Source organism: Uloborus diversus, unplaced genomic scaffold (assembly GCF_026930045.1).
Source record: "Uloborus diversus isolate 005 unplaced genomic scaffold, Udiv.v.3.1 scaffold_14, whole genome shotgun sequence".
NCBI lineage: Eukaryota > Metazoa > Arthropoda > Arachnida > Araneae > Uloboridae > Uloborus > Uloborus diversus.
Window position 1 is genome coordinate 6,751,011 of NW_026558098.1, and position 72,089 is coordinate 6,823,099.

Genomic DNA, 72,089 nt, shown 5'->3' on the forward strand with positions numbered 1-72,089 from the left:
GATCCAACTGTGACCACCCTGGTTGAAGGCGCCTCAACTAGATGGATATCTGTTTCGGAATGCTGGTCGTTCTCTCTCATATCTCCCAAATCACTCCTTGGCTCACAGCATTCAGGTGCCTGACTGATGACAACTTATGCGTATCCTTTTAATGCATGTATGTGACAGACATAGTTACTTATTTGTATATTTGTTATAATTATTTACTCCATCTCTTTAATGTATGGTGACATATTTGGTTGTTATCACCTGATTATAACTTTGTATCCAAATGTGGTTCACGATGATTATGCCTATTGTTATCCTCTGTCTGTTACATACAATAATGCGCCGACCTGGTTTGTTTCTTTTTTAGATGCTATGTAAAATTAATATCTCCTGTATTCAAGCTACTATGAACTTTTCATCCAACCGCTATCATGGCAATGATGCCTCTGTACCTCTTCCTTGCTGCAATGTTAATGTTCTGCATGAGTCAATTTTGTTTTTCTTTTGCATATTTGGTCTTTCCTTTACAATTGTCCTTGTGGCAGTTATCCCGGATCAATTTTTGATGTGTAACATATTAAGCGTGACATGCACATACACCTTCATACTTGAAATCTTGTATGTGAACAAAAAAAAAAAGAGGGAATGGTTTGGAAACATATCCCAGTATTGGCTGGTACTTGATAGGTGCACATATCAAGCACTTAAGCCGTTTTATTCCCTTTGAGTGTGGATCCTCAACTCTAGGGAAAACTACCTGATTAGACATTCAAACTTGACATTTACACATAACCGGTTACATTTGTCATAAGATATTACCTTTTATCTCTGATTAGATTTGTTGTTGTTGAAATAATGATCTGTCATTTGTAACATACTGCATGTTGTGATTGGATTTTAATTGGAATTTAAAATTTTTCTTCATAACAAGGGTACAGTAAGATTGGTATGTAACAGGAGACGGATCTGATACATAAATGTCACTTTATCTTGTCATATGGTCTTGTATGTGACAGATTTATGCCGGTTTTTTTATGAAATATACGTATAGTGAATGAATTTAAATAATTTGAGAAATACTTGCTATAAAAAGAAATTGGTTGTGAAATTAAATTTAACATGTTGATTGAAAATATTAATTTGACTTAAGCTTGGATCAATTAACTGATTGTATTAAATCTGTTCTGGCGATTTGAATGATTCGATTTGCCCAATTGATAGTCAATGAAAGACAATTGAATTGTAATTATCAATGTTAATTTTTGGTAATGTGAATATAAATAAGAAATGATAGTGCATGTACGAGCTCATGTAAATAGAAATATAATATCGTTGTATTTGATAGGTTGTCAAAAAAAAAAAAAAAAAAAACAAAGAGCTGTGATAAAGCACGTAATCTTATGGCACTTTATGTATGAAAATCTAAATGCGTGACTTAATGATAATTTCATGTCACTACAATGAAGTACAAGTGATCGAATGAATTTTCAACCTCGGAATGTTGTTTTGATATGTGCAAATAGTGAGAATTTTTTTTATGGTTGATTGGTTATGTTATAAATTTGATAAAATATCATTAATGTGGGTTTGTGTGAAAATGAAGATAATGTTCACAATGCTTGGTTTCATTTTATTAGTTATATTCATTATGTTATTCAAGAAAATGAATGGGTTAAATTTGATAATCTTATATGTGTGTATTATTCGGTGCTGTTGCAATTACTTGGATTGTGCAATTGGACTATTTCTGTTATATGTCTGTATTCATGTTGGTGTTTGTTTCCCATTTACACTTATTTACCATTTTACAATTTTGTAGTGTAACCAGATTTTTACATGTCTTCATAATTCATTATGAGTGTACACTGCACTGGGCGGTTTGGTCAAAGGCAACTTGTTGATTCTGGTCTCAGGTATTTGTTTTCCTACTATTTTGCAGCACATGTGTGATCATACTATTGTCATACTCTGTGGATTAGGTTGTTTTGCCGTCAAAAAAAAAAAAAAAAAGGCATTCTTATCGTGACCTGCATACCACTCTCATAGGTTTTCATAATTACTTGTCATTTGACATTTGTTTTGTGCATTCCAAAATTTTGTCGATTCTCTACAAAATTTTGCCCGGCTGTGGGGGAGAATGTTGTGCCGCTGCACAACGCTTGACGTTCTCCTTTTACAGTCTTCTGGTGTTTGCCGATTCGCACGCCAGGGCACTCTTCTGTCGCAACACATGGCGCGCAACTCCACGTTTGTTACTTCTCCTTGCCTCATATTTCAAAAGTTTCCACTCCAGCGTTTATGTTTGGCAACACGTCACTCCTGTGGCGTTTGCTTATGTTTGATCTTCGCTTGGAATTTTAATGGGTTTGTCTGTATTTTATTGATTTATTAGTGATGTTTTCGTAAACAGCACATTGTATTCTATATTTTGATACCCTATTTGCGCTTTTCACCGTCCGGGAACTTAGTTTTTGCCCTTGTTTAACTGTTGTGTCCGTGTAACGGAATGCTTTGAATTTGTGTTCTTATGTTATTTTTTTCTACTAAAATTGCATACAAGTGTATAATTATGATTGTGGAATGTTAACAATGTATCTGTGCATGTTTTAGTTTATGTTTTATGTATGTAATTATGTGCAATATTTGTTAATCTAGATTTTTATGTATGGACCACGTGTTTTCGAATATCCGTAATATTTTACATTTTAGTTATGTTCCCATCCCGGCACGTTGTTCTATTTTGGGCCTGAGGTCTATTTTATCGTTCCCGTTCGATGGGCTGTTATTCTGTTTTTCCCGGCGGTGTTTTAATTATGTTTATCTTTGTTTTCATCATACGTTTCCGTTAAATTTTCATGCTCTTGGCGCCGTTTTCCTTGGCGAGCTTTTGGCAGGTTTATCGAATGGGGAAGAAGTTCTGCTCATTGCGACTCTGGACCTGTTCCGTTTCATTGTGGAGGTTGCGCTAGGTTGCCATGTGGTGTATTTAAAGACTGTTTTCGTCGCCTAATTGGCATATTTCTTGCAGTCGCAGTTGTATGCGGATCTCGGATCTTGCGTTGTCAATGATGATTGTTTAAATATGGACCCGGGACGAGTCCGTTCGTCAATGTGAAGAATTCTGAAATGCCCCGCTGAGAATTGGGTGTCAGGCGTTGCGTTCGAGTGTCCATGGATCATGGTGAGTTGTTGATTTTAAACGGGTGCTCCATCATTCATCCGATCGCCTAGGTTATGCCACGACCTCTAATCATACCGCTATTATTCACGAGCCAGTATAACCAAACATGCCGTTGAGCATACATATGAATGTTATTCTATAGTATAAGATTTTTGATACATAAGTGGAATAAAAAAAATGATGCGTATATTTTGACACTATGTTATTATTTGAACACACGCAACACTATATATATATATATATATATATATATATATATATATATATATATATATATATATATATATATATATATATATATATATATATATATATATATATTCATATAGTGGAAACTTCGCGGCACACCTCGCTTCTTCCTACGGCACCTCAGGGTGCCGCGGCACCTAGTTTGAGATCTCGTGCCTTAGAATCAGGGTTGCCAGAATTAAGAACAGTAAATACGGGGCAGGCTTCTAGGAGTAAAAAAATGGTGTTGGGGATATTTTTGAGACGTCTATTTATGATAAATCTGAAAAATTCAATCGCAACGAAGCATTAAACCTATCAAAGTATCAAAACTATTTTCAGTGCTATTGACGACGCATGCACAGAGATATATTTCCAACATGAGTCAATGAGCTAAAAGCAACCATTCGGTTCCTCATGGTCTGCCACTAAAACAAAAACATACCAACCAAATCAAAAGGAGAATAATTTTTGCGTTTGCTGACACATGATTTTCTTATTGCTTTTTATTTCACTTTTCTTTTTTACTTAATTTTTTTCTCATAAAATAATGTCTTGTTCGGTAAAATATTGTTATCAGCCAGAATACGGGACTTTAGCCGTCCCGTATGGAAGTTACCCGGGACGGGGGACAATTTTTCAAAATCCGGGACGTCTGGCAACCCTGCTTAGAACATACAGTTGAACTCGGTTAGTACGAAATGTCAAAAATCCACAAACGTGTTCATATTAGCCGTTTATCGTAATAACCGTGAATGAGTGATTCTGTGAAAAACCAAGAAATGTTTACCGATATTTAAAAAAAAAAAAAAACATTACTACTCATACACTCATAGTAATCTAATTCTTGTATTAGTATATTTAGAAAAAAAATCACTTCATGTAATTCAATGTTTTTGCAAAGTATTGAAAAATTAAAATGATAATCGAAAATCGCGAAATATGTTGTAATTCACAATGGAAGAATAACTCTCCGAGTAAATTGAAATGCCCACAGGTAAACAAATGAACGGGCTTTATTTTCTATGGAAAATATTTAATATTTTTTTTTCGCATTGGAACTTTTACTACATAACACAAAAGATAAATAATTCCAAAAAAAAAAAAAAAAATTACAGTATTCAACCACGAACCTTTTAAGTAAAGAGATCAGAAATTTTTGTCCGTCTTAGCAGAGAACTTCTATTTACTGTACGCATTCTATGTGAAAATTTTAATGTAATTAGATAGTAAATCAAACTTAATGAACAAAATGTTCGTTTTAGCCGTGATTTCGTTTTAAATGTGATCATATAAAGACAGTTCACCTGTACTTCACGGGAAAATGGGTTCTCGTCTGCAACGTGTGCTTTTAAGTTGAATGAGCCACGAAGTGCTTTTAAGCCGGAAGAGCCACAAAATGTTTTAAAGCAATATTCACAAGAAAGCCACATAATTAAGTCTCCCTAAATCATAAGCGAACACTTTTGAACAGTAGGGTAGAGTGCTGTAATTTGGGACACTTTTCATATTTTAATTTTAACGTTAATTATTCAAATCATATTTAAAATCTAAAATTCACTTTAAGATACCCCAACATATTTCTCTGCAATCTATTTTTTTTTTGACAGTTAGAAAATAAAATACTGCTAGCCATTTAAAATAACAGTTCTAAACTGTCCCAAGGTACGACTCTCCCCTACAGCTCGGTTATCACATCCAGACAGGGCCTGTTTACCCAAATGGTTCAGGAAGCATGAGCTTGCCCTCAAAATTAACAGGGGGCCCAAAAATCACTTAAAAATTTCTGTTTCTGCTTTTAAATGTATTTTTAAAAGCATTCAAATATCAAATAAAAGTTTTGGAAGAATTTTAAAAAGTGAAGACACAGTTCATAAAATGTGATAGCAAGCTATTTTCGTCTGTGGAACTTGCCCCAAAGTGCTACAATATACTTTTATCACACTTGATGAATTTTATTAAGAGATGAATCTGAAACAACTAACCTCCCTTATCTGCTGCGAATGGGAGTAGAAAATGTGTAACGTACAAAAGTTCAATATGTCTAGGGGGCATAAACTTTAATTGTAAGTCAGCTTTGTCGTTTTTGGAAATCTTCTTTATCTTTATCTTTACTAATAATAAAGCTGAAAGTCTCTCTGTCTGGATGTCTGGATGTCTGTGACGCGCATAGCGCCTAGACCGTTCGGCCGATTTTCATGAAATTTGGCACAAAGTTAGTTTGTAGCATGGGGGTGTGCACCTCGAAGCGATTTTTCGAAAATTCGATGTGGTTCTTTTTTCATTCCAATTTTAAGAAAAAAACTATCATAAATTACGAAATTATCATAACGTGGAACCGTAACATGGGCACGAGCCAATTAGCGAGATACGAAATTATCATAACGTGGAACTGTAACGTCGGTACAAGCCAATTGGCGAGAAAATTCACCATACATTATTTGTAAATATACAGGCAAACCAAAAGACCTTTAATTTTTCTATTACGGGCGAAGCCGTGCGGGTGCCACTAGTAATACATATAGCATTAGTGAGTTTTCAATACGCGTAGATTTTTTAGAAAATATATACTCAAAGGAAAAGGTGGAGAAGGGGGCTCCTGAAATGGGATTTAGCTTCCCCTAACTTCAGAGGTTAATCGGGTCCTGCATCCGGGCACTCCAGAAAGCAGTCTATGGGAATGGTAGTCGGGCTGTCTGGTGTATTGCATGAAGTTCTGCCCTACCCCTGGTTTAGGGGCGGTAACTTACTGCCAAATGCCCAAGCCTTGCCTCAATCTACGAGACGAACCGCCCCATGCTGCGGACACTCGGCTTGCGTTCGACGAACCGGTGAGTAACCGGTTGCTAACCTCAGCGTTCCTGAGAGCTACCGGTTAACTGGTTGCTTCCGATGTCGTTTTATGAGCCTCACGAGGGGCCTTACAATGATTGTCTCTAGAACGGAGTCGTTAACGAGAAATCGGTCAGAAAACCAGTTTTTCGCCGTGCGTGACGTCACTTTCCGTGACGCACCATTTCTCTCTACCATGAAGCTATCCTAAACGTCTTGCTGCCGACTTTAGCTGCCGAGAAGGACCATTCTCGTTTTCACCCGGATGGCAGGTGGTGAGATGGCTTTCTCGGGAGGTGAGAAGTGCTTCCTAGTCAAGATGGCGGTGGCCAGAGAAGCGGTGGCTGTTTGCACTTACGTAGTGATGGAAATTTTGCAATTGTGAGATTTCTAATGCTTGTAATCTTGCAAGAAGAGGAGTCTAGGAAATAATGCAGTCAAGTTACTTTTAATAATAGTAATCTTATTATAGGAAAATGGTTTTCATTAAACACTGAAGCATTGTTTAAATCGGTTAGTAATTTAACACACATTAGATACACTTTTTAACAATTTCGATCGCGAGAAATGAATCGTTTCTTGGTTTACATATTGGTGTTTCTGCCTTAAAATTACATGTTCTGATAGTTTTCACATGCATGTTGCTGGATTCAATTTTGCGACGTTAAGCAATGTTGCGCTACAGATAGACGTACAAAATCAACGCGAAACACTCTTTCCATGTAATTAATTAAAAGAAATAAAGTTTAAAACCCACAGCACTTTTCATGTTAAGTTATAACTTATACACTATTCTAGAAAAATTGATTTGCTGGACCACTGTTTTTTCATTAGAAGTAATGAGAAAGGGCATTGTAGTCAATAGAAAACGATCGTTTTCGAATTCCCCAGCTTTATTATTTATCCATTATTCTTCAAATTTGCATTAAATAAAAAAAAAGTTTTTTATTTTTTTATTTAATGTATTTTACTCTGTCTATTTGAAAATCCCTGATTGAGTAGATGGGAGTAAAGGCTATAACAGTAGCCTGAATAGCTCCCACCGCTCAGAAAAGAACTTATTTTAGAGCCACTTTATAACATAAGATAGAATTAAAAGAAAATAAATGCATAATCATACAAAGAACACATAAACACAAGCAATGCAATAAAGTACGTCTAATTTTATAACGGAACTCAGGTATACTATTACAAATATGCTACTTTATCCTAAATTGACTGTAGTAGAATTGAGTGTAAAATTTTTTAGCCTTTTCTTAAACAAATTTCGATTATTAATGGTTTTTAAAAAAATGAGTAAGGTGCCCACAATCTTGGTCCGTAAAAGTTAATGCCATTGAACAATAGATTTGTTTTTGTGTTAATAGGTATAATATTTTCACGGTTTCTAGTGGGGTAATTATGAACCAAAAAATTCTGTCAAATGGTTCTTAAAAGCCCTTTGTTTTGCTTTACAAAGAGAATCAAGAGCGAGTCCATTGTTTATTTTTTCAAAAATTTAACAATTGCTTAGGTTTTTTTTTTTTTTTAATTATTAAACAGATTTCACATAAACATGTGACGCATGAAAGTTCATGTCAAAAGAGAATTCTTTGGTGTAAACGAAGATTAACAGTCACTAATTTCAAACTAAAGCAACCGTGCTTCGCAAATCTGCATTTCTAATTTTACGAAACATAACAAAAAGGCACTTTGCATTTTAAAGTATTCTTTCGAAAGAATATTTTTAAAAGAAAAAAATAAGCCAAAAATAAAATTAATAAAATGCGTAAACACAAAAGAAAAAAAAAGTTGGTTGTGACATATTCAAGAAATGTATCTGCCAATTTGTTTGGCCATGAGATAACTCCTCGGATCCCGAAACGCCGTGGAATTAGAAGTTGCGGATCCCCGTTGCAGTGGACGAAAAAACTCAATAAGTACGGGAAACCGCAAATGCCGTGGGAAACGGAGTTCCAAGCCTCTTTTGCCGTAGGAAAAAAGAACTCCAGTCCGACTGAAGAGATGCCTTTCCCGCGTCACGAGTAGTTCTCGGAACGCTGGAAAAAGGGACAAAATACTCACTCGATACAATGGTGGTAAGAGCAAATGGGAGGAAACGACTATTTTCTCGGTTGTTCTCGCTTTTCGTGAGGGAGAAAACGTCGTCACCAGAATGGAACGTTACTTACGTTGTAGGGCCCCAGTTGATCTACCGGTCAACCGCAACTTAAGCTGGTTGATTGGTTGAGGGAACCACGTGTGATATTTTTGACCAATTATGAGTATTTTTCACCAGCGTGTTACGTCTGCGCAAGTAACCGGTGATCAACCGAAAGCGTTCGATGAAGCATTGGTTCGTGAACAACCGGTTAGTAACCACTGACGTCATTGCTGTCACGCGATTAACCAACCGGTCGTGCTCGTCGAACGTAAGCTCGCTGGTGTGATAAGAGATTACATAAAACATGGCTGCTAAAAATAGATTCTTAGACATTAGCAGTATCCTACGGTACAATACTCTCCCCTACTTAAAACACCAGACACAAGTGAGTTTTAAAGGAATTTAGGAATGCTTAAGCGTTTCTCTTAAGAGTTCACGAATAAAACGTGACATGTTTTCATCAGAATAGTCTCACAACAGAGCATTCTCTCACAATTTAAAAGTTTTTCATCAGATCAGACTTTCAAGAGAACTTGTGAATTTGCGAGTTGAGAAAATTTCTTAACACACAGGAATACGCTTTGGAGCAAAAATGGATTCTCCAGTGCCGATTCAAGAACTCTAGATAGCAAAAAAAAAAAAAAACGTTAGCTCAAAGTTCACGGCAATATGCATTTCCAGTAGAATGCAGCTTCTTCAAGTGTCTTTTCACAATTCTTGCTTGAAAAACTGTAAGCAGCAAACTTCGCTCAAAAATGTTTTTTCGTCAGAATGGACTGTCAAGAGACTTTTGAAGTCTCCTTGTAGGGAAAGTTTCCTCGGACCATAGCCCCACTAAATTTCGCTCACGCTCACAGGCCGTGACAATCGTTGAAACACACGCCAACAAAGAGGGCGCTACAGGTAACCCGTTTCCATTATGTTGCCATTGATCGGTGGATGCAGGGGTTCCGTTTAGCGCCTCTTGCGGTCAAAATGGGCGAAGACCAATAAAAAATAAACAAACTTAGAAACGTTGACATTGATTGGTGGATGCATGAGCGGACCGTAATTGCATCGGTTTAACACAGAAAAGTCATAAATTGTCAAGGCCTGTTAAGCGTCAGCGCCATCTAGTGGGGCCATACTCACACACACTTTACAGGAAAATTCGCAACTCCAATAAACTATAGGGGGCACTGCAGCCATTGTCTAATGGCGGATGAAAAAGGTAAAACAAACACATGCCGTAACTTATAACTTGCTTTGACGCTTAGTGAATGACAGTAATTTTTCATCGTATTTGTGGGAAGCTTACTTTTCTATTCTTTTGAAATTACACTACACCACAAACTGTCTGAAGCTTGTAATTTACCCCAAAGAAAACACGTGGAATGGAATGTCTTACCTTTTTCTTTCATATTATTAATTACAGCAAGGTAGCGTATTTGAGTTCTGGAGTTGCGAATGGTCTTTTGCCTGAATGAACTGTCAAGTGTCTTTCAAATGTTCCACTTGGGTTAACTCTTCGGAGTTAACTTTACAGGATGGCTTGTTGCCAGAATGGGATTTCAAGTGTCTTTTCATTGTTGCTAAATAGGAAAATTTCTTCGGACACACTTCGCAACAAAACGGCTTTTCGTGAATGTGGCTTCTGAAATGCAATTTCAGGTTAAGAGCACGAGAAAATTCTCTAGAACATACTTCGCAGGAGAACGGCTTTTCACCGGTATGGGTTCTTAGGTGTACCTTCATGTTAGCTAGTACAGCAAATTTCTTCGGACATACTTCGCACGAATATGGCTTTTCTTCAGTATGGGTTCTTAAATGTATTTTCAGGCTGTGGCCATAGGAAAATTCTTTAGAACATACTTTACAGGAGAACGGCTTTTCACCGGTATGGGTTCTCAGGTGTTGTTTCACTGCTCTTGATTGAGAAAATTTCTTCGAACATATTTCACAGGAGAACCGTTTTTCGCCGGTATGGGAACTCAAGTGTTCTTTCAGGCGAGAAATACAAGACATTTTTTTAGAACACACTTCACAGGAAAGTGGTTTTTCGACAGTATGGGTTCTCAGATGTTGTTTCATTCTTTTGGGATGAGCAAATTCCTTAGAGCACACGTCACAGGAAAACTGCTTTTCGACAGAATGGGTACTCAAGTGTAATTTCATAGCCGATAAATGAGAAAATTTCTTCGAACACACCTCACAGGAAAATGGCTTTTCTCCAGTATGGGTCCTTGTGTGTTCTTTTAGCTGCGCAATTTGAGAAAATTGCTTAGAACACACTTCGCAACAGAATGGCTTTTCCCCAGTATGCGTTCTTAAGTGTTCTTTTAGGTGCGACATTTGAGAAAATGCTCTAGTACAAACTCCACAGGAATACGGCTTTTCGCCGGTATGTGTTCTCAGATGTGTCTTTAACTGCGAAGCGGACGCAAAACCTTTTGAACAATAATCACACAAGTTTTTAGATCCATGTTTCATCTCGGACAGAAATGCCATAGCGGAGCAGTATGAAAATGATTCTTCACAAAATTCAAGGTAATGGGCTTACACACAGACGAATTCTCAAAAGTACTCTCAGTCAGCAAGGGGTGAAAAAGAAATGTAGGTTGAAAAAAAGATCACAAGAGGGTTTTTAATATAAACACTCATATATTATTGTCACAGTAAAGCGTAAAACAGGCTTTGAAGAATATAAAACAGAAGAAACCCTAGCACTTATTCTTAGACATTATCACAAAAGCTCAGTTTTTTTTTTTTCAAGTTTGAAATATTATTATTTCAATTTACCTAAGAACCGTTTACTTTCACAGTCTGCGTTGAAGATTTCGTCTTAATTTGATACAAATTAAATTTCCTAAAAACGATATTTCATAAGTTTATGGACATTATTGGACCTATATAACATCTGCGGCATAGCAAAAATCTCAATACTTAACTGTTGTCTTAGATTTGAAGCAAAAGATAATATTTTTGAATTAACAGATATATCAAACTTACTCACTCTGGACGTCATTATTCATCTTTCGCCGGTTTTAACTACGGAAATATGTCAGAGGAGAAGTTAAAAGAAAGTGTATGGATTATCTTTTCTTTGACATTCGATAGAAAGACACAAAAGCTTTGCACAAGCTTGGCAATAATGTTCCAGCTCACGGTCGTGCCAAGTACTGTGTTTAGTGTTTCTGTCTAGATAGTCCCAAGTTTTGTCTCCGTTATTCAACACAAAAAGTTCTTACATCAAAATGATAAAAATAGTTTCTTACAGAAATCATCAGAACAAGAGACTTTACCGTGTATTATATGCTGTGATTAGCAGATAAACGATTTCACCAAAATTCAATACATGAGTCTTCTATTACAAAAGATGAGATTTTCTGCTGCAGTACAAGACACTTATTTCAGGCTAATTAATGAATTTCTGGTCAGAGAAATTGAGCAAATTTTTTTGAGAAATATAAGGCAGAGCACTTCCCTTCGTATCACTCATTTACGGGAAAAACATCTCGGACTGATTTCTGAACTCGTTGCGCTCTGATCCTCCAGCACACACAAAGTTCTTATATCAAAATGATAAAAATAGTTTCTTACAGAAATCATCAGAACAAGAGACTTCACCGCGATAAATAATAAATAATAATATAAATAATAATATGCTGTGATTAGCAGATAAACGCTTTCGCCGAAATTCAATACATGAGTCTTCTATTACAAAAGAGGCGATTTTCTGCTGTAGTACAAGACACTTATTTCAGGCAAGTTAATGAATTTCTGGTCAGAGAAATTGAGTAAATCTTTGCGAAATATAAGGCAGAGCACTTCCCTTCGTATCACTCATTTACGGGAAAAACATCTCGGGCTGATTTCCGAGCTCGTCGCGCTCTGATCCTCCAGTGCGATCTCATTTCCTTCAGGATCAACCAATGAGTTGATATCAGTTCATCGGTGAAATTTGAGCTGAAATTCCCTTAAATTGTTTCTTAAATATCTTTCTTTGGCGATTGTTTGTTCGCCCGAGTTCACAGCCTGAAATTAAATAAAATAAAAATGTTATGAGCAACCAAAAAGAATAAAACGTAACGAATAAGATTCAAGAGCAATTTTTGGCAATTTACATGTGCATGGTAAATCAAACAAGAAAAAATAATAATTTATTTCGGAAAATCAGTGAGACTATTCTCGTTCTTGGGCGTTTACTTCCATCTATCCGGAAAGTGTTCCACTCTCGGAATTGAAGCTGTCACGTGACGCATTAAGTCAACTTTCCGAAGTTAGTTACTTTGATGTGTGCGGAATATTTCAACTTCGGTAGTTCGCTTCAGAAAAGGGTTAAAAATTACCGTCAGCAAAATACGTCTCTGTATTTCAGTTCCGATGCCGGATAGATTAGTTTTACACGTCTGCTATTGCGACGAGAGCCATTTTTGGTTTAAATATATTATAAATTGTTCGGTAATTTATTTCTGCAACTTTTTGCATAAATTTTATTATGATTGTACATTTGGAGGGTTGATACTTCAAAGTTGATCAGATAATAAATTTAGAAATTCTTGAAAAATTTCCAACCGAAAAACGTTTTGTGAAAAAAGTTTCTGAGTGCATGTTAAGAGACTCATCTCCACGATAATTCAGATCACATACCAATTTTTGCAATCACCAGGACTTATGCAAAAAATGTACTTTAATTGATTAAGAATATGTTTGACGTATTTATAAGCACTAGTGTTCGCCCAGTGGTCGAAATTCGACCATATTCATAAATGAATATTTGAGAAACCTTGTTTGAAATTTAACTATTCCCAACATTTTCATTTGTACTTTTACTCTTGTTTACTGCATATCTGGAAACATACAATTTTTAAACGTACACACAATAACAAAAGGTAATAATTTATTCCAATTTTTCTTTTTATCTGTTACTCTCAAAATATATGGATGAAAAGGGATATTTCGGTAATGGGGTCGTTTCCGAAATTTTTAAAGGGTTTTTTCCGAAAGAGCAAGCTTAGAAACATGGGTTTTAACCATTTTTTAAATAATTTATTAAAAATATAATATTTTTTAACAATTATTTTAATCGGTGCGCAGATTGAAACTCAGTTTTTACGCTTCTGCACATGGCATCAAAAGCGATGAAATGCCATTTGCGCACAGCACAAATTATCATAGCGTGGAAAGGCGGTTGACAGCAAAGCGTAAACATTTAGCACGACAATGGAGTAGCGCGCCAAAGTACATCACTTGTAACGTCATAAAGATCACGCTTTAATTCCAAAATCGAAAGTTTGAAATATTAACAAAAAATAACTGTCGAGGGAAAAAAAAGTGTTTTCTGGCTCCACGTTATTTCTTTTGCTTATTCTATCGATTTCAGTGACTAAAAGTAGAACTTTTGACTGAAAAAAACAGCCCCATTGAGAAATTGGTGTGGTCGTCAAATTCTTGGCTTGATTAATTTTATTTTGGATACCATGTTGCTTTGTGCTAACCCTATGCAAATAGGCTTCCTTACTCTTTGTTTACGTATGCAAAGGAAAAACATTTTTTGCGCTTGCATTAGAAACAAAAAAATTGACGTCAATGGATAAAAATCGTCAATAATACAATTTTCGAAATATTACCGGATGAAATGAAGCATCAAAACTCAGTTTATACGAAAAACTTCTGGGTGAACAATATTACTTATAAAACGTCTACTCTTATTGAGTAAGTAGCTTTTTTGTCATCTTTATATATAAAAATGGATGTTTGTCTGTATGTCATCCATGAACTCAAAAACTACCCGGCAGATTTGGCTGAAACTTTCACCGTTTGTTATTTTTGGTACTGGGAATGTTTATAGAGCAGTTCGAAAAAAACCCGATCGATAGTTCCTTTTTTATTCCAATTTAAGTCACAATCCATTGGATAAATACGAATAAAATTATCGGCTGCAGAAATTAATTTGCGTGAATGATCTCATTGAAAAGAAGTTAGCTGTTGCCATTTTTCTTGAGTTCGAACAAATAAATTCTTTCTTTATTGTTTTATGGCTTTTCATGCAACGGGGGGGGGGGATTTAAAACTTTTTCTATTTGATATTTTTAGCGATTGATTGATCTTGCAAACTTCGTGAGTACAAAATTTGAGTATAGTCACGGCTTCACTTGATACCTGGACCGATTATTATGAAAATTGCTATATATATGTATTTTTCCACGGAGAAGGTGCATAATACGCTCATTGAAGCCACTCGACACCAGATGGCACTGCAGAGTAGCAACTTCTGCCCTGTTCAACCGATTGTCATGAAAATCAGTATAATGATGCATTTTTTTGCTGGCGTAGCAATGCGCGTCGGGTACAGCTAGTTAGAAATATAAATTTATGAGTATCAAATGAACGAACTCTACTCGTGGCAACATATAACTGTCCATTCGAAAACACTGGACGTCGCAATAATAGTACAATTTTAAAAAAAGGTCATCTTTGAGATTTGTTTATGGTTGAGGGTGGTGCATAACCGATGCCACATTTTTCAACTTTTTCGACCCTCTCCCCTCTTTGTCAAAGTTTCACAGTTCACCATACCCCTCTTCCTTTTGTCACATGTCACGCTGTTTTTCATAAACGTTCCTATTAAAAAAAAGGCTTGTTGTCACATTCTCCTCATTGTATGTCCCTCTCGTCATTTCTTTCCTCTCCCCTAGTCAAACTTTTACTGTTTCGTGAACCCCACCTTAAAGCGGGGTTTCATTCGTGGACAGCCCCTGTTTTGTGGTAACCGTATGGAAATATATATTTCCCTACTCTTTGTTTACGTATGCAAAGAAAAAAAATTTCTCGCGCTGCAGTTGGTGCCAAAAATTTGACGCCAATAAATGATGCTGCAAAACTCAGATGATACGTAAAACTTCTTCATGAACAATATTTCTTCTAAAAAGTTTAATATTATTGAGTAAGTTGCCTTGACCTCTTCCATTAGAAATATAAAATTTTAAACAGACAAATGAACGAATGGTACTTGCTACATTAAAAATTGTCCATTCAAAAACACTGGACATCGTAATAATAGTGCAATTTTATTTTTAAAAAAAATCGTTTTTGTCATAAGTTTACGGTTTAGGAAATAACTGACTAATGCTCTTTACAAAATTTTTGACTCCTCTCCCCTTTCTCACAAAGTTTCACACTTCACCATGCTCCCTGTTCCCTTTGCCACATGTCATACTGTTTTCAATAAACCTTCTTAACAAAAAAAAAGGCTTGATGTCACATTTTCTTCATTATGTCCCTCTTATCATTTATTTCCTCCCCCTTGTCACGAACGGTTAATTTAATGAACCCCACCTTAAAGAGGGATTTTATTCGTAGTCAGCTCCTTGCAAATAGACAATGGAAAAGAGATAAAATTAAAATTTTTGAGTTTCGCGAACTAAAAAACGCTTATAACTTTTTTTCTAGTGGATTTAGGTTATTGGACCTTGGGCGCCCTGACAATTTTTTCGTTAGGAGTATTTTTTAAAGATCTTTCCAACCATATCAAATTCGAAACAATTGGACCATCCGTGCGCGTAGAAAGAGCCATTTAGGACGAAAATGCGTTTTTTTATTAATATCTCCGTTAATTAGAGTTCGATTTAAAAAATTCTTATTGATGACACTAAAACTCGGCAATAGCTACTAAACAAAAAAAGAATGAAGGAAATCGGATCACAAACAGAGGAGGAATCGGTACCGAAAGAAAACAGCTTGCCTATTAATATATAAACATGAAGGAAATCGGATCACAAACAGAGGAGGAATCGGTACCGAAAGAAAACAGCTTGCCTATTAATATATAAAGATTTCTGAGCATTTCAACTTCACAACAATGCACTGCAAAATTACTTGGTATTTCCCGTTTCAATAACGGAGAAGAAGAAAAAATTACTCAGACAGGTTTTGTCCTAAAAGCAATGATATTCATTTTTAAGCACTTTTATTATACTTGGCCTGATTGTCACAGAGAAATCTGAGGCCTGGTTTTGCTTATGTCTTAGCAACTAAACCATTTAGAGACTTCGGGATTCAACTAAATGATTTGCTTTATCAAAAGGTACTGTTATGTTTTCTTATAATATCACAAGGAAAATGTAAAGTAATAACATTTCAAATATTAATTTTATTCAAACTGAATTCAATATTGGCATCCATATTAACAACTAAAATACAACTGAATAAGCATTCTTTGTTCTTAAGATTTGACAAAAACTCCAACTGTTGCCATTCATAACTTCAATAATATGTTACACCTTTCTTTTCAGATCAGACATAGTCCCTCAAGTAGGAAGGTCGCCTAACTACGCTCTCACTAAGAGTAACATAGTTCGTATTGTTAATTGGTCCTTGAGCAACATTTTGTTTATTAACTGTAATTTACCCCAAAGAAAACAAGTGGAATGGAATGTTTTACCTTTTTCTTTCATATTATTAATCACCGCAAGGTAGCGTATTTGAGTTCTGGAGTTGCGAATGGCCTTTTGCCTGAATGAACTGTCAAGTGTCTTTCAAATGTTCCACTTGGGTTAACTCTTCGGAGTTAACTTTACAGGATGGCTTGTTGCCAGAATGGGCTTTCAAGTGCCTTTTCATTGTTGCTAAATAGGAAAATTTCTTCGGACATACTTCGCAACAAAACGGCTTTTCGTGAATGTGGCTTCTCAAATGCAATTTCAGGTTAAGAGCACGAGAAAATTCCCTAGAACATACTTCGCAGGAGAACGGCTTTTCACCGGTATGGGTTCTTAGGTGTACTTTCATGTTAGCTAGTACAGCAAATTTCTTCGGACATACTTCGCAGGAATATGGCTTTTCTTCAGTATGGGTTCTTAAATGTATTTTCAGGCTGTGGCCGTAGGAAAATTCCCTAGAACATACTTTACAGGAGAACGGCTTTTCACCGGTATGGGTTCTCAGGTGTTGTTTCACTGCTCTTGATTGAGAAAATTTCTTCGAACATATTTCACAGGAGAACCGTTTTTCGCCGGTATGGGATCTCAAGTGTTCTTTCAGGCGAGAAACACAAGACATTTTTTTAGAACACACTTCACAGGAAAGTGGTTTTTCGACAGTATGGGTTCTCAGATGTTGTTTCATTCTTTTGGGGTGAGCAAATTCCTTAGAGCACACGTCACAGGAAAACTGCTTTTCGTCAGAATGGGTACTCAAGTGTAATTTCATAGCCGATAAATGAGAAAATTTCTTCGAACACACCTCACAGGAAAATGGCTTTTCTCCAGTATGGGTTCTTGTGTAATCTTTTAGCTGTGCAATTTGAGAAAATTGCTTAGAACACACTTCGCAACAGAATGGCTTTTCCCCAGTATGCGTTCTTAAGTGTTCTTTTAGGTGCGACATTTGAGAAAATGCTCTAGTACAAACTCCACAGGAATACGGCTTTTCGCCGGTATGTGTTCTCAGATGTGTCTTTAACTGCGAAGCGGACGCAAAACCTTTTGAACAATAATCACACAAGTTTTTAGATCCATGTTTCATCTCGGACAGAAATGCCATAGCGGAGCAGTATGAAAATGATTCTTCACAAAATTCAAGGTAATGGGCTTACACACAGACGAATTCTCAAAAGTACTCTCAGTCAGCAAGGGGTGAAAAAGAAATGTAGTTTGAAAAAAAGATCACAAGAGGGTTTTTAATATAAACACTCATATATTATTGTCACAGTAAAGCGTAAAACAGGCTTTGAAGAATATAAAACAGAAGAAACCCTAGCACTTATTCTTAGACATTATCACAAAAGCTCAGTTTTTTTTTTTCAAGTTTGAAATATTATTATTTCAATTTACCTAAGAACCGTTTACTTTCACAGTCTGCGTTGAAGATTTCGTCTTAATTTGATACAAATTAAATTTCCTAAAAACGATATTTCATAAGTTTATGGACATTATTGGACCTATATAACATCTGCGGCATAGCAAAAATCTCAATACTTAACTGTTGTCTTAGATTTGAAGCAAAAGATAATATTTTTGAATTAACAGATATATCAAACTTACTCACTCTGGACGTCATTATTCATCTTTCGCCGGTTTTAACTACGGAAATATGTCAGAGGAGAAGTTAAAAGAAAGTGTATGGATTATCTTTTCTTTGACATTCGATAGAAAGACACAAAAGCTTTGCACAAGCTTGGCAATAATGTTCCAGCTCACGGTCGTGCCAAGTACTGTGTTTAGTGTTTCTGTCTAGATAGTCCCAAGTTTTGTCTCCGTTATTCAACACAAAAAGTTCTTACATCAAAATGATAAAAATAGTTTCTTACAGAAATCATCAGAACAAGAGACTTTACCGTGTATTATATGCTGTGATTAGCAGATAAACGATTTCACCAAAATTCAATACATGAGTCTTCTATTACAAAAGATGAGATTTTCTGCTGCAGTACAAGACACTTATTTCAGGCTAATTAATGAATTTCTGGTCAGAGAAATTGAGCAAATTTTTTTGAGAAATATAAGGCAGAGCACTTCCCTTCGTATCACTCATTTACGGGAAAAACATCTCGGACTGATTTCTGAACTCGTTGCGCTCTGATCCTCCAGCACACACAAAGTTCTTATATCAAAATGATAAAAATAGTTTCTTACAGAAATCATCAGAACAAGAGACTTCACCGCGATAAATAATAAATAATAATATAAATAATAATATGCTGTGATTAGCAGATAAACGCTTTCGCCGAAATTCAATACATGAGTCTTCTATTACAAAAGAGGCGATTTTCTGCTGTAGTACAAGACACTTATTTCAGGCAAGTTAATGAATTTCTGGTCAGAGAAATTGAGTAAATCTTTGCGAAATATAAGGCAGAGCACTTCCCTTCGTATCACTCATTTACGGGAAAAACATCTCGGGCTGATTTCCGAGCTCGTCGCGCTCTGATCCTCCAGTGCGATCTCATTTCCTTCAGGATCAACCAATGAGTTGATATCAGTTCATCGGTGAAATTTGAGCTGAAATTCCCTTAAATTGTTTCTTAAATATCTTTCTTTGGCGATTGTTTGTTCGCCCGAGTTCACAGCCTGAAATTAAATAAAATAAAAATGTTATGAGCAACCAAAAAGAATAAAACGTAACGAATAAGATTCAAGAGCAATTTTTGGCAATTTACATGTGCATGGTAAATCAAACAAGAAAAAATAATAATTTATTTCCGAAAATCAGAGAGACTATTCTCGTCTTGGACGTTTACTTCCATCTATCTGGAAAGTGTTCCGCTCTCGGAATTGAAGCTGTCACATGACGCATTACGTCATCTTTCCGAAGTTTGTTACTTTGATGTGTCCGGAATATTTCAACTTCGGTAGTTCGCTTCGGAAAAGGGTTAAAAATTACCGACAGCAAAATACGTCTCTGTATTTCAGTTCCGATGCCGGATAGATTAGTTTTAAACGTCTGCTATTGCGACCAGAGCCATTTTTGGTTTAAATATATTATAAATTGTTCGGTAATTTATTTCTGCAACTTTTTGCATAAATTTTATTATGATTGTACATTTGGAGGGTTATACTTCAAAGTTGATCAGATAATAAATTTAGAAATTCTTGAAAAGTTTCCAACCGAAAAACTTTTTGTGAAAAAAGTTTCTGAGTGCATGTTAAGAGACTCATCTCCACGATAATTCAGATCACATACCAATTTTTGCAAAGACCAGGACTTATGCAAAAAATGTACTTTAATTGATTAAGAATATGTTTGACGTATTTATAAGCACTAGTGTTCGCCCAATGGTCGAAATTCGACCATATTCATAAATGAATATTTGAGAGACCTTGTTTGAAATTTAACTATTCCCAACATTTTCATTTGTACTTTTACTCTTGTTTACTGCATATCTGGAAACATACAATTTTTATACGTACACACAATAACAAAAGGTAATAATTTATTCCAATTTTTCTTTTTATCTGTTACTCTCAAAATATATGGATGAAAAGGGATATTTCGGTAATGGGGTCGTTTCCGAAATTTTTAAAGGGTTTTTTCCGAAAGAGCAAGTTTAGAAACATGGGGTTTAACCATTTTTTAAATAATTTATTAAAAATTTAATATTTTTTAACAATTATTTTAATCGGTGCGCAGATTGAAACTCAGTTTTTACGCTTCTGCACATGGCATCAAAAGCGATGAAATGCCATTCACTGATGCCATTTGCGCACAGCACAAATTATCATAGCGTGGAAAGGCGGTTGACAGCAAAGCGTAAACATTTAGCACGACAATGGAGTAGCGCGCCAAAGTACATCACTTGTAACGTCATAAAGATCACGCTTTAATTCCAAAATCGAAAGTTTGAAATATTAACAAAAAATAACTATCGAGGAAAAAAAGTGTTTTCTGGCTCCACGTTATTTCTTTTGCTTATTCTATCAATTTCAGTGAATAAAAGTAGTACTTTTGACTGAAAAAAACAGCCCCATTGAGAAATTGGTGTGGTCGTCAAATTCTTGGCTTGATTAATTTTATTTTGGATAGCATGTTGCTTTGTGCTAACCCTATGCAAATAGGCTTCCTTACTCTTTGTTTACGTATGCAAAGGAAAAACATTTTTTGCGCTTGCATTGGAAACAAAAAAATTGACGCCAATGGATAAAAATCGTCAATAATACAATTTTCGAAATATTCCCGTATGAAATGAAGCATCAAAACTCAGTTTATACGAAAAACTTCTGGGTGAACATTACTTATAAAACATCTACTATTACTGAGTAAGTAGCTTCTTCGTCATTAGAAATATAAATTTCTAAGTATCAAATGAACGAACTCTACTCGTGGCAACATATAACTGTCCATTCGAAAACACTGGATGTCGCAATAATAGTACAATTTTAAAAAAAGGTCATCTTTGAGATTTGTTTATGGTTGAGGGCGGTGCATAACTGATGTCACACTTTAACATTTTCGACCCTCTCCCCTCTTTGTCAAAGTTTCGCAGTCCACCATACCCCTCTTCCTTTTGCCACATGTCATGCTGTTTTTCATAAGCGTTCCTATTAAAAAAAGGCTTGTTGTCACATTCTCCTCATTGTATGTCCCTCTCGTCATTTCTTTCCTCTCCCCTAGTGACAAACTTTTACTATTTCGTGAACCCCACCTTAACACTAGAAAGACGGCGTTTTGCGTATACCTAGAAAGACGAGCAGCGGCCACTTTGACCGCCATACTTAAAAGATTGGAAATTTCCTCCTTTCGGGATTTTTAACCATACAAAAGATTTGTTTCACAATATCAGAGTTTAATTTAACAATTTAATCGTAATATAGTCTGCAAATAATTCTCAGATAGCTTTTTTTTATTTTATGTTCGATCAAGTGAAATACACATGCTTTACACAATTGGCATTAAGAAAGAGCAAATTTGTACAAAAAAGAGGAAATTTTTTTAGCATGTAATAGCTAACAAGTACTATAATCAACCATGCATGTGTTTGGTTTAAAAAATATCTTAATATCGCAAGATACCGTACATTACCATCTTTTACAGTATTTCGAAATACATATGTTATCGCATCACCTGTATGTTAGCCATTAACAGTTTTTCTGTTTGTTTTTTTTTTTTTTTTTTTTTTTTTTTTTGCAATTAGAACAAATGCTCGTAGTTTTATTTCCGCATAATTTAATTTCACACTATTTTAATCTTTTTCCTGTGGTAGATACTTATTTATATGTAGCAAAATTGATCAGTGGAGGTGACTTGGAGGAAATTGGAGAAATAGGAGTTCTGTTTTTGAAATTGTCCCCTTTTTTTCGGCGTCGGTCCCTTTTCCCTTTTTCTTTCACTACTTTTTATATTTTGAGAATCAGTTTTTATTAGCGAGGTTTTTTCTGATTCTAACTCAGAAGAACAATCCTTTTCTGCAAATCTTGGCTCCGCAAAATATTTGTAATAATCTCATGAAAGCAAACTATTCTCATCGCTAGGAATATATTTCTCTTCAGATAAGTCAGACAGTTCATACGAACCATAATCTGTTTTAGAACTGCAATAGTTTCAGGAGTTAATGTTCCTATAATTTTTGCTTGTCGTCAACGGTTCTTCTCGATATCATGAAGATAATTATGTGACTGAGCACTTCATTATCACCGAAGAAAATAAACATCAATGCTTCAAACAAAACACATGTTTTGTGCACAAAAGAATTCCAGCAAACATTTTTGGAATTTACCTCTGTTTATATTTACTTCTTTTTAGACCCAAAGTAATTTCACGTGTCCAGTCACATGCTTTTCAAATTTACCTTTCTCAACTTTGCCCCCTGTGCAGATAGCAGAAAACTGAAACTATGCAACCAGCAGGTGTTTCGCATTTTCCTAACAGTTCAAAGAATTAAACCTCACCAGCAGATACTACTCAAGCTCAAAAGAACATTACTCACCCTGACAACTAACAATAGTCCATAGTACACACAACTGATAAGAGAAAAAAGAAGAAAACGGATGCATAAAGAAAGGTTCCCTTAGCGGTCAAAATGACCGTAGTCAGTCTTTCTAGGTATAAACTTTTATAGCGACTATAATAATCCTAAAGGGAAAAAATTACTGTTGTAAGATCTTAATAAATAGTTAGAAAAAGTCAATGAAGGAAAAAGAATTTGAAAATTAATCGCAGCAAATATGAGCATTTGAAAATCGTTTGCGGTCAAAATGACCGCTTCCATCTTTCTAGTGTTAAAGCGGGACTTCATTCGTGGACAGCCCCTGTTTTGTGGCAACCGTATGGAAATACATATTTCCCTACTCTTTGTTTACGTATGCAAAGAAAAATATTTCTCGCACTGCAATTGGTGTCAAAAATTTGATATGAAGAGCCCTCTCCCTTGTCACAAACTTACTATTTCGTGAATCCCACCTTAAAGCAGGACTTCATTCGTGGACAGCCCGTTTTGTAGTAACCGTATGAAAATATATATTTCCCTACTGCAAAACTCAGATTATACGTAAAACTTCTTCATGAACAATATTTCTTCTAAAAAGTTTAATATTATTGAGTAAGTTGCCTTGACCTCTTCCATTAGAAATATAAAATTTCAAACAGACAAATGAATGAATGGTATTTGCTAAATTAAAAATTGTCCATTCAAAAACACCTGGACATTGTAATAATAGTGCAATTTTATGAAAAAAAATCGTTTTGTGAAATGTTTACGGTTTAGGAAATAACTGACTAATGCACTTTTCAAAATTTTTGATGCCTCTCCCCTTTGTCACAAAGTTTCACACTTCACCATGCTCCCTTTGCCACATGTCATACTGTTTTTAATAAACTTTCTTAACAAAAAAAAAAGGCTTGATGTCACATTTTCTCCATTGTATGTCCCTCATGTCATTTACTTCCTCCCCCTTGTTACGAACGGTTAATTTAATGAACCCCACCTTAAAGAAGGACTTTATTCGTAGTCAGCTCCTTGCAAATAGACATTTCTCTACTCTTTTTTACGAATGAAAAAGAAAAATATTTCTCGCACTGGCATTTTGGAGCCAAAAACTTTACACCAATGGATCAAGTTCGCCAATTTCACAATTATAGGAGTCTTCTTGAATGAAATGATACCGTAAAACTGCTTTAATACGTAAAACTTCTGTATAAACAATATTCTTTGTAAAAGTAGGAATGACCATTGCCGTTAGAAATATAAAATTTTCAAAAGTCAAATGAACGAATTCTATTCGCGGCAACATAATTGTGCATGCGAAAGCACTGGACGTCGTAATAATACGCCAATTTTATCAAAAGTTTCACCTTGAGATTTGCTTCTGGCGAAAGCAAATGCAGTTATTATTGTGAGAAGAAGGTAATTGTATCGAAAATGAAAGTCCTCCCTCTCTCACTCCGTAAAAAAAGTTTATTTAAATATTAAAATCGCGAAAACATAATCAAAATGAAAATATTTTTAACGCCCCATAGTTACCCAAAAAGCCTTAATAATAATAAAAAAATGCAAGTATTTCATTTCTTAATGCCCAAGCGAGGAATGGCAACACCCCAATATTATCCAGCAATTTCTTCATGCTGACTATGTCACGTGAAAAAGCAAATTAAAATGAATTTTCACTAACTTTTAATTGCTTCTAGTTCATTTTCTAGACATCTTAGCGGGTTTTCGTTTTTTTGCCGTAAACGAGGGGGGGGGGGTAAACGTCTTTAGAAGTTGTTTTCACCAGCTTTCCAACCATACCAAGCTCAAAGCACTAAAATGCATTTTTCGTGTAGAAAAAGTGGTTTAAAAAATGAATTAAAATTTAATGTTTCACGCTTCCAACAATGAATTTCAACAATGGAAAAGAGATAAAATTTTTGAGTTTCGCTAACTAAAAAGCGCTTATAACTTCTTTTCTAGTGGATTTAGGTTATTGGACCTTGGGCGCCCTGACAATTTTTTCGTTAGGAGTATTTTTTAAAGATCTTTCCAACCATATCAAATTCGAAACAATTGGACCATCCGTTCGCGTAGAAAGAGCCATTTCGGACGAAAATGCGTTTTTTATTAATATCTCCGTTAATTAGAGTTCGATTTCAAAAATTCTTTTTGATGACACTAAAACTCGCCAATAGCTACTGAACAAAAAAAGAATGAAAGAAATCGGATCACAAACAGAGGAGGAATCGGTACCGAAAGAAAACAGCTTGCCTATTAATATATAAAGATTTTTGAGCATTTCAACTTCACAACAATGCACTGCAAAATTACTTGATATTTCCAGTTTCAATAACGGAGAAGAAGAAAAAATTACACAGACAGGTTGTGTCCTAAAAGCAATGATATTCATTTTTAAGCACTTTTATTATACTTGGCCTGATTGTCACAGCGAAATCTGAGGCCTGGTTTTGCTTATATCTTAGCAACTAAACCATTTAGAGACTTCGGGATTCCACTAAATGATTTGCTTTATCAAAAGGTACTGTTATGTTTTCTTATAATATCACAAGGAAAATGTAAAGTAATAACATTTCAAACATTAATTTTATTCAAACTGAATCCAATATCGCCATCCATATTAACAACTAAAATACAACTGAATAAGCATTCTTTGTTCTTAAGATTTGACAAAAACTCCAACTGTTGCCATTCATAACTTCAATAATATGTTACACCTTTCTTTTCAGATTAGACATAGTATTGTTAATTGGTCCTTGAGCAACATTTTGTTTATTTTGATTTACTATTGTATTTGAAGGACTTAAGTCAGATTGAATACTAATACTGTCAGAGTTGGGCTCATAAGTAGTTTGCATTGAATTTTTACATTTTCTTAAATGATAAGAATTCCTTCTGAGTATTCTACCATTTTCTGTCTTAACTAAATATGACCTAGGTGAACAATGTTTTTTTACAATCTGTGCCTTCTCCCAGTGACTACCCTCTCTTATAAGAAAATTTTCTCCTTCAGCAAAGTCTAGGCGGTCATTCCAAGCTCGTTAGCTTGCAAAATCCTCGCTCAAGTGATTGGTTGTGATGTATAAATGTCGCAAAGTAGTATTCTAATCTACTCGAACCTAGACGCAAGCTAAGTTCGAGTAGATTAGAATACTACTTTGCGACATTTCTACGTCACAACCAATCACGTGAGCGAGAATCTTGATCTCGCAAGCTGACGAGCTTGGAATGACCTCCCTGATCCGTGCTTAGCATTCATATTGTAATAGTACTGCGTTTTCTTTCTTATAACTTCAAATTTCTCTTTGCAACTTGTTGCTATTTTCGGCTTCAAGAGGGAGAGTTTTGTTGGCAATTTAGTACGAAGACAGCGACTCATTAATAGTTGAGCGGGTGATGCGTTTGTACCAGTGATTGGAGTATTTCTGTGCTCTAACAGAGCTTTTTGAATGTTATCTGCTCCAGATTTACAAATAATATTTTCAGCTATTCCTACCGACTGTGACATGTTATGTTTTCCTATAATATCATAAGGAAAATGTTAAGTAATAACATTTCAAATATTAATTTTATTCAATCTGAATCCAATATCGGCATCCATATTAACAACTAAAATACAACTGAATAATCATCACGAGCACTTTGTTCTTAAAATTTGACAACTCCGAATGTTGCCATCCATAACTTCAATAATATGTTACACCTCCCTTTTCAGATCAGACAAAGTCCCTCAAGTAGGAAGGTCGCCTACCTATCCTCCCACTACGAGTAACATAGTTCTTATTTTTAATTGGTCATTGAGCTACAGTTTGTCTATTTTAATTTACTATTGTGTTTGGAGGATTTAAGTCAGACTGAATACTAATACTGTCAGAGTTGGGGATTTAAGTAGTTTGCATTGAATTTTTACATTTTCTTAAATGATAAGAACTCCTGATATTCTACCATTTTCTGTCTTAACTAAAGTTATGAAGTTTTATGAAGGAAAATAAATTCTTCACTAAGGATATTGGTTTCATTTTTATTTTCTGCAAAAAGTATTAAATGTTTTTTGATCTATATGCAAATTATATTATCATACAACAACTTGCATTATCAAAGTTAGACAGTATTTTAACATACAATGGGGGGAGAGAGTTACATCAGAATTTAAGTGTGAGTAATTTCTAAACACTTTTTGCTGAAAATTTCAATTACAACTTTCTGAAAAGTTGAAAAAAATCATTTTTAAATTTCTCCGGAGTGGAAATAAGCCCCTTCGGAAAAAAAAGGTTTTTTCCCCCGAAATTTTCCGGTTTTCCCCCGACCGTTTTAATCTCTAATTATTATCTTTGTGCTTTAAAGGTTAAAAAAGAACTGACACTAATTGCATAAAATTGTAGATGGCAGCAACACGAGTTTCGCGGTTACAAGGAGTCTCTTTTTCAATGCGAAAAAAAGTGAACTTATGGATGAAATGACACTTGGCTTTTATCAGATGTTTTTTTCATCCATAAGTTCACTTATTTTGCATTGAACCCTTGTAACCTTGAAACACATGTATGAAGTAATCTGGGATTTTGTGCAATTAGTGCTGTTCTTTCTTTGTCAGTTTTTTTACACAACAGCGAGTCATTTTTTTTTTCATCTTATTGTCCATGCTACAGCACTGTTCATTTATTTTACAGATTCCTTCGAATTACCTTTTTATTTATTCACTATCGTGTACATTGGAAAAATTACAAAAATTGCATACAATATTCCTTAATAACAAATTGTGTATATCAGTTTTTTACCATGAATTAAACCATTTTTTATTTTACCATAAATTTTTAATGTACTAAACAGGAAAAGAGTTATTGAAGACACGAATTATATAACCAAAATACACTGCCTTTTAATTGCGGCAACAATTTTCTCCTTTTGCGAAATGGCAGATTAATCATAAACTCCCCACAAGTTCCGTGCTTTGTAAGACCATTCCGTGGATCTGCCACAACTGGTTGTTTCCAGAATATGATTTCAGCCACAAACTCATATTCACTGAATTCATGATTTTCAAAATATGAATTCGATCGTTGCGACTTGTGAGGATATCCTTCAAGAATACTGTTTTCCCCAAATTGGTCCTCAATGTGTGACTGGAATTTAACAACAGAAAACAGTTGTATCAACAAATTTAAATCCAAAACAACTTTTGCAACAAATGGCTTTGAACAATAGTCACGCGAATTGTAAATTTTGCCACTATGGACTTTCAAATCCTCTTTGAGCCTTTAGAAAATGCTTTTGGACACCATTCAAACGAATATCGCTTATTGCCAGCACTGATTATTATATGTATTATTAAGTTCGTTGATAAAGCGAATGTCTTAGAAAAATAGTCACGCAATTAGAGCTTTTTTTCCAGTATGAACTCTCAAATGTCTCTTTAAGCTTGGAGCATCTAAAAATGCTTTCGCACAATAGTCACAGGAATAGGGTTTTTCTCCAGCATGTACTCTCAAATGTTCCTTGAAGCTTGAAGCGTTTGAATATGCCTTCGAACAATAGTCACAGGAATACGGTTTTTCTCCAGTATGGATTCTCAAATGTATTACTAAGGTTGAAGCATTCAAAAACGCCTACAAACAATAGTCAAAGGAATAAGGTTTTTCTCCAGTATGGGCCATCAAATGTCCTTTTAAGCTTGAAGCACTCAAAAATGATTTCGCACAATAGTCACGGGAATAGGGTTTTTCTCCAGCATGACTTCTCAAATGTTCCTTGAAGCTTGAAGCGTTTGAATATGCTTTCGCACAATAGTCACAGGAGTAGGGTTTTGCTCCAGTATGAACTCTCATATGTATTATTAAGGTTGAAGCATTCAAAAACGCCTACGAACAATAGTCAAAGGAATAAGGTTTTTCTCCAGTATGGGACATCAAATGTCCTTTTAAGCTTGAAGCACTCAAAAACGCCTTTGAACAATAGTCACAGGAATAAGGTTTTTCTCCAGTGTGGACTCTCAGATATCTCTTAAAATCTGAACCTTTAGAAAATGCTTTTGAACAGCATTCACAAATGTGGTTTTTTGCCAGCACCAACTCTAATATGTATTATTAAGTTTGATGCTAAAGCGAATGTCTTAGAAAAATAGTCACGCAATTAGAGCTTTTTTTCCAGTATGAACTCTCGAATGTCTCTTTAAGCCTGAAGCATCTAAAAATGCTTTAGCACAATAGTCACAGGAATAGGGTTTTTCTCCAGTATGGATTCTCAAATGTCTCCTTAAGCCTGAAACACTTAAAAATGCTTTTGCACAATAGTCACAGGAAAAGGGTTTTTCTCCAGCATGAACTCTCAAATGTTCCTTGAAGCTTGAAGCATGTAAATATGCCTTCGAGCAATAGTCACAGGAATAAGGTTTTTCTCCAGTATGGGCCATCAAATGTCTCTTTAAGCTACAAGCACTCAAAAACGTCTTGGAACAATAGTCACAGGAATAGGGCTTTTCTCCAGTGTGGACCCTCCGATGCCTATTTAAATCGGAGCTTTTAGAAAATGATTTTAAACAGCATTCACAGAAATATGGCTTTTCGCCAGTATGAACTCTCATGTGCGCTATTAAATTAAAAGAAAGAGTGAATGCCTTAGAGCAATGTGCGCACGAGTATGGCTTTTCGTCCGTATGGACTTTCTTATGTCTGGTTAAGTCACAATTTCGTAAAAATGACTTTGCGCAATATTCACACAAATGCTTTTTCTCACCATCACCGGCTTTTAAATGATTCGCCATTAGTGAATAGAGTGCAAGTGAGTTTGCACAGAACTCACAAGACTGTACCCTGCAAGGATGGAATTTTGAATTTTCTATCAGTGATCGAGCATTTGAATTGCCTTCAATAAGAAAACAAAAGAGTTTATAGTTTTTCAAGCAGAACTTCTTACATTTGTTGGCGCATAAAGTTTCACTCAAATATTTTGCCAAGCAAAGGTTTTTGGAGATTTATCATTTGCCAGTTATTAAACTTTGAAATCGGTTTCTAGAAGAATATAAAAAAGATCAAATTATTTGCACTGGTGCTCATTTTTTAGATAGTTTCTTCAAGCAAGGGTTTTTTAAATTAAAAAAAACGAATGTTTCAAGAATCCTAATTATATTCACATCTTGGCCACTGTAAAATGATATTCAATCCGGATACACAGGGGCTTCGACAGCTTTCTTACCGTTCACTTGATTTTCAAAGATTTTCTCGGCATTTGTGTAAAATGAAGTAGACTTAGAGTTTCTAGCGGTTCTTTGTAGTCAAAGAGAGTGATAAGAACATAATTCTTAACATAATTGAACGCCTTTTTTAAATTTCTTGAAACGTACTTTATCCAGTGTAACTAAAAATAGGGTAATGTCTTTTTACATAAATAATGCCACGATCACTTTAACAACGTCGAAAAAAATAAAGACGAGTTCAAACTTAGATTATGAATGATAACGTTACACTTGGCTCAATATTTTATAGAGAAGAGATCAACTTGGAAGTGGAGAGTTGGACAGTATCTTGATCTCCTTTAAATTAGTGGCAGAAAGTCTAGAAATACATGTAGCTCTGGCAATTAACAGCACTTCTGAATATTCCATTTAGCTAGCAGGAACCACAAGAATGCGGTATAATAACCAAAATTGCGCTTTAAAGATTGTTATTTCCTTTGACCCATAGTTCAACAACAAGGAACAAGTTTTGGAAAACATGAGGCCGCTACAAAAATTTTTTTGTAAAAAGAGTAACTTATAGCTAGTTTTGTTGTATCATCTCATATATGAACAACAGCAAAAGCTTTTCTAAATATATTTAAAGAATATGTCTAAACGAAAATTGGCGATCTTAACGATAAACACTCAACCCTTTGTGCAGGTTACACTTCTGCATATCTGCTGGGATACTCTGCTTGGTTTGCGTGGTTTAGCTCAGGAAAGACAGTTCCCCATCTTGTCCTAAAATTCAGGAAAATCGTACTAGAAATGTCCTACTGGAAACTTTCATTTCGACACTCTTCTTTAGACGTATGTGCAAAGGAAAGTTTCCACTGTTAAAGTTGAAAGTTGATGCCATACAGGTCTGGATCATGCAGTCCACGTTACTGCTGAAAATAATGAAAAGATTTACTTTCATTGAAAAAAAAAACGGCTTTTACTACAATGAAAGATTAAATTCGGCACAGAAATAAAATACATTGATGGCAAATAAATGCTATCATAAAAAAGTAGAAAAAACAATTTAGTTTAACAGCGACACGAAAAGAGAGTCCCCGTTTAGGCTGTAAAACTTCTATAAGTAAAGATGCATACTTCCATGTGCAAAAAGTCTCAAAACAGATGCAGAGTTAATATATAAAAAGTTGAAAGCGGAAAAAAAATAAAGTTTAAAAAATACGAGATTTAACTTTTCATATTGTCCTTAATTTCCCTGAATTGCATTTAGGGAAGTAATCTCCATTGAAAAATAATTAACACAAAATAATTGAAGCGTTTGCAAACTGAATTGCCCATTCAGATGAATGGCATGTTGTTGCAAAATTTTCTGTTTTGGGTATTATTATCCTTACTAATATTATAAATGGAAAAGGGACTTTGATTGATTGTTACCTTTACACACTTTAACTACCCAACCGATCACCCTGAAATTTTTTATAAACGTTGTCAGAAGTGGCGGGGTGAACATAGGGCACCTTTCGTTCAGAAAAAACGTGTTCCATAATTTTAATTCATATTTTAAAGAAAATTGTAAAATTGCAAATATCTCATCGAGAAAAAGTCATATTTGTTCGACTTTTGCAGCATGTTAAAGCCATTAGAAAGCTGCACAAGAGCAACTTTAGCGGAAGTTCGAGGGAGGATTGGAACATACCCCAATTCGTCATTTTAAGTTGATTTCATTATCTGAAACAAGGCTTACCTTGATTTTTAGACATATTGCAAAGCGTGTTAGACGAGAAAGGAAGCTGTATTTTTATTTTACAAGTATAAAACGAAGCTTACTTTGAGCCTAGACAAGTAGTCATTTTATCCCCAAAAAAATATACACTTTTTGCTGGAAACAAATGCATGAATAATATTTTTTTCGAATCAAAGCCATGGCTCTGGTATAAATTGTTTTGCTTAGTTTTTTAGGCTTCATTCATAATTCATTTCTCTACGTATTTGAAATTTAATCGCAACCATTTTAGAAACTATAAATCTCTGAAACAAAACAAAAAAATAAATAAATAAGTAAATAAAAAATGAAATAAAAAAGGATTTATCTACCACTGAATAGATAATTGCTGATTAGAACTTATTTAACAGAGCAGACCCGGGCCAATTGTTTTAACGTCTTAAACAAGGGAATGTACTCTGTTGATATTAAACTGTTAACAAATTATAAACACATACATATAAACACCTTTTACTTCTTGGCCCTTACATATCAATCAGTTAACCCTGAACTTCGCCAAGCTTGCGGGAAGATTTCGATTACTAAGATAATTGGCCATTTTTCCAACTATTGCTAAGTTTTTGACACCTAAGACTATGTGCTAAATGATACGGCTTTGATGATGTAATCAAAATAATTGTCTGAAATTTTTAGACTGTGACAGACTCAACATTTCCAAACTTGCACACGATGGAAAACTTTTAGATAAGACCCACCCCCCTTTTTTTAACGATTCCGTAAGTCGCAACAGAACAAGCTTAAAACATTTAATAACATGTAAAATCATCTGGTAACTAAATAACAAGACCAAAACTTCCCTTACTAAGTGTTTTGGCACGATTTCAAAAACGATCAAATTTTCGCTACTTATGTTGGAATTTCTTCAAGTCTAAGTTTCTATGGTCATGTAAAATATTTCGGCATTTGGCGAATTTTTTTCTTGGGAAAAATTATTAACGGGATAATATGTAAGTACCTATTCTTCAAGTTCGAGAGCGAAGAGCTTTCTCAAAATTTTCCTAAAACGATTTATGCAAATTTGGCAAAGCTTTAAACCAAGCCCAAAACCCTCAATTATTGTTGAAGTTCCCAAAAATAACTGACGCAAAAGAGCAGTATTATGTGCGACTAATTGTTTTCACACTGATAGAGGTTTAATTGCTAGATAGGGAAGGTTGAATGTTATGCTCAAATAATAAATGTCTCTTCAAAACACAAATGAGCATCAATGAGTTCGTTTCCGAAATTTTAAAAGTAATTTTCTCTGAAAGAGCATGCTTAAGAACATAGGATTTGACCTTTTAAATAATTTAATACTTTTTAACACTTTTTAAAATCATTGCACAGATTGAAATTCATACTTTACTCGTCAATACATGACATCACAAGTGATGAAATGCCATTCACTGATGCCATAAGCGCACAGATAGTTTTCATTTATTCTTCTTCATTCAGCTATAGCCGCTATATAGATACAGTTGGCTCTCTGTTTAACGACGCTCTATTTAACGACAGCTCCTCACGGTCCCAGATGGTCCACTATAGTGTTAAAAGCATTCTATTTAAGGACTATTTCTATTTAAGGACGATTTTTTGCGATCCCATGAAAGTCGTTAAACAGAGAGCCAACTGTATATAGGGGCCTTACATTCAGCTGTTTTACAACATTTGATGTATGAAACAAATGCATTTGTTGCAAACACTAGTTCATCTTTTTTCGTCAATGCTTTGTAGACCAAATCAACTACTGTGGTCACTTTTGCCGGCTGTTCATTTTCTTACTGTGCTCTCTTTTATTTTCTACTAGTGGTACCCACACGACTTTGCCCGTAATAGGAAAATTAAAAGGCCTTTTGGTTCGCCTGTATATTTTAAAAAATGTATGGGGAATTCTCTGGCCAATTGGCTTGTACTCATGCTACGGTTTTACATTATGATAATTTCGTATCTCGCCAATTGGCTTGTGCCCATGTCACGATTCCACGTTATGATAATTTTGTAATTTACTCGTCCATCTTATGATAGTTTTGTTCTTAAAACTGGAATAGAAAAAGAACCACATCGAATTTTCGAAAAATCGCTTCGAGGTGCACACCCCCATGCTACTAACTTTGTGCCAAATTTCATGAAAATCGGCCGAATGGTCTAGGCGCTATGCGTCTCACAGAGATCCAGACATCCTCTGGACATCCAGACTGAGAGACTTTCAGCTTTATTATTAGTAAAGATAAAGCTATTCTTTTTCTGTAGCTATCTCTTTTTGTGTGTGTGTGTGTGTGTGTGCCTATATTGATGACTGAATCAGCGTTGTCTAAATTCTGGAAAATAAGTGAAGCATTTAGTATTTTTGAATCTTATTTTAGGCAATTTTCAATCCAAATAGTCCAGTTAAGACGAAATAGAGATACTTGTATAAGCTGATGTAACCGAAGTCTATTGTCTACTGTCTGGGTGTAACAATAGATATACATAAAATGAAAATGATTTTTAGAATATTATTAAAGTTGATACCACCCAAAATCTAACAATCACTCCATGAAGAAAAAAAAACGTAAAACTATGCAAGTCCATATTGATATGTTTTCGAGAACTGTGCAGATTATGTACAACAACTAGAAATAATATTTAAGGCTGCTGCAATTCTTGAAAGCTAAGAAAAATTTATATTTTGTACCACTTTATCTTCCACTAATTCACAAATATTACAAAGTTTGTAAAATAAATGCTAGTGCAGATTACAAAAACACTTCTTTTCAATGCAAAAGAAGTGAGCTTATAAGTGAAAACCTCCGACAAAAGCCGAACGCTTTTTATAACTATTAACTTCAATCAAATATCAAACAGCTCATTTAAGGTATCCAGGTGCTGTAGTGAACAGTTTCACTCTTAATAGAGAACATTAGTTTGAAATAGCTATAACTAAGCGTGAGGTTTTAGATCTCTAATTAAATGTAAGAGTAACTTAAGACTAATAGCTAAATTTAGTTTAGCTGACAAGCGTGGGTCAGAAGACTTAGTACGGCTTTCCTCGTTGAAGTTTTGAGTTGAATAAAATTTAGCTACCAGTACGAAGTTAATCTCAACTTTAATAAGAGATCAACAGCCTTCAGTTCAGTTATAGCTATTACAGACTGATAATTGCAAATATGCGTAAAACTGGATGGAGATAGCAAGCTGTTAGTGCTGTCAAGCAAGCTTATTAGAATATCAGCTAACAGAATATCCTGCGTATTGTAATACATTTTCAATGTACCAAAAAGTTGATATCTATTATTTTAAACCCATTTAATAGAATATTCCGCTTATTATAACAAATTTTTGTGGGAAATTGGCTAGTGAATTAAGTGAGCTCGACTGTATTTGTTTTCAGTCCCGCTTTAACCCCCAGATTCGGGTACTTCCTAATCTTCCCCAGAACTTCTCATTATGGAATTACCGATTTTGCACTCAACAAAATGATTCCCTGTACCCCAAAAAACATTTTTACAATCAATTTTAAAATATGTTCTGTAACATCCACGGTTTATGATTTCACACAAAATATTTCATCGAATCAACCTAGAATACTGAAGAAAAACATTTTAATTTAAAAAAGATATCTTTCGTTAAACAAAAACAAGAGTCGCTTGAGTAAAAAGCCATGAATTCTTTTTAGCGGGAACAACTGTCGTTAAATTACTACCAATTACCAATTGTTGTTATACATATCCCAAAATATACCTGTCAATTCAAAGCAAACAAAGACAATTTGAACAAATTTTAAACAAGTCATTGTGTTAAAATTACACTATTAAATACAGTAAAAATGTTATTACCTGACATGACGAACGTTGCATGTCACCATTTTCGTTTCATTGCTTCAATGCTTTTTCGTAGCTTTTAAATTTGACAGTATTTTCAGTATAATATGCACGTTTATAATATCACAAACTTCGTTTTCCTGTTATAAATGAAATTCAAAGGTATTCCTTGTCTGTGGACCAAGCAGTAGCTGTTTTACTGTACTCTGGTTCACCATCTTGAGCCGCCAAGTTTTCTGCCAAGCAGAAGGGCTGAGAGAAAGATCTGACATCACTGACTTCATGTGACTCTGGAGAATTCTCATTGGATTAAAGCTGCAACTTGGTGCAATTATTGCATGCAACTGATGGTGACACCGAGCAATTTTTCCCAGTAGAAATACAGAGTTGAAGGAAAAGTTGCAGATGGTTGAAACCGTGGAATAGATCAGTAATATAAATCACAGAATATTGCATTTCATATCTCAGTGAATATTGATCGTACTGTTAAAATTTTTATGATTGTCTTTTCATGCTTGTAATTTCTCTAACGGCAATATAGGGGACTTGGAACCATATAAAAAGTTAGCCTTCATATTTTTCCACTAATTCCTTTTTCTTCTTTGCTTCAAATTTTTATATCTTAACACTGCACCTTATTTTGAGCATTTTAGCAATTGGAAGTAGGCATCGGGGACTAACGGTTGCTAACATAAAGGTCTTGCGGTTGAAACAGGGACACGTTATTTGTGGCCTTAACCAATCACATACTAATTTTTGCAAAGACCTGGACTTATGCAAAAAATGTACTTAAATTGATTAAGAATATGTTTGACGTATTTACAAGCATTTTTGAGCATTTCAACTTCACAACAATGCACTGCAAAATTACTTGGTATTCCCCGTTTCTATAACCGAGAAGAAAAAAAAATTACACAAACAGGTTCTGTCCTAAAAGCAATGATATTCATTTTTTTAATTATACTTGGCCTGATTGTCACGGGGAAATCTGAGGCCTGGTTTTGCTGATATCTCAGCAACTAGACCATTTAGAGACTTCGGGATTTCACTAAATGATTTGCTTTATCTAAAGGTACTGTTATGTTTTCTTATAATATCATGAAGAAAACGTAAAGTAATAACATTTCAAACATTAATTTTATTCAAACTGAATCCAATATCGGCATCTATATTAACAACTAAAATACAACTGAATAATAATCATGAGCATCTTTGTTCTTAAGATTTGACAACTCCAACTGTTGCCGTTCATAACTTCAAAATTGTGTGACATGTACAACTTAGCTCTGAAAAATTAAACCTCTAAAATGAAATTATTTCAGTTAAGATGGAAAACAGCAAATTTCATGTAATTTCCCCACTAAATATTTAAATATAAAACCCATTGTTAGAAATTTTGTTGCCTTGCAACAGTAATGCTAATAGTAATCATAATGAAAAGTTTGAATCAAGGATTCTCTGAAGCAAGCATGAAATGTATTGAATGAAATTGTTCCCGTAGGATTTGTATTCGCACCTACGCCAATGATCGATAATGGGGCTAAGTAGAGAGACATATTAGGATCTTTATCTCAAGTAACTTGTATGTTGTGAACCATAAATTAGTTTGAGAAACCTTTAATATTTAAATGGACCACAACTCAGCACAAATGTCGCCTGGAAAAAATAAAAAATAACAGAGTTTCTTAAAAAATACTAAGCACTTTTCATAACGAACTCAAAAGAACAAAATAACTTTTCTGAGTCAGAAACGACATTTTAAGTATTCGTGTAGTTTTCAATTATTCCAAGAAATTGACCCCGCAAACGAAGAAAAGTGCGGCTCAAGTCGTGTAGAGAATTTCTTATCATTACCCAGCTTCTAATCCTTAATTTGAGTGTTGAAACATGCATATTTTTCTGGGAAAGTTTGGTTTGAAATGACTTGGCCGCACTTTTCTTAGTTTGCGGGGTCATTTTCTTGGAATAATTGAAAACTATAGGAAAATTTAAAATGTCCTTTCCAACTCAGAAAAGTATTTTTTTTCTTTTGAGTTCGTTATGAAAAGTGCTTAGTATTTTTTTTAAAGAAATTCTGTTATTTAATGGTATGGCTGTATGATGGAGAATTCTATCCTCTGGAATAAGTGGTGGTGTTAAAAGTTGAAAACCACGCGGTGAAGCGCTGGTTAGTTCGCAAGCTTCTGCTTCGTCTCTTGTACAAATCAGTATGGAAACTCTGATTGGAACAAGCGCCCCGTCCGAATTTGACATACCAAAGCTGCTCTAGTCACTACACAGTTCTGATTCGTTTCCTCCTGTTTTTTCGTTCGAAATCCATAATATGCAGAAGAGCTGATGGGGTGCAGTGAGTGAAATGGCTTTAAACCCACTTCCTGAACAATTCTTTCACGAATTCTTGCTGCCGAAGATGTATGGATACAAGAGGATATATTTTTTCAATGCAAGAATCATTCTTACTATTACGTGGGAAAATAGATTTTTATATTTAAAACTTGATGACTTTAATTTTTTGGACAAATTTTGTTCGCACCGAGATATGCAAATAACTGCTATCACTTCAAAAAAGAAATAAATAAATAAATATACACTTTATTTTCCCTAGACCATTCAGTGACCCATTGATCAGTAGCACGATGTGGATTTTTACAGCGATAGAACATATAAATGAAAGACAAACAAAGTGTTTTCATATTCAACCCCCAAAATTGAAATTTTCAAGCTCAAGAGTTGGTACGAAAATCAGTTTCATGTAAAGCAGATCGAACACAACCCGGTTTAGTTTTATTGGAACGTTTATTTTTCAAGGCAGGTATTAGATAGGTGATTAAAAATTTTAAAATATTGTGAACAGCTTCGATATAATCCCCGGGTTGACACAATTTCCCCTAAGCGACATTTCGTGTAGAAAACTAATTTAAATTTTCCGGCAACCCTGACTTGTGTCCTCTTGCAGGCTATATCGAAGCTGTTCCAATTTATAATTCAACAGTTGTTTGGAAGATTCAAAACAAAAGAAGGAGGGGAGAGGGATGTTAAGTAACTTAATGCTAATTTGTTTTGGGTTAATTCAAATCCTTTTTCGTAATAAAGATTGAAATAGAAACATTTTAAACATTTCTATGACCTAGCTGTATCTGCATGGCGATGCCCATGCTAAGCATTTAAAAGAAGTCCCTTGAATATCCCCCCCCCCGACGTGATATAATCCATTTTTATTATACTAAAATGCGTGCACACTTTAAAAAAATATATATATATAAAAGTTTCTTTGCAATTTAAAATAATTCACCAAAACATTAAATTCCATTAACAGTTTCTTTGAAACTTAAAATAATTCAACAACCCTATTGTTTATCACCAAGCTCGCAAAGCAACTTTGCTACTGTAATCCAGCCGATAAGCAATTTAAACAAAAATCCCGCTGTCTCCTTTCCTCCAGCAGCAAAATGATGTAATTAAAAACACAGCTACTTCTAGAACAAAAGGGAATTCCCACTCTCCCGTCTCCGTATGAAAAAGAATTTAACTATTGAAAAGTAATCGTTTGATAGAAGGAAAATGAAAAAATAGACCTTTCAATACACGGAATGAAATCGCCTCCCCCTCTGATGTAAAATAATCATTTTTTTTACCCATTAGCACCCTTTAAAAAAACCTAAAAATTCTTTGTACTTTAAAATATTTCGCCAAATAAACAAAAAATACAATAAATTACATTGACAGTAGCTTTCAAATATAAAATAATCCTGCAACTCCATTGTCGTTTGCCAAGCGACCATGCTATCCTAACCCAGCCGATTAAGTGACCAACACCAACTCCGACTGATTAGCGATCCTGTTGGCAAAAGCCATTATTTTGGTTCTTGGAGAGATTCATAAAAAGCTTGAATGTGTTTTAAATTGTTTAAAACTAACTTGTGAATTCAAACTATCCGAGAGAAATAAATTCCCGGTTTTAAAAGACGTAAATATTCGGCGAGCGTGCTGAAATCCCCAGTGACTAAACACCCAAACAGTCAATCACGTATTTCGCCCATCGGCGGACGTGAAGTCAGGCCTCAAGAGTTGAGAATCTTTCTGCTGATAGCAGTGCAGAAGATAATTTAAAATAGCAACAGTTAAAAGATTAACTGAGTTGAGTTGCTATGAGATGCAACATATGAAAATTTTGACGACGTCACGTCATTGCTTAGGGGGAATAGCAGGTCTATCAATCAATCGATCTCTTATGATTTGCTTCCGTTCTGCAGACGGTTTGTTTTGATGTGAGCATGAGAGCTCTGGTTGATTTGTCCACGCAGGGGACGTGGAAGTTTATTAAAGAAATGTAAAATTAAATTCGTTTTGCCTGCGAGAAGTGCAGGATGAGTTCTAAAACAGTACCCTATGTTTGGAAGGCGGTTTTGTTACAATAAATTTAGAAATAAAGAGTTGAAGTATTGAGAATTAGGCTTAACAGGACCGGAGGATCCGAAGCTGCTCATCCTATGTTCCGAGCTGGTCTGTACGGGTTTCAGTTTGGGGTGAGGCATCTCTCAGACTGAGTGTCCCCTATTAGGGTGAGGTGACCTCTAATAGACTGTGTGTCCTCTACTACTGAATGTTCTCCTGTTTTGCATGGAAACCAGGTAAATAATTTCCTGTGCTGCATATGGTGAGGAGTCCTCTACTGTGGCGTGGGTGTGCCTGGAATGCAGTGACCATTGACAGAGGATGGTCTGTCGTCTACGAGTGGACGTGTTTTTTTTTTTTCAACTCAACAGTACATCCCATTGGTGGATGTGGCCTTCATGCTTTTGTGTGCCAAGTGCTGTGTGTGGACTCCCAGGGGTATTAACTTTTTTCCATTACTTTTTCCTGGACAGTACCTACAATGTGGCATTTTGTTTAGGGTTGTTTTATTAAGGACGTTTTAGAACTGAAATTTAGAGAAAACGAATATGTGATAATTCTTGTTGATGTATGTTGGGGGGGAATGTTTAATTTGTTTATGAGGAATTGATTTTTAAAATGTTGAATGTTTGTTTTTCCTATTTACACTCATACATTTGTTTTGAATAAAATGTTATTTAAATTGAAATTCAGTTTCCATTGCTCATTTCTCCCGAACCGACCATTACAAGGGTACAATACGTACGGGGTAATACATTCAAGGGTTTTACGAATCTCTCCAAGAATCAAAATAATGGCTTTTGCCAACAAATTCCCCCCTCTTGGAGACGATTCGTAAAAGCACACTATTTACAGGATTCAAACCATTTGTATGAACACATTTGAAAATTTTACATGAAAACATTGAACGAATTTCTACATTTTAAAATACTTGTTTTCACACATGGGGTTAACAGAACACACATTTCTAAATTTTAATTTTATATTTTTACAAACAGAGGCCGGTTAAAATTCCAATCCGGTTACCCTCTCATTTTATATTTGTATTCCCCCATCTAATATTTTAGTGAAAACCTAACAACATTTTTATTTTTAGAAACCCTTTCTAGTTTCAAACATTTTTGTTCATGTTTTCCAGAAACACTTTTAATTTCAACCTTTAAATTTTTCAAAAAACTCTTTTAGCTTTACATTTTTCGAACTTTAATTTTTAGAAACACATTTTAGTTTCACAATTTTACAAACATAAATTTTTAGAAATACAGTTTCAGATTTGAACCATTCAGAAACAAATTTAGTTTCCAACCTTTTTATTAATTTAAATTTCAAGAAACAATTTTTAGTTCCCAACCTTTTACTTAATTTTGGTTTCAGTTTCAAATAGAAACAAACCCTACATTCAAACCTACATCTTACATTCAAATTTTCAAAGTACAATTAATTTCATTTTTATTCAGAAACAAATTTAGTTTCCAAACTTTTCCTTAATTTTTGGTTTCATAAACACTTAGTTTCAAACCCCCTGAAACATACAGTTTCAAACTTTTCATACTTTGAAATATCTTCATAATTTTTTATTTATTTATTTTATTTTTTTTTTTTTTTTTTTGGAACTAATCTTAATTTCAATTTTCTATCATTCAGGGTTCCAAAACAATTCCAGTTTCACACAGAAACAAATCCAGATCCATACCCTTAAAAACACACTGTTTCAAATCAAAGTTTCCCTAACTTATACTTTAGGAAACACTTAAATTTTTTAATTCCTAATTTTTATCACAGAAACAAATTTTTAGTTTCAATTCATTAATTAGATTTTTATTTTCAGAAACAACTTTTAGCATCTAATTTGGAAGACCTCAATTGCAAGACAGCCAAACTCTTTTATGCATTTAAAACAGGCTTCATGCCAACATTCTATTTATATCTATGTCTTCCACCTGTCTACAAAACATTTCTCCAATGGGAGCATTTCATGTTTTGAGACACATTTTTCCGAAAAATAGCCCAATAATATGCTATTAAAAATCACTCGGCCAAAATCTAATTAATTAAAATTCTAAATTTCTAAAAGACATTTTCATGCAATTATTTAAAATTCCCATTAATCCGGCAACGAATCAATTCATATTCAAGAAAACACATGATTTTTACTTAAATGCAGCTACCTTGGTCAAAAACATTTGGGGGATCAATTTGTTTTTAAATTTACTCCAAGTTTCATATTAGGAGTCGCAACTTTAATGGTAACAATTTAAAACTTCCATTAAAAGCAATTAAATTTCAATTGACAAAGCAGCAATTTTCTTATTCTTAAAATTTTACACTTTCATTTTCAAAACTTCATCAATTCTCTCAAACAGATCAAACCACGCTCTGCTACCACTTGTTGGCCTTTCAGGTAGACCAACGGATGTGGAATGGTAAGTTCGGGAGAAATGAAGCAATGGAAACTGAATTTCAATTTAAATAACATTTTATTCAAAACATGTGTAAAATGTAAAGAGGCAAAAACAATCAAACATTTATAAAAAAGCACATCCTCTATTGACAATTCAAATATAATAATATAATAATACCCCCCCCCCCCCCCAACAAACAAATATCACAGAGAAATATCACAAGATTCAGTTACTAAAAAAACCATCAACAGTTCTAAAACGTTCCTAATATTTTTAAAAAATTTACCCTACGCCATGCCACTACGATGGTAGCTGTCCAGAAAACTATTTAAATAATCATACCACTGGAAGTCCATATTTTAAACTTGGCACACATAACAACGAAGGCAACATCCATCTGTCGGATGTTCAGACGAGTTGAAAACGTCCACTCGTGGACGGCAGACCAAAATCCATGGTCAATCAATCCCAGGCACACCCATGCCACAGAAGAGGCAGCACACGAAATTATTTGCCCAGTTTCAAGCAAAACAGGAACCTTCCACTAGCAGACTCATCATATAGTGGATTCAATCCAGTCCGACCGGCTCCGTAATCGAGTATATGCCAGACGAACCTTCCGGCCCTGTTAGGCCTAATACTTAAAAAGTATCATACTAGGAGCCACTACTTAAACCCATATTGGACAGAATTAATTTTTTATCAAAAGTTAAAACTTTTAATGGATTTATTTTATGGATTAGGATCAAAGATTCATGATTGTTCAGAATTTTTTTAAAAAAATTGTATATAAGAAACTAGAGCCAAATTTGTTGTGTGACATATTTGTCACGCTAGGTTAATGTGCGTACAAAATCTTCGAAATTTTTAGTACATATCAAATATTTACAATTTACGGGTTTCAAAGGATAACTTTGAACTAAAACAATAAAAAAATACATTATTTAAAACTTATCTAGAACTTTAAAATTCAGTTATACAAAAATCTTGTTTATTTGAGAGCAAAAAACTAGAGAGAACTTACCTTTCGGTTTCTAATATTCTGCAAGAACAAAAAATGTATATCTTTCTTGACATGAAGCAACACGTAAACAAATTTACAGCAAAAAAAATATACAAATAATAACAATTAATACACAAAAAACATGTAAAAAATATTTATTACTGGTGTTGAATACGTTTTTTTATTGTTTCAAATGGAAAGGTTGAAAGCAATCAACACAAAGCCCTACTTGGCACTTTGAACAAATCGTTTCAACAGCTCGAGAGCATAAAGCACCAGCACATCTACGTCTCTTATTGTTGAGAGTATTTACAACAAAATGATCAGTTCTGTTGAGAGGTACCGAGTCTAGGACTTGGCCGCAAGCAGATTGATCCTTCGAAGAACATGGCCTTCCAGCACCCTGAGAAGGTGTTTTATTTTGCAGCAATAAACTCTTTACAATTTCTCTTCTAAAGTTTAGTTGAGGAGTATTTTTGCCAGTCATTTTGTGCAAAGACCATGCATTTGTGAGTGTTGCATCAACAAGCCAGCTAAAAATTGCCCAATACTACTTTTCTCCCGTATACCAATTCTATATCTGTTCATATTTTCATTCATTAGATCAGTTCCCCCCATAAATTTATTATATTCCCCAATCAAGCATGGCCTGTTGATATTTACATGTTTATTTAGTTGCAACACTTACAACTGCATTGTCATACCATCTCGCAACTAGAATTTCATCATCTGATTTTGAATACACAAAAGCACCCCTCGGCTTTGTTTGCAACACTTTTTTTGAAGCAAGTTTGCAATCTTTCGGAATTCTATTTTGACGTAGGGTACCAGTCTCTTCATATCAATTTGTTTTCAGAAACTTTAACAGGTTTACACCTGTGAACAAGCTGTCAAAATAAAAATGAAAATTCAAATTTTTCACGTCAGGATGAAAGTTGTTGATCATACTCAGCAACGGTGCAGCAGATTTCCCAACATTTTTTTCATATTCGGTGTTATGGCATGTATTTTTGCCTTGATAAACTTCAAAATTTACCAGATAGCCCTTCGAGGTGTTGAGGCACCACATTTTATAACCAAAACGAATGGGCTTTGTTCGAATGAACTGCTTGCATCCATGACGCCTGAAGTAAGCAATCATGGATTCATCATAAAAAAAGCTCTCGACAGGGAACAAAATGCTTTAAAAAATTTGCTTTCTGTAACGACATCAATGGTCGCAGTTTCCACATTTTATCTGAGGAAACCGGCTTTGAGCTGTCGGCAAAATGTAGAAATCGCATTATTACACAAAAGCAATCTCTACGCATGCAATCTGAAACCATATAATTTTTCATGTCGTCACTGGAACCCCAGTAGTTTTCTCTACTAGGTAGGTTTTTGTACCCTGACAAAATCAAAATGCCTATGAAGCATTTCAGCTCGGCAATTGTTACAGAAGGATCAGGACAATTTATATACACCGAATACAAAAATGTTTGTTCCAAAATCAAATTGTACACTGTATCGTCAAAACTATCAGTTCTCCTGTGCTCAAGGAATTCAACAAGTAGCGGTGTCAACAAGGAAATTCAGCATATGAGGCAGTGAGAAGCTAAGGGATGTAAATGGCAAAATTAAAAATTTAGAGATAACCAGTACACATGGTGGGTGAACCTCTCCTCTGCTTGGGACAAGAGATGGTACTAGTAGCCCTGGTAGGTGCTGCTATACAGCATGATTTAGGAAAAAAAATTCAATGAAAGCGTGCCTAGGATGTTATCTTTAAACGTGTTTTACTCAAAACTTGAAAATGTCCACTTACATCCCTTTTCTTCTCACTGCCTCATATGCTGAATTTCCTTGTTGACACCTCTACTTGTTGAATTCCTTGAGCACCAGGAGAACCATTAACTCTGATGTGTATACTGTGAGATACTCCAAAGCTTGTGCAGGTTCATGAAGAACAAAGACCAGAGATGCTCACGAGGGGTGGTTCTGTTCCCTGATAACTCGCGCTCACACGTCTCCAGGGTCACCCAGGCGGCACAAACCAAAATCAAGTGGGAGCAGCTTAACCATCCGCCCTACACTCCAGACCTTAGATCATTGACACATAAGCCGCGTTCACAACTTACTTTTTGACCCGGTAAATCCAGCAACATTAAAAGTAATCAAAATGTAAATTTTTAATCAAGGCCTCTCTATAACAAACATGATGTTTATTAAGATAAAAAAATACCTTTGTGCTGAATAGTAAAGTCAGAACAAACAACGTAAGTAGAAGCACAAATTTGTAAATTACCGCAGACACGTGTTTCGGCGTTACAGGGAACGCCTTTTTCAATGCAAAAAATAATGAGCTTATGGATGAAAAGACATCCGACAAAAGCCAAGAGCAGATAAGCATGCAGCTTAAAAGATAAAAACAGCGGATTAGCCAAACACCAATGACAAAGTTATAAACCGAAAAGGAACCAATAGGAATGCAAGCAAAGGCCAGGAGCTTTCCCTTAGGTACGAACCCAGAAAGAAAGAATTCAATTGGACAAGGATTAAGCCGAAGCTTAAACAAAAAGAAAAGAAATTGTCAGTAACCGTGAACCGCAAGAAAGGAAAAGCAGAATGGAAAACCACGAAATAAAATAAACAGAAACAAAAAATATTCGAAAAAAGGAAAAATAAAGATAAATAGAAGAAAATTGGGGGGGGGGGGTGTCAATCACGACAAAAAGGTAAAAATAAACAATGGAAGATAGATAAAAATGAGTGGGAAAAAAAGGGGGTATTAAAGATATGGGAGCCAAATGTTAGAAAAATATGGAACTGAACTAAGATCGTTAACTAAGTTAGAACTGTTCCTCAAAATATGAAAGGATTCCCAAAAGTCAAGATCTGATGAATTGGGGCATTTTTGGATAATCTGATAAGAGTTAAAATCAAAAGAGTGATTCGAATCCCAACAATGTTGAGCAATACTAGACTTGTTTAATTGTTGTTTTTTCACATAATTTTGATGCTCTTTCAAGCGAATTTTTAAAGCACGCCGAGTCTGTCCAATATAGGCAAGTTTACAACTACAATTAATTCTATAAATTCCACAACAATTAAGAGGGTGAATAGGATCTTTAAGAGAAGAGAATGAAAGTTTATTAATAGGAGAGAACACCACCTGGAATTGGAAACGTTTTAGAATCTTAGCAACCTGATAGCTTACAGATGGAAAGAATGGCAAAACAACCAAATTCTTTCTGATGAAGGTTCGGTTAAGAACATTAGTTTGGGATTTATTTGAAAGTTTTTTATAAATGGAATCAATCAAAGTTGGCGGATAGTCTCTATCAATTGCCACAGCTTTAAGATAATTAAGTTCCACTTTAAGAAGTTCCGACGAAGAACAAATATTAATTGCGCGATAAACAAAAGAATTGAAAGCAGAATATTTTTGATTTGGAGGATGAGACGATAGTCTATGAGGAGGTAAAGAGACAGCAAAAGGTTTGCGATAAACAGTAGTTTCAAAACCAATTTCAGTACGAGAAACAAGTACATCAAGAAATGAAATGCAATTATTCCGTTCTTTCTCACAAGAAAACTGAATATGAGGATCAATGGAGTTTACAATAGATAAAACCTCATCACTCTCAAACTGATTCTGGTTCATTAGAACAAAACAATCATCAACATACCGAACATAAAATTGGAACTGCAGTTTTTGGAACAGCTTAACCTCAAAATAATGCATGTAAATATCACTAAGAATGGGGCTAAGTGGGTTACCCATAGCCAGACCATCTAACACAGTATAAAAATTCCCATTAAAAACAAAAGAACATTGCTTAAGACAAGTACGGGTAAGGAAAATTAAATCCTCAATTTCCGTATTGGTGAAATGAAATTCAGAAAGTCTTCTACGAAGGCATAACAATGAACCCTCGACGGGAACGTTCGTAAATAAAGAGTTAACATCAAAAGAAGCCATAAAAGAATTATTTGGAACGAAACTATGAATTTTTTTAACAAACTCAACAGAATTTTTAATAGTAAATAAATTGTGACTCCTAAGGGGAGAAAACACAGAGACTAAATATTTTGCAAGTTTGTACGAAGCCGTACCAATATTGGAAACAATCGGCCTGAAAGGAATACCAGCTTTATGCACCTTAGGTAAAGCATAAAATCTAGCACAATTAGCAATAGATGGAACAACAGAGCGTTTAACATTTGAAGGAATAGACTTAACAGACTTGACAGCAGATGCAATAGTTTTTAACTCTTTATCACTAGGATCTTTAGAAATTTCAGCATATGGCCCAGAAGAAATCAAATCATTAGTTTTATCAACATAAGATGATTTGTCAAGAACAACAATTTGGCCACCCTTGTCAGCTTTGGTAACAACCAGATCAGAATTCGAAACTAAGTCTTTAACAGAACGGCTAACAGTATTAGCAAAAACAGGTTTAGAAATTTTCGAGTTAAAGTCAATATTAGAAGCTATAAGATGCCGAATCGAATCTTTTTGAGAGGAAGTTAAGGCACTAAATTTAAAAGCTTTCTCAACAGGAGCAATAAGCTTTGAAAAAGACGGATTAACACTCACAGCAAAATTATCATTACATTTTAGAGCCTCAATTTGAGAATTACTTAATGGAACGCTAGAAAGATTAACAACCACATTCTTATTAACAACAGGTAAATTATCAAGAGGAACGACATGAGAAGATTTACAAAGCATAGCTAATTTCTTTTTCAAAACAATTTGATGTTTATCAGAGGAACGAAGGGTTCTAGACCAAGAATTTCTGTCAATAATGTTAAAGTTGGGAATGGAATTAGAAACCGAAAGATGTAAATCATAAAGTTCACGTTCAATAAACGATAAATGTTTCCTAGTTTCCTGGATCGAAGCTCTGAGTAAAGCCAATTTCGACCGAAAGATTACTTTGTCAATTTTTACAGAACGTGGTAAATTACATTTCAAAGAAATAAACTTCGGAATAATTTTCTTGCGCCTACACTCTTGAAGAAATTTTAAATGGTTCAAAAAACGAAATTTCTTAATCCGAAGATTGGCAAACCTATTGATTTGAGACATAATCAAAAGCAAAACCAAAACAAATGAAAATAAACAAAATCAAACAATAACAGAATGAATAAGAAACAAGAAGTAAAAAGTCACGATCAAAATACAACAATAGACAAAAATTCCGAAAACAAAACAAAAACACAAATTGCATAAAAGGCGGAAAATGTACCTTGTCCAATTGAATTCTTTCTTTCTGGGTTCGTACCTAAGGGAAAGCTCCTGGCCTTTGCTTGCATTCCTATTGGTTCCTTTTCGGTTTATAACTTTGTCATTGGTGTTTGGCTAATCCGCTGTTTTTATCTTTTAAGCTGCATGCTTATCTGCTCTTGGCTTTTGTCGGATGTCTTTTCATCCATAAGCTCATTATTTTTTGCATTGAAAAAGGCGTTCCCTGTAACGCCGAAACACGTGTCTGCGGTAATTTACAAATTTGTGCTTCTACTTACGTTGTTTGTTCTGACTTTATGATGTTTATTGCTTTCTTAGGAGTTGCATCCTTATCTTTATACATAAAGGGCTACTTCTGTCCGGATGTCTGAGGTAAACTTCCAAACTACTGGACGGATTTAAACCATTTTTTCACCATAGATAGCTACATTATCAGGGAACAACTTAGGCTATAATTTATTGCTGAAAAACTTAGTTTAAAAACGTCATGATGGAAAACAGTAAATGTCATGTAATTTCCACATCAAATGATTAAAGATTAAACCGTAGACTAATAATAAGAATATTCCGAGCTATGGCAACCCTTTTGCTGCTCATAAACCAAACCATGTGACTGGTGGATATCCTAGCAACAGCGGGCGTTGATCGTAGCAAACAATCAACGCCCACGAGAAATAAAATAAATAGAATTGATGGAACACGGAAGAATGATCTTTTATCGAGTCCGATTTGTAAATTTGTTACTCTAAGTTGTAATTATTTTGTTAATATAATGAGTTTTTCATTTAGATAGTATTGTGCATTTTGTTTATTTAATTTCAATAACTCTCTAAGCAGGGTTGGCAAGGTTTTGGACACTACGGTAAAAACCATGGTAAAAACCCTGGTTTTTACCGTCCTGTCCAAAACCTTTGAGTCCAAAACTGTCCGAAAGTGTCCAAAACTATATTTTTAGATAAATTTTATTCTGTGAGAAAACATCAAAACAGAATAAAAATTATCAAAGTAATGTTTTATATTGAACATTAATTCAATGAGAACATTCAACTTTTTTATGCAGCTGATTTATATCTAGTTACATAGAAGTTGAATTCTTGATTAAAATCAATTTGTATGCATGAGTTTATTTAGTTATTATTATTATTATTTTGATATTAGTAACCTAATTTCCCTATGTTTATGCGTGTGTGCAAATGAAAGCAGGGTTGGCAAGGTTAGGAACAGGGTTACCATACTGTTCAAAACCCTTGTGTCCAAAAGTGTCCAAAACTACTTTTTGAGAAACTATATTTTGTAAGAAAATATAAAAACAGAACAAAATGTGTCAAAATTATTTATTTATTTAATTTTTTTTTTGATTATTTAATATATTTATTTTATGCGAATATTTAAGTATAAATATAATATTAATATATATGCAGCTTATATATGCAGCTGATTTAAATCCAGTTACGAAAAATTGAATTCTTCATTAAAAATTCCTCATTTGTATGCAAGAGTTTTTTTCTTTCCACAAACCAAATTTTTCGACATTTATGCACGTGTGCAAAAGAAAATGTTCAAAATATAGTGCAATAATTGATTTAAATGCAATAAATTACAATTTTTTAGTTACAGAATGTACTATATTTAAAATATGAACTAAAAAAGAATAGCACAAGTTTTATAACATAAGTATTTAATCATCAATGTCTTGTTCTTTAATCTATGATTTAAAGAACAACTTTTGTTAAAACATCATGTAAAACTTATTTGCAAAAACCATTTAATTATTTTTTTTGCACCTAAATATTGCACACTTAATAACATTCCTTTGAGTTATAAATGGAACTGAAATTAGTTGTCTTGGTAGTGTTGTGAATTTCCTTTCATAACTCTATCAACTGTTACTAAAGGAAGTTTTTATGTAATAGTTATTGGATTTTTTTAGTAAAATACTTTTTAAATGAACATTTTGCAGAAAAATATTATCCAATACTCATTAATGAAACCTCATTAATATCTATGTTTATGCATTAAGAATAGTGCAGTAAATACGAATTGATTAGATTACATCGCTTTAGCTTTAGCATAGTTTTGGACAGTTTAAGACAGTTTAGGACACTTTTGAACAGTTTTAGACAGTTTTGGATGGTAAAAACAACCTGTCTTGTCCTAAACCTGTTTTGGACAGTCCAAAACCCAACCCTGTCTCTAAGCAATTAAAGATGCAAGTGCCCAAAAAGAAACGGCAAGCAGTAAGATTTTTACCTACAATTTCAATTTAAGATTCCGATTAGTACATTTTTGCGTTAACGCAAAACGTTTACGCCATTACCTTCACGCCAACGCTATCGTAGCAGTTCCAAATGAAATAGAAATTACTGAAAACTATGATCAAAAACTAATTACTAACGTCAAAATAATGCATAACTAAAAGAAAAACAGTTCAATCTCTGCACCTGGAAAAAAAATTATAATGAAAACACATTACGTCTTAAAATACATGTCGAGTGCCTAACTATTGATAATGTTGCCATCTAGCAACCATGCTGCCAAAGTTTTCGCCAAGCCTCCCACGAGTCACATGATGTATCCATGAAATAATTTTTTCATCAGCAAGTCTGGGAAAGCTTGGTCTACTCTTATTCGCAACTCCAATAAACTATAGGGAGCGCTGCAGCTACTGTCTAATGGCGGATGAAAAAGGTAAAACAAACAAATGCCGTTACTTATAACTTACTTTGACACTTAGTGAATGGCAGTAATTTTTCATCGTGTTTGTGGTAAGCTGTCTTTTCTATTTTTCTGAAATTGCATTACATCACAAACTGTCTGAATACTGTAATTTACCCCAAAGAAAACACGTGGAATTGAATGTTTTACCTTTTTCTTTAGTATTGTTAATCACCACAAGGTAGCATATTCAAGCTCTAAAGTTGCGAATTATTAGTCTATGGATTAAACCCTTTGTTTCGAAAATTCGTTGCCTAACAACAGCACTATTAAAGGTAATCATAATGTAAATTTTGAAACAAGGCATCTCTGGAGCCAGCATGATATTGCTTTCTTAGGAATTGCAGCCTCATCTTTACACATAAAGGGCTAATCTCTGTCTGGATGTCTGGGGTAAACTTCAAAACTACTGGACGGATTTTAACCATTTTTTCACCATAGATAAATACATTATGAGGGAGCAACTCAGGCTGTAATTTATTCCTTAAAAACTTAGTTTTAAAAAGTTGTGGTGGAAAACAGTAAATTTCATATAATTTCCCCATTAAATGATTAAATTCGCAACTCCAATAAACTATAGGGGGGGGGGCGGCAGCCACTGTCTAATGGCGGATAAAAAAGGTAAAACAAACAAATGCCATAACTTATAACTTGCTTTGACGCTTAGTGAATGACAGTAATTTTTCATCGTGTTTGTGACAAGCCTTCTTTTCTATTCTTCTGAAATTACATTACACCACAAACTGCTAGAAGCCTGTAGTTTACCCCAAAGAAAACACGTGGAATGGAATGTTTTACCTTTTTCATTAGTATTGGTAACCACCGCAAGGTAGCGTATTCGAGCTCTGGAGTTTCGAATATAAAACCCATTGTTACAAAAAATCGTTGCCTAACAACAGCATAAATAAATGTAATCATAATGAAAATTTTGAATCAAGGCTTCTCCAGAGCAAACATTTAAGTTTAAAGTCATTTAAACATTTTGAAACTCTACTTTTTGCATCCTTAAAGAAACATAGTAGAGAGCTTTTTTTTTCTTTTGTGTGTGTACTATTTAACTAAATAAAGCGCACGGTTTTTTTTAGTGATATTAGTTTTTGTTAGTTCACATTTTGGAAATTCTTCACATTTTTATACGCTTAAATTCGTGCTTTCGTTTCTAAATGAATATTCGTTCGTTCTTTATACTTATTGCTATTTTACTTCTATGGGTAAGGAAGAAGCTCGATTTTTAATCACGTCAAAGCGATGTGTTTTGAGTTTTTTCAGTTAAAACAGAAAACGAAAGAAAGTAGCGATTGTTTCTTACAATTATTACTGACCCAGGCAACGCCGGGTATTTTTGCTAGTATTTCTATATTTGCACAAATGGTTTTCATTTCAAAACGAACACATTTTCAGCAACCCAGTGAGTTGTCCTACTTCTAATACAGTGCCCCCCTCCCCCCCCCATCAGAAAAGAACATTAGCAATTCTCTTAATTTTCTCTTCTGAATTATTCAAAAAAGAAAATAAAAACAATCATGTTTTTTGTTTTAAGATTTTGGAAGGTGTGTGTTGTTACAATGTATAAATTCCTCCCAAAACTGGGGGCGCATTGCCCCCCTTCGCCCCCCCCATAAATCTGCCCATGCTTGCACGACGAATTTGATGACACTGTAAAGAACTGGGTCTCGTCATGGCCATAGAAATTCCGGAAACAAGAAATTCTTTGGTTAGCTAATCAACGGGATTGTGGTGATCAGGACTATGGTGCATAATTTGCATAAAGTCTACATTTAAACCCACAGTATCGTTTGGTACCTTTTCATTTGAACACCTCTTATATAATGCTTTAACTTTGAAGATTACTTTAAAGAATGTAAAGAATAGGGTTTTTTGCTAATGTGTATCCTAAATGTGCCGTTACAAACTTGATACAGAAAATGCCTTAAAACAATATTCACAAAAATAGGGTTTTTCGCAAATAATGAACCCTTAAATATTTCTTAAAAGCAAGATAAATACCTTGAAAAAAATTTACACAAAAAGAGTTTTTCTTCAGTATAGACTAAAATGTATTGTATTGACTGTAAAGATGTCTTTAAACAAAATTCAAAGAAGGGCTTTCGCATTGTGCACTCGCGTGTGGCATTGCAAATTTGAAGTAAAAGAGAATGCTTTTTGATATATATTCGCAAGAGTGGTTTTTCATCAGTATGAACCCTTAAATGTTTCTTTAAATCTGAACCAGAAGTACATGCTTCGGAACAGAATTCACAAGAAAATGGTTTTTGGCTGGAGTGAACCCTTAAATGTTTCTTTAAATCTGCACCAAAAGTACAAGCTTTTGAACAGAATTCACAAGAAAATGGTTTTTTGCCAGTGTGAACCCTTAAATGCTTCTTTAAATCTGAACCAAAAGTACATGCCTTTGAACAGAATTCACAAGTGATTTTTGGCCAGTATGAACCCTTAAATGCTTCTTTAAATCTGAACCAAAAGTACATGCTTTTGAACAGAATTCACAAGTGATTTTTGGCCAGTAAGAACGTTTAAATGCTTCTTCAAATCTGAAAAAGAAGTACATGCTTTTGAACAGAATTCACAAGAAAATGGTTTTTCACCAGTGTGGATTCTCAAATGTGTTTTTAAAGTCGAAGGATGAGAAAACGTCTTTGAACAACAGTCACACGAATAGGGTTTTTCTCCAGTATGGACACTCATGTGTGTTTTGAAGTTTGAACGGTCAGAAAATGCCTTGTAACAACATCCACAAGAATATGGCTTTTCGCCAGTATGGGTTCGCATATGACGTATTAAATCTGGACGTTGAGTGAATGCCTCAGAACAATGCTCGCAGGAATATGGCTTTTCGCCAATATGGGTTCGTATATGACTTATTAAACTTGCATGTTCAAGGAATGCCTTAGAACAATGCTCGCAGGAATATGGCTTTTCCCCAATATGGTCTCTCATATGTATCTTCAAGTCTGGAAGCACGAGAAAATGACTTCGAGCAATGTTCACACGAATGGGGTTTTTAGCAGTATGGACTCGCAAATGTTTATTCAAGTATGAAGTGCGAGGAAATGAGTTCGAGCAATGTTCACATGAATACGGCTTTCATTTGAATGGATTCTCATGTGCGTCCGCAAATTTGAAGAATAAGCGAATGCCATCGAACAACAGTCACACGAATAGGGTTTTTCTCCAGTATGGACTCTTATATGCTTATTGAGGTTTGAACCATCAGAAAATGTTTTATAGCAATATTCACAAGAATATGGCTTTTCGCCAGAGTGGACTCTCATACGTCTCTTCAAGTATGCAGCGAGAGAAAATGATTTCGAGCAATGGTCGCAGGAATATGGCTTTTCACCAGTATGGACTCTTATATGTATCTTCAACTCTGAAGCCCGAGAAAATGACTTTGAGCAATGCTTGCAGGAATATGGCTTTTCACCAGTATGGACTGTTATATGTATCTTCAACTCTGAAGCGCGAGAAAATGACTTCGAGCAATGCTCACACGAAAAGGGCTTTTCACTAGTATGGACTTGAAAATGTTTCTTCAAGTCTGAAGCATGAGAAAATGACTTTGAACAATGTTCATATGAATGCTGCTTCTCACCAATTCGGATCTCCGAATGATTATCCATGGCCAAACAATAAAAAAAATGACAAAAAATTTTTCGCAATAATGGAGTCTCGAATTTTTTTTTTGTCAGTAATCTAATACATGGAAATCCTCTTAATCAAAAACCACAAGAGTTTTTCCTCTCCTCGCCTCCAAATATTTATATTACTTGCTACTGAAAGTATTACTCAAAGCAATTTAAAAGTGTGGTTCTTGAAAACTATAGCTTGCTATTTTGGCAAAAGTGATTTCAGAAAAGCAATAGAAAAAATTCTGTACACTAGTACTCTCTCATTCTTACACTGCCAACTCTTTTTTGAAACGATTTTTGTTCCAACTTGAAAACATGAAGACTGAAATAGTTCTAAATGATTCTTTTTAGTCAAGTGAAGCGTACTGAGAATTTCATTCTTTTAAAATATTCAAATTTCTCATTAATTTCCTTAAAATCTACCTTATTCTATCATTGAAAACGAGATAATGTTCAGCATAAAAGTTTTGCACTTCCAAGCATTCGATTCAGATGCAAATTTATTAGATTTCTTTAAAAATATTTTCCACTAACAAAAGATTGCAAAAGGTTGTATTTAGGTGAAATATGTTACAAAGAGCCATCTGGTAACCGTCACTCAAAGTGCAGACACGACTTTTGTGTTTAGCACGGCAGCATAGATCCATCGTATGCTGTAACACTTAATTTCTCTAATAAAAGTTATTACAATAAATCAACACTAATCATTTCTGCGCTTGTATGTCTGTATGTGTGCCTATAACCTTTTCTCCTCTTGAAATGTCTACCAGGTCAATACTGGTATATTCGGACGCAGGACAACCAGGGAAAGTCATTCGGCCCTGTCTCACCCCTTTAACCTTAAGCAGTGGATATCCAGGGGTAAACTAGTATGTTGTGGCCATCACGAAACTTTCTTCTATATTTTTCTTATAATTCTGATCCCTCTCCATTCTTGATGAGGAAGTAATATTCCCAACAAAAACAAAATTACATATGCAAAAACTTGACGACCATCCCAATGTCTGAATTATTGCAAAAGCAAAGCAAAGAGCGAAAATAGAAAGTTATTAATTTTAAAAGCCTTGCTTGAATTACAAATTTTTTATTTGTTAACAAACATAAGATGGCAACAGTTAAAAATTTTAAATCATTGAGATAATATTTCCGATCATTTCCATACGGTTAAATCACGAGAAATACGCAGACGACAGTCTATTACGATCTATCTTTCTTATTCTTGCATTAATAAAGCTATTTTTATTCGCAAAAAAAAAAAAAATCAGTACCTCTTGGAACGATTGGCGCCAAAATTGAACCAATGCCTGTTTACACATGGATTCACATTTATTCTAAATTTCATCCAGAACGTAACGTTACTTCTTGAGATATGGCACTCAAAATGGGAAAAAAGAACGTGCGATTGCACCACCCCTTTTCAGCTGTTGACACCAAAATAAAATCAGCTCTTATACCTACTAAGGGCTACTTGTCGATAAATTTTTGTTTGATTCCGTTCCTTATTTCTCGAGATACAGCAGTCACAATTGACGACAAAAAACATTCTATAGCTCAACCCCCGTTTGAGCTATAACACCTAAATTGAATCATCACCTGTTCCTGTTAAGGGCAACATAAGGACCAAATTTTGTTTAATTCCGCCAGTTACTTCCTGGGTAATAACAGGCACACATAACTCAAAAAACGTCTCATTGCTCCACCCCTCTTGGAGGAATTCGTGCCAAAAACCAATGGGCGCATGTTCACATAGGGGCACATATGTGTACCAAATTTCATTTGATTTCATGCAGTAGTTTTTGCTGTAGAGCAGCCACAAAAAACTGGTCACACACATACGTGACACAGACAGACAGACATTTTCCAAAAATGGTCAAAATGGACTCGGCACACATCAAAACATTCAAGTCGGTCAAAATTCGAATATTTGCACAAATTACTTTCTTGCATATTCAGTCGGACCTCCATATATCGAAGTAACAAATTCCGGGAAAAAATTCGATACATAGAAATTTTGATATGTATAGAAATGATCTAATTTTATCCTAAAACATTAAAATTAAAGCTAATTTTCGTGTATGAAACCTAGTTTCTAATTTATATGAGCATTAAATGAAAGTTAGTAATTAAAAAAAGAACAGAAATTACATTTTTGCGCCTTCATACATCTTCATTCTTCGGCAATTCAACTTGATTCGCAACATTATGGGCAAGCGCGCCCATATAGGGGAGCAATTAGGTTTAAGCATGGTCTTTCAGAAACAAATACTTTTAAAATTTTGGAAACGACCCCATTCCAACATTTCTCTATGTAGTTTGTATAGAGGTTAAAATGCATTTTTTCAAATGGGTCAGAACTCATTTCTGCAAACAGTCCTTTATCTTCCCATGGCAATATTAAATTCCAAGTCTAGGCAGTTCCATTAAAAGTGGCCCTGATGCACAGAAATATTTTTTTCACATAAAGTGAAAACAATTCTTATTTCTATAATATATATGCATGCTGTTTTCAATTTCAGCATCCATTTTGAGATAATGAAAATGAAAATTGTGGCCTTTGAATTTAAGTTTTTATCCAAAAATCTAAGAAAAACCTTTAAAAAAAATGATCCACCACAACTTTGAGTCAGGAATTTATAATAAAGCTTGACTGGAGAGAAGGCGGATGACCTTGAAGCAAAAACATTTGTATCGTTTGTAATAGGTTGATTGTTATTACTTTGTAATAGATAGGATCAGTGAGAATGACTTTTACTTTAAGGTGCTTTCTCTCTGATTCTACCTATTACAAATGATACAAAATGAGGTTTCCCTCCACAGGGTCATCTGTCTCCTCTTCCAGGTCACAAGCTTTAATCACTTTAAATATAAGTAAAAACCCTCGAAAATACTCAGACCACTTTTTTCAGATACACACACGATGCATTACGCAATAAAGTTTTTCTCCTTAGCTAAATTAGAAAACAACAAAATATATCTCATATTATAGATTAACCTAATAGACCAAGAGCTGACCCCCCAAAACACGATTTATATCTTTTATGGCTTGTGGCCGGTTAAAATAATAAAAAAATGCAATTTAAAACTTTGGCTCGAATCCCCCCCACTAATTTTGGGTCACACGGCTGCGTGGGTGGATGAAAGGTCAAAAAAATGAAAAATATCAAAGTGATGAGTTAAATGGCTAAAAACTATATAATAGCATTAAATTAATAAGAAAAAACCCGTAGCTAATTTCCCCCCCAGCTATGTTGGGGCGAACGTGGTGCCCCCCAGGGGTAAAGTATCGATTATGAAACTTAAAAAAAAATGATCACTTTCGTGGGGGGGAATTTTACAGGGTATTAGTTTCATTATTTTGATTGCCAAAAAAAATTCCCCCCCAGTAACTATGGGTCAATTTGTCAAAAAAAAATTTTTTTTGTTCCTCTTTATTTGGTTCAAGTCGAGTATTGTTCGAACTTACGCATGACTGTTTAAGTTGCAAAAAAAACCCCCAAAGTTTGAACGTTTTTTCATTAAAAAAAACTCGTAGCAATCCCCCCCCCCACACCTATGGAGGGGGTTGCTACGCGGTGCGCAGTTTTACAACGTGGTGCCCCCCCCCAGGGGTGAATTGTCGATTGATTAAATTAAAAATAAATGATCACTTTCGTGGAGGGAATTTTACAGAGTTTTAATTGCAAAACAAAATATCTCCTCCCCAGCAATTATAAGTCTACTAGCTGCATTGCCAGGCGTTGCACGGTCTACCTCAAAAATGTACGTATATTCGGCGTTCCAAGCATTTTATACAATTATATAAATTTTCTCGCTTTCATTACATTTCTTATTGCTGCTCCACTCTTATTAGTCAAAGCGCAATGTTATATAGCCTATAGCCTTCTCAATAAATGGACTATTCGACATAAAATGAATTTTTCAGTTCGAACCCGTCGTCCCTGTAGACCAAGAGCTGAGCCCCCAAAACACGGTTTATCTGTTTTATGGCGGGAGGCCGGTTAAAATAATAAAAAAATGTGATTAAAAATTTTGGCTCTAATCCCCCCCCCCCCTCCGCCCACTATTTTCGGGTCACACGCTGCATGGGTGGATGAAAGGTCAAAATAAAAGAAAAATATTAACATAAGTGAAATGGCTAAAAATTATATAATAACATTAAATTAATTAAAAAAAACCACGTAGCAAATCTCCCCTCCAGCTATGTTGGGGCGAATGTGGGAGCCCCCCCCCCAGAAGTGAATATCGATTGTTAAAATTAAAAAAAAAAAAAATCACTTTCGTGGGGTTGGGGATGGGGAACTTTACAGGGTATTTGTTTCATTATTTTGATTTCCAAAAAATCTCCCCCCCCCCCCAGTAAGTATGGGTAACTTTGTCAAAAAAAAAGTTTTTTGTTTCTCTTTATTTGGTTTGAGTCCAGTACTATTCGAATTTTCCCATGACCTCTTAAATTGTAAAAAACAATTGCAATTATTTATTCGGTAAAAAAAACACGTAGAAAATCCCCCCCCCCCCAGCTATGTTAGGGCGAACTTGTTGCCCCCCAGGAGTGAATTATCGATTGATTAAATAAAAAAAAAAGATTACTTTCGTAGAGAGGAGGGATTTTCTCAGAGTTTACATTTGATTGTAGCAGGAAAAAATATCCCCCCCCCCCAAAAAAAAAATGTTTTTAATTTAAATTAGAAATTTTGAAATATTTTTCAAAATGAAAGGAAGCAATTCAGCGTCCGTACATCTGCTTCTACCACTGTGTGCTCAGCATGAAAAGAATGAAGGGGAAAGTATACGCCTGTGATGATTTCTTCTTGCTGTTTCGAGGGCAGTTTCGTCAGTGATCAACTGTAGCCAACACAGTGAAGTCGTTATAGCTGTTGGTTTTTCTTTTCGGAGCACGCTGTACCGCATCCTTAAACTGAAAACGTAAAAAAATCCTTTTTTCAAAAATATATTTTGATGTTTTTATATTATGAGTGTTTTAAAGGGTAATTTTAAGTGTAGCCAGCCACCAGATAAAAGATAATTTAGTATATTATCTCCAGAGTATACATTTAATTGTTTTAATTGCAAAAAAAAAAAAAAAATCTCCCCCTACCCCAGTAATTATGAGTTTATTTCACAAACAAAAGTGATTTTATGTTAAAATTGCAATAACGACGTTTTTACTTGTAAATGTTAATGCGTTAATCCGATGCGTTAAATGAATTTTTAAAATAATAATTTGGAAATTCATATAGATTTATTTACCTTCAGCATATTGATTGTGATAGTGTCTATCTAGTTTGATAAAAATGTTCTTGCAATCTCGATGATATAAATCTGCTTCTGTTAAGAACTCGGAAAAATCTAAATCACGGAATTTCAGTTTTCAGTGTTTTTGAATCTTTGAAACTTTTATTCCTTCAAATAAAGTTTCTGTCAAAACATTATCTTTTATCTGGTGGCTGGCTACACTTAAAATTACCCTTTAAAACACTCATAATATAAAAACATCAAAATATATTTTTGAAAAAAGGATTTTTTTACGTTTTCAGTTTAAGGATGCGGTACAGCGTGCTCCGAAAAGAAAAACCAACAGCTATAACGACTTCACTGTGTTGGCTACAGTTGATCACTGACGAAACTGCCCTCGAAACAGCAAGAAGAAATCATCACAGGCGTATACTTTCCCCTTCATTCTTTTCATGCTGAGCACACAGTGGTAGAAGCAGATGTACGGACGCTGAATTGCTTCCTTTCATTTTGAAAAATATTTCAAAATTTCTAATTTAAATTAAAAACATTTTTTTTTGGGGGGGGGGGGGATATTTTTTCCTGGCTACAATCAAATGTAAACTCTGAGAAAATCCCTCCTCTCTACGAAAGTAATCTTTTTTTTTTTATTTAATCAATCGATAATTCACTCCTGGGGGGCAACAAGTTCGCCCTAACATAGCTGGGGGGGATTTTCTACGTGTTTTTTTTTTTACCGAATAAATAATTGAAATTGTTTTTTACAATTTAAGAGGTCATGGGAAAGTTCAAATAGTACTGGACTCGGACCAAATAAAGAGAAACAAAAAACTTTTTTTTTTGACAAATTTACCCATACTTACTGGGGGGGGGAGATTTTTTGGAAATCAAAATAATGAAACAAATACCCTGTAAAGTTCCCCATCCCCAACCCCACGAAAGTGATTTTTTTTTTTTTTTTTTTTAATTTTAACAATCGATATTCACTTCTGGGGGGGGGGGCTCCCACATTCGCCCCAACATAGCTGGAGGGGAGATTTGCTACGTGGTTTTTTTTAATTAATTTAATGTTATTATATAATTTTTAGCCATTTCACTTATGTTAATATTTTTCTTTTATTTTGACCTTTCATCCACCCATGCAGCGTGTGACCCGAAAATAGTGGGCGGAGGGGGGGGGGGGGATTAGAGCCAAAATTTTTAATCACATTTTTTTATTATTTTAACCGGCCTCCCGCCATAAAACAGATAAACCGTGTTTTGGGGGCTCAGCTCTTGGTCTACAGGGACGACGGGTTCGAACTGAAAAATTCATTTTATGTCGAATAGTCCATTTATTGAGGAGGCTATAGGCTATATAACATTGCGCTTTGACTAATAAGAGTGGAGCAGCAATAAGAAATGTAATGAAAGCGAGAAAATTTATATAATTGTATAAAATGCTTGGAACGCCGAATATACGTACATTTTTGAGGTAGACCGTGCAACGCCTGGCAATGCAGCTAGTAGACTTATAATTGCTGGGGAGGAGATATTTTGTTTTGCAATTAAATGTATACTCTGTAAAATTCCCTCCACGAAAGTGATCATTTATTTTTAATTTAATCAATCGACAATTCACCCCTGGGGGGGGGGGGGCACCACGTTGTAAAACTGCGCACCGCGTAGCAACCCCCTCCATAGGTGGGGGGGGGATTGCTACGAGTTTTTTTTTTTAATGAAAAAACGTTCAAACTTTGGGGTTTTTTTTGCAACTTAAACAGTCATGCGTAAGTTCGAACAATACTCGACTTGAACCAAATAAAGAGGAACAAAAAAAATTTTTTTTGACAAATTGACCCATAGTTACTGGGGGGGAATTTTTTTTGGCAATCAAAATAATGAAACTAATACCCTGTAAAATTCCCCCCCACGAAAGTGATCATTTTTTTTAAAGTTTCATAATCGATACTTTACCCCTGGGGGGCACCACGTTCGCCCCAACATAGCTGGGGGGGAAATTAGCTACGGGTTTTTTCTTATTAATTTAATGCTATTATATAGTTTTTAGCCATTTAACTCATCACTTTGATATTTTTCATTTTTTTGACCTTTCATCCACCCACGCAGCCGTGTGACCCAAAATTAGTGGGGGGGATTCGAGCCAAAGTTTTAAATTGCATTTTTTTATTATTTTAACCGGCCACAAGCCATAAGAGATAAATCGTGTTTTGGGGGGTCAGCTCTTGGTCTATAATACGTAGGTAAGTCATTAGACCTTAACTTTTATCTTTATATGCTTGGCAGGAAATATCTAATAGGATTTTATAAAATATGTCCTACACATAATGCTTTTGCATGGTTTTCTTTACTTGTTGGACAGGGGTGCCTACCTGGGGGCAGGGCTGAATTTAGGTGAGGGCAGGCGGGGCTACTGCCCCTGGGCCTCCACAACAAAGGGGCCCCCACAAAAAATTTTTACAAAATATCCTAACTTTCACGGGTCAAAAAAATCGAAAATATCAGATATATACATATATATCAAAATGTCCGGATATATATAAAAGTATCGGATATTTTCGAAAATAATCTTCTTGAACCCTGTTTAGGGGCCTCCATTCTTTTGTTGCCCCGGGGCCTCCACACTTTCAAATTTGGCCCTGCCTGGGGGGTGGGGTCATGGCCCAGACTGCAGCATCAAATTTTTTGGTGGGTTGTTTTGAGGGGTAATTTTCTCATTTTTGTTGGGGGCGCTCTTGATTTTGGGGGGTCTTTGCGATATTTAGGGCGGTGCGCCCCTTCCCTTAGGGGTAGGTACCCCTGCGTTGCATCTTTACATTTGAGCATATGAAGACAGCAGTTTTAAATGATTCATCTGAAAACAGCACGTGCTGACAGTAAAACTATATTTCCGTGAAAAATATTGAATGTTTAATGTTGTAATATGTGTTTAAATAAAGGTATGTATTTTGAGAAAGAAAGCAAACCTAAAGGATGAATTGATTATTTTCATACTTAAAGAAAACTTAAATACTTTTTGTCTACTCACTTGCATGTTAAAGAGGTTGGTGACAGGGTGGGAGGGAGAAAGAGAAAAAGCTTTGTTTAAGCAGAGAAGTATGAGTAAGTATGGAAACATAAAAGTTCTGCCATCAATTGAATGCGCAAGATAACCTTTGAAAAACCGTAAAAGATATTCCAGGTATTGGAAGAACGAATGTTATGTCAGTTACAATTGGCAAAACTATGGTATGACAGAAGGGTAATTCCATGGTGTCGGACGTAAAAAATGAAAAAAATTCTCACTTTTAATCCCATTTACCAAATGTAAACTGATTTAAAACGATTAAATTTATTTACAAGATACTTACTACATACTGAATAAAAAATCATGTTAGTTTTTCAAAATAGATCCCTATAGTATGAATTTAAAAAAATTAAAGATTTGGTGTCGGACGTAAACACACAAATAGTAAAATTGATCATTCACTTAAAAATTATTAAAAGTCTGTGAATTGGCTTACATTTTAAATTTAAAAACAACTTAATTCTTAAGAATACTTATGATTGAAGCATATTTCAGTTTTCAAATGATATTATAAAGAATAAAAATATTTAAAAAATATTTCTACCTTGGTGTCGGACGTAATTGTTCATATTGGATGTAAACTATTGCTCTTAAATGTAAATACATAACAATGATTTCAGTTATAAAGATGTAAATTATAGGTTACATGTACTGAAACAAAATTTATCAAGTAAATTAATGGGTTGGGGTAAGTGGGTGACCCTCCTAAAACTGAAATATGCATATGGTTTTTATTTTTATTTTTTTTTTACATTTATCATGTCAATGAATGAAATATTATTAATAACTGGTTTAGAGGGGGGTCCCACTTGCCCCATAAATTTTCACTTTAAGGGGTAAGTGGGTCCCCACATAATAGTGAGGATTTGAAAATCAAAAGCAACTGAAACATTTGTTTTAGTGAAATAAAAGTCAACTATGATGACTTAGAAGGAATTGATAGTTCAGCTATAAAAACTGCTCAAGCTGGTGATTAGTTATTTGTGAAACTTACATGAAAGAAAACCATTAAGATTTATGTTGGTCTAATGTTGGAAGTTGATGATACTAATTAAAAAATTACTGTTGAATTTACAAGAACAAATAGAAATATAGTGGCTTTTATTGGCATGGTGCATATGATGTTGGAATAATTACATATGATGAAGTGATAATGTAAAGTAAGACAACAACGTTGGATGAAGCACAAATTTGCAAATTACAACAGACACGTGTTTCGGCGTTACAGGGAACGCCTTTTTCAATGCAAAAAATAATGAGCTTATGGATGAAAAGACATCCGACAAAAGCCAAGAGCAGATAAGCATGCAGCTAAAGAGATAAAAGCAGCGGATTAGCCAAACACCAATGACAAAGTTATAAACTGATCAGGAACCAATAGGAATGCAAGCAAAGGCCAAGAGCTTTCTCTTAGGTACAAACCCAGAAAGAAAGAATTCAATTGGACAAAGATTAAGCCGAAGCTTAAACACAAAGAAAAGAAATTGTCAGTAATCGTGAACCGCAAGAAAGGAAAAGCTGATTGGAAAACCATGAAATAAAATAAACAGAAACAAAAATATTCGAAAAAAGGAAAAATAAAGATAAATAGAAGAAAATTGGGAGGGGGGGGGATGTCAATCAAGACAAAAAGGTAAAAATAAAGAACGGAAGATAGATAAAAATGAATGGGAAAAAAAGGGGGGGGGGATGGGGAAAGGACAGTATTAAAGATATGGGAGCCAAATGTTGGAAAAATATGGAACTGCACTAAGATCGTTAACTAAGTTAGAACTGTTCCTCAAAATATGAAAGGATTCCCAAAAGTCAAGATCTGATGAATTGGGGCATTTTTGGATAATCTGGTAAGAGTTAAAATCAAAAGAGTGATTCGAATCCCAACAATGTTGAGCAATACTCGACTTATTTAATTGTTTTTTTCGCATAATTTTGATGCTCTTTCAAGCGAATTTTTAAAGCACGCCGAGTCTGTCCAATATAGGCAAGTTTACAACTACAGCTAATTCTATAAATTCCACAACAATTAAGAGGGTGAATAGGATCTTTAAGAGAAGAGAATGAAAGTTTATTAATAGGAGAGAACACCACCTGGAATTGGAAACGTTTTAGAATCTTAGCAACCTGATAGCTTACAGATGGAAAGAATGGCAAAACAACCAAATTCTTTCTGATGAAGGTTCGGTTAAGAACATTAGTTTGGGATTTATTTGAAAGTTTTTTATAAATGGAATCAATCAAAGTTGGTGGATAGTCTCTACCAATTGCCACAGCTTTAAGATAATTAAGTTCCACTTTAAGAAGCTCCGAGGAAGAACAAATATTAATTGCGCGATAAACAAAAGAATTGAAAGCAGAATATTTTTGTTTCGGAGGATGAGACGATAGTCGATGAGGAGGTAAAGAAACAGCAAAAGGTTTGCGATAAACAGTAGTTTCAAAACCAATTTCAGTACAAGAAACAAGTACATCAAGAAATGAAATACAATTATTCCGTTCTTTCTCACAAGAAAACTGAATATGTGGATCAATGGAGTTTAAAATCGATAAAACCTCATCACTCTCAAACTGATTCTGGTTCATTAGAACAAAACAATCATCAACATACCGAACATAAATCTGATTGAACATTGCTTAAGACAAATATGGGTAAGGAAAATTAAATCCTCAATTTCCGTATTGGTGAAATGAAATTCAGAAAGTCTTCTACGAAGGCATAACAATGAACACTCGATTCTTGGGATTCGAATCACTCTTTTGATTTTAACTCTTACCAGATTATCCAAAAATGCCCCAATTCATCAGATCTTGACTTTTGGGAATCCTTTCATATTTTGAGGAACAGTTCTAACTTAGTTAAAGATCTTAGTGCAGTTCCATATTTTTCCAACATTTGGCTCCCATACCTTTAATACTGTCCTTTCCCCATCAACCCCCCCCCCTTTTTTCCCATTCATTTTTATCTATCTTCCTTTGTTTATTTTTACCTTTTTGTCTTGATTGACACCCCCCTCCCCCAATTTTCTTCTATTTATCTTTGTTTTTCCTTTTTTCGAATTATTTTTGTTTCTGTTTATTTTATTTCATGGTTTTCCATTCAGCTTTTCCTTTCTTGCGGTTCACGATTACTGACAATTTCTTTTCTTTGTGTTTAAGCTTTGGCTTAATCTTTGTCCAATTGAATTCTTTCTTTCTGGGTTTGTACCTAAGAGAAAGCTGGTGGCCTTTGCTTGCATTCCTATTGGTTCCTGATCGGTTTATAACTTTGTCATTGGTGTTTGGCTAATCCGCTGTTTTTATCTTTTAAGCTGCATGCTTATCTGCTCTTGGCTTTCGTCGGATGTCTTTTCATCCATAAGCTCATTATTTTTTGCATTGAAAAGGGCGTTCCCTGTAACGCCGAAACACGTGTCTGTTGTAATTTGCAAATTTCTGCTTCATCCAACGTTGTTGTCTTACTTTACTGTTCAGCACAAAGGTATTTATTTTTCTGAAGTGATAATGGTTCTTCCTTAGCCAACTTTACATAGACACAGTCATTTAGTGTTTCCAATTTCGTTTTCAACTTATAATTTCGGCTAATTTGCCAAAATTGATCTTAATCAACTATATTACGTTCATTCAACACACCTTCATTTACAAAAGTAAAATATATACCTACAGGCTTTCAATAAATTTCACAAATGAAATTGTTTTGTTTTTTCTTTTAAAATTTTCCGTGCCTACTGATTTGAAAGACTATAAATATCTCATAAATGGATGCATTTGCAAAAAAGTAATTCACACTAAAAATTTATACTTTATCATGTAAGACTCCCTTATCCCTTTTTTAGATATGCTTCAATTACATTTAAATAAAAGAGCGGTGATCCACTTACCCTTACTATGGGATAAGTGGGACACCCATTCGATTTTTAAAAAAATATAATCGTTAAGAATATTTAAAGCATTATTTTAGAAAATAATGATGAACTTTTATTTATTAATAATTTCCAAAATATCATAAAACAATAAGTTTAAATTTGTTTTGCTTCAAAACTTTTGTATAAGGTTTCAAAAATGAACTGTTCTCAAAAGGGGTTCGACTTACCCCAACCAACCCTATATGAATGTACAGTAAATTCACTAAGTTGGTTTTTAAGCATGTTTCACTTTAACTTTGAAATTAAAGGCAAAAAGAAAAGGAGAAACATGGTTAAAAAAATATGCTGTTTAAGGAGTGTAACAATGTCGGACGTAAATGGTGTTGGGCGTAAAAAAAATTTTATGCCCGAAACCTAGCTTTAAAAAAAAAATTCACTTGTTACAATAGGTTACACCAATGAGATTGAAATCTTACTTTGGACACAAAAATACATGTATGTAGCTTTAAAATTATTGGCTCAGCATAATTAATTGCGAATTTTTGTGTTGGATGTAAAATAATTAATGTACCCCAGAGAAATTCTTTTACAAATCAAATTGAATTATGTTTTTACACATTTTTGGAATATCACCACCACTAGTAATGCATAATATATATTTAAATGGATATACATCTTAATTCACAATATTACTATGTATTTTTTGGAAAAAGAAACGTAATTTCTTTGAGAGTCACCAAATATGTTTTGAAAATACTCAAGACATTGACCTTAGTTTAATCTCCTCCAAGTTATTTATAACTGAAGTGATCAAATTTTAGACAGGTATTTCAAAATATCCAACTCTTTACCTTTAAAATGATACTTTATTTGTTTAGAAATTTTAATTTTGAAAATTTGATCATGGTTGACCTTATCATGGTCTAACGTGTGGTGAGAATATCTGCCCAGAAGCAGATATTTTCACCACATCTGACAGACTTGACTTTTCATCAGGGTTGGCAAGTTTTTGCCAGGGGCGGAAAAAAACATGGAAAAATCCACGATTTTTACCGCCCGGCAAAAATAGGTTTTTGCCAGTTTTTGCCAAAGTGGCGAAAATAGATTTTGTGTTAACAACTTACGGACAGTTTTTTTTCCTTTTATATAAAAGTAAAAGCATGAAAAGATTTTGGTAAAAGGCTTTACCATTTTCTGTAGAGTGAGCTAGTATTACTAAAAAGTAGAGTAAATATAGAATGCACATATTGATCAGCTTTTTTTTTTCTTCTTTTTAAATTCTTCTCTTGGCTATCCATTTTCCCAGTAAGTGAGAAAAAATGCAATATTTCTTTTGTGAGGAAAAGTTGATATTTTTCTATATTCAAGTAAATATTCTGATATTAATTAAATAGCTTAAAAATCTTAGTGGGATCAAAAAAAAAAAAGTGATTAATTAAATATATATATATATATATATATATATATATATATAATTAGAATTCAATCCTTTTATTAATTTACTAAGATTAAGTAAACATTCTTTATTTTAGCATTGAAGGAATTGGCTCATTCTGAAAAAATTGTTTTAGCAAACATTTAAAATCTTAAGTTTTGCAATCCCAACATTTGTTTTTTATTTATTTTTCACCATATAAATTAGAAGTAACATGGAGAGACATAACTAAAATATTAAAGTACATTATTTATATTATCACTATTTCTTGATTAACACTATAATGCTACTTTATTTGCAATTAGGTTTTTGCCGTTTTTTCCATTTTTGCCGTTTTTTTCCATATTGGCCATGGTTTTTTCCACTGTCCCGGCAAAAATACCTTTTTGCCAGCAAAAAACCCAACCCTGCTTTTCATGATTGATCAAATGAAACAACGGCTGTTTTGTTACTGAACTACAATTAAGCGAGCGGTGTTGAGTTATGTGGAAAGGAGAAATCCTATCCACATGACTTCAAGAACCATAAATAAAATTTTCAGTGATCGTCCTTTCAGGGTAATAGCGGCATCATGCAAGACATTTTCCTCAAATGAACCAAATATACAAAAATTAAATTCATCAATAGCAGTTAGCACAGAGGTTAACATTTCCTCAAAGGAGATGATGCCCCCCCCCTCCCCCCAACGTTACAGAGCAACCTTCAACCCGAATAAGATTTAAAAAACAAAAAAATTGAGTCTTCTTAAAAACATCAATCTGCACCATGTCCCATTCCCATCAACACTCCTGGTCAGGGCCTTATTACAGCGCAGGTCAACTAGGCCTGGGGCCACATCTTCCTAAGGGGCCCCACATTACTTAAAGTTCTTTGAATAGCATTGCTACTAGAGACGTACCGAGTACTCGGTCTACTCGGCCAATTTGCCGAGTACTTGGTACTTGGCCAAATTTTGATCAGATACTCAGCCAATGCCGAGTTGTTGCCAAAAAGATTGAATATTGTCCAAGACAGATATTAAAATTTATAAAAAAGCGCAAGCATATATAATATTCTGCAATCATTTACAAGTCAAATTTAAATTTTGTGAATAATGAAGTTTGTAATGCTTCAATGGAATAAAACATGATTTTAATGTCCCCAAAGTTAATAAAACTTATTTATTAAAAATTGTGCAAAGAAAGGTAAGTATAGAAAATATGGAATTTTTATATTAAAAATTGATTTTTGCTACAAACAAAAATTAGTTATAAGAAATATAAAAATACCTTTGCTTAAAAAATAAAAGGAAATAAAACAACATTAAAGGCACAGTGGAGACACGTATTTTGGCATTACAAGGAATTCCTTTTTCAATGCACAAAATGTGAGCTCGTGGATTTAAAGGCATCCGACAAAAGTCGGATTTTTTTGTCGAATGTCTTTGCATTCTCTAGCTCACATTTTATGCACTGAAAAAGACGTTAATTGTAACGCTGAAACACGTGTCACATTTGTTCTATTTGCTTTTAAAAATTGTTTATGTTTGGTGGACTGGAACTATAATAGATTGGTATAATTTGTTATAACTGCAACTTGATTAATCAAACCTTTTATTTATTTATTTTTAATTTTAAAAATATTTTTTTTGTAAAATTTTTGACATAAACAAAATTTTTTAAATAATGCGTACAGTGAAACCTGTGTAAGTTGACCCTGTGTAGTTGATGCCCTACTTTAGTGGTCAACTTAAACAGGTGGTCAACTTACAGAGGTTGAATTATATGATGTAGATCTAATTATGTGCCTGAAAATAGCGCTCAAGTTAGCCAGGTGGTCAACTTTACAGGTTTTACTGTAATTAAATTTCAGCAGGAATTTAGTTTTAAAAACTATTATATGGACAAGGAGGTCTATACTACTATTCCAATAAGTTCAAAATTCACCACATGTGTGTCGGTGGTTCTTCTTAAAACATAATTGGTACTTGGTAACTCGGCCGAGTAGTGAAAGGCCGAGTACTCAATAACTCGGTACTCGGCCGAGTAATGAAATGCCAAGTACTCGGCACTCGGCCAAAGTGCTATTCGGTACGTCTCTAATTGCTACTATACGAAAAATACATGTATTTTTGAAATAATAATAAAAAAATAATGACTTGTTTATAGAAAAAAAAATTCCTTAAAAGGAGAACTTGAATTCTTTCCGGCAGTAGCGAATGGTATAACCATTACAAGGAACCCCAAAGAGGATTCACAAATGCACCATAATAAATTATTTATATAATTCTGAGAGACAAAGGGGCCCTAAACCTGTAAATCATACACTGCATTCCGCTATGGAGTCTTCAGTGGCCCTCCAAATTATTGTGGGCCTAGGCCTTGCCTTCAGTTAGTCAGATCCTGCTCCTGGTTAACAATTACAGACAGTTTTAGTTCATGTGAGATACAAAATTGACTAAAATAAATCATATTTTACTATTAACATTACTTTTAAATCAAACATATTTCAAACACCATCACACGCAACAGTCTTATGTCATGTGTAACAGAGTGTATTATTAATTTTTTACTGCCACTGTATGAATTTCAGAAAAAAATCATCTTTTAAAATTTACTTAATACAAACGTGGGAAAAAAAAACTCATTCATTTCACTTTCAAAATTTTGCAAGAAATCGTCAAATAAAATGAGATGCAGCTTTTTTTTTTTCTTCAGATGTTCTGGGTCACACACGTAACACAAAATATAAAATTTTGCCAAAAAAAAATACAGAATTATCCTACAATACAATTATTGCCATTAAAACAATCCTAGAACTTGTCTGTTATCATATTAAAGAAAAACTAAAAGAAATTTCAATAACTTCATCTAAATTTTCATTGTTGTTTACTAAGTAATAAACACACATGTAACACAATGGAATAGCCCGTCTGCATTTCTAAGACCTCTATAAATTATTTAATACAATCAAAATAACTACATTTCAAGTGAATAAAAAATTACAGCCTTAAGTATTTTTTTTACCCGAAAACATTAAAACTTACTTGAATCAGTGAAAAATTAGGGCCAATAGAAACTTAACGCCAATAAGTTCTAAGATCCGGAAGTTTGTCAAATACGCACCAAAAATAAAATTCCGTTTTAAGACTAAAACATTTACATTTTTTAAATCAGAATAAGCGCCGAGGAAATCGGAACTTTAAGAAGAACTCTTTAATGCAATATTTATCAAACTATAAAGATCTAAAAACATATTCCATAATCTCACACCACGAAAAATGTACTCTGTGCCGATCGACGGAGAAAAAATGAGGTCAGACCTGAGGAAAACCCAGATGGCGCTGCGCCCAAGGAGCACGTTATGTTTCTGACGGTTGCAGGTAAGCAGCATGGATAGTGGAAATATCGAACGAGAAGAGTGCATACATGTTTAGAGGAAGTACTACTCTAATCTATTCACTGAGCTGTTTAATCTACTGGAATGCTATCTCTTGAGCTTCAAGTCCACCAGCAGGTCCACGATTGTTGTTAGCAGAGCCCGATCATCCTGATATTGGACATGGGGCACATTTCTATTTCAGGGCCCCCCTAGGGTCCGACTTAGATTTTT